Below are 72,089 nucleotides of genomic sequence, written 5' to 3' on the forward strand. Positions count from 1 at the left end.
TGTGATTTCCTTTCTTTAGCCTCTTTGGAAATGTGCCTGAATTAAGAAGCATCCTTTCAGTTTCGTCAGAAGAGTGAGCATGTGTTTACACACACACCTCTGCTTATTTTCTCCCCCTCTCTGTGGTGATTTTGGTGGAGCGAGGATTTGTGCTGGCAAAATTCCAAAGTGTGGTCAAATTGTGCCTTGCTTTTACTAATGCAAGACTGAAAATGCTGCTAACACATTGTGAAGAATATAATTTGTGTCTGTTCAAGCTTTAAGTACAATAAGAATACAAGAAAAAACAAAAACCAAACCTGTTACCCTCCAGTCGATTCCTACTCATAGCAATCCCATAGGACATAGTTGAACTGCCCATAGAGTCTCCAAGGAGCACCTGGTGGATTCGAACTGCTGACCTTGTAATTAACAGCCGTAGCTCTTAACCACTATACCACCAGGGTGTCCAAGAATACAATAATAGTTATATATAATTTGATGAATATATATGTGTGTATATATATGTATATATATAATTATAGGTTCAAGAATAATAAAGTAGGGAAGTTGGTTTTTCAAGATTAGCATGACATTTGCTTTTCCACTCCTAGTACCAATCAAGTTTCCTTTGAGTCAGTTCTGACTCATGGTGACTTCGTGTGTGTCGGAGTAGAACTATGTCCATGTTTTTGGGGAGTAGCTTATCAGGCCTTTCTTCCAAGGTGCCTCTGGGTGGATTTGAACCTCCAATATTTCCATTAGCAGCTAAGATTATTCACCGTTTGCACCACTCAGGGTCTCCTCAATCCCTAGTAAGTCCCTTAAAAGGACCCTTCTACCATGCTTTGCCAAGCACAAGAAAGAAGAGTTATAATGTAATGTTATGGGCCTAGCTGGCCACAGAATTTTGGTCTAGCCTTTCCTAGTACAAGATGTAAGAAGGACCTTATCACCAAGTTCTCTTCACTTCAGCCAATGCTTCCTTCACTGTTTCCATTAATTCTGGCAAAATACAGGAAAGTATGTGGTTAAGTAGAGGGTGCATATGTTTCATTGGAGTCCTTGTGTCATGCAAACAGTTAAGCAGTCAATTACCAGCCAAAAGGTTGGCAATTTGAACCCATATAGAGGTGCCTCAGAAGTCAGGCCTGGCGAACTGCTTCTGAAAGGTCACAGCCTTGAAAGCCCTATGGAGCACTTCTACTCTGTACACACAGAGTCATCATGAGTCAGAATTGACTGGAAGGCAACTGAAAACAACACGGGCTTAATTAGAGTATGTGTCTTCGTCAAGTTCTGACCTGGCACAATTGTAAGTTATAGATTAAACTGAGCCTAGGGATCTTTCAAGTTATACTAATGCTTAAAGTGCATTAAGTTAAAGATTTAAAACTTAGTGCTTGTAAGCTGTTTTCTAGACCTTAAAGAATACTGTAACAAGATAATGAGTTGGAACAGTCTTGGCAAATGTCATATTGAACCCTATTGCTGACCAGAGTCTCATTAATTATTGCAAGATACACAGAGTAGAGAAGCCAAGAGATGGTGGGAAAGGAAAAATATCTATTTGCAGAAGTAGGAGAGAAGTTCAGTCTAGCAGCCAGGTATAGTATCTGAGAGACATGACAATAGACAGCAGGTGGGATGCTAGGATGGCACAGCATTGAGGGGCCCAACTTGAAGTCACAGGAATCTTGAGTAGGGCTTGGCCTTGAGGAATCTGGAATCCAGAATCCAAGGGTGATCAGAAACACAGGCAGCTAGTTGACATTCAAGAAGTCAAGCCAAAGCCTCAATATTTCTGTTATGATTTTATACTCAGATACGGTGGAAGCTCTCCTTGCTACTTTGTCATTCTTACTATGTTGGAGGCACCGATCTTTCCTTGTTGGAGTCATATCAGTGTGGCAGTGCTTCAATTTTCTCCAGTTTTCCTGCCTGAAGTTGTTACTTCATTAAAATCCATTCCCTTTGTGCTTCAAGCAAGGAGCGGTAATCATAACAGAGGCAGAAGAGTGGTGGATATAGACGTTCTGATGGAGTGGATGAGGTGAGACACAGAATAAAGAAGTAGAGAGTCTTGCTTTGGTGGGAGGCAAATAAATCAGTGGTCTCTGGTGTAAAGATCAGTCTTCTGAGTCCTCAACTCTTCTCCACCTACTCTCACTTCCAAAATTGCCTCACCCAGCTCCTTTTCTTTCAATATCATCCATGCACTGATGACTTCTCAGTTTCTGCAGGTGTGGCTACTCTCCTTCAGATTCATATTTCCAACTGTCTGCTAGGCCTTTCCACTTGAATGTTCCCAACAGAATAAATCCTCTGCAAAGCATCCAGAGGAGTTTTCTAAAAATGTATAATGTCATTTCCTTACTTAAAGCCATCCAGTGGCTTTCTAAAACACTTAGAATTAAATCTGAATTCTTTATTATGGTCTTCAAGGCCCTGCATAATTGCCTCCTTAATATCACCTCCTACCACTTCCCTGTTCTTTCATTCTCCTCCAGCCACATTCCTGCCCTATGTCTGTTTTTTTTTTTTTTTTTTTTTTTGGTCAGGCCAAGCTAGCATGTTCTTCTCTGATTATGAACTTGCAGTCCATTCTACTTGGAAAAATCATGTACCGGATCTTCACTTGATTGTCTCCTGTCTCCTTCTCATCATTTAATGCAAGCCTATAGGTCACCCTCTCCTCAGAGCAACCTTTCATGAATACCCCCATCTAGAACAGTCTCTATCCATTCACCTAGTCTTCTTTTTTATTTTGCTGGTTAATTTATTTCATAGTATGCACTGCTTCTGAAATTAATCCTTACCTGTTTACATCACCATTGCCTGTTTCTACCCGCAAACTCCCTTCTCCATAAGCTTAAGGAGAATAAGAACCACATCTTTTTTTTTTTTTTTCCTGCTCACCATGGAATCTCCAGTATTCAAAATAGTACCAGACATACAGTAACCCCCCCCCCCAAAAAAAGAACAGTTTCTGTGAAGTCGATTCTGACTCATGGTGACCCCAAGTATATCAGGGTAGAACTGAACTCCATAGTGTTTTCAAGGCTTTCAAGGTTTTCCTTCTTTTGTTTTCCTTTCTTCAGTCTATTCTCAGCACAGCAGTCAGTCTTACTCATTAAAATGGGAGTAAGATCATTCCATTCTTCTGCTCAAACTTCTCCAATGACTTCCCATCTCAGAGTAAAAGCCAAAGTCCTCACTATCTCCAGATCCCTTGTACCTCTCTGACTTCATAACTTATTACTCTCTCCCTTTTTCAATATCCTACATCTATACTGTTCTCCTTGGTGTTTCTTGAGGACACCAAGCATGTTTAAGCTCTGGGGATTTTGTACTTGCTGTTCTCTCTGACTGGTATGTTCTTCCTCTAAATATCTTCAGGTCTAAACTCAAATGTCATTTTATCAGTGTGATCTCTCCTGGTCACCATAATGTAAATATTCAACGTCACTCCTGCTATTGAAGAAAACAATCAAGTATCTGCAAAGATTCAATCAATTAGCTCAATTTTATCTTTATCAGAAATTTTGATATCATTTTCTCAGCATTAAAAATTATGTCATTTCAGCCCTGAAGTAATGAGTTCAGTCTATTCAAAATATTGACTATATTCTGAGATATGCCTCTTGAGAAAAACACCTGAAACCCTTGACCTGGTCTTTATTGGCATTATCACACTGTAGCAGAGAAACGATTATTTTCACATTCCTCATACCAAAAAACTCTTATGTACAATATTCCCTTTGATGTTGTTGTTGTTGTTAGGTGCCATTGAGTCAATTCCCACTCATAGGGACTCTTTATTGTCCTGATAGTTTCATGAATATAAGCAAGGTCTTAATACTCGTTACATACTTATTTGTTCATTGGCCAGAACATGATGAAATTCATTTTTCCTTCCGTCCTTCAATATTATATCAAGATTAGGAAATATTCTGTCAGCTCTTCTGTTTCCAAACAATAGGGTTCTGGCATTTAAGAACAACTTCTGTAACATTCACAGCAGTGTACATAAATGGAGTTCTTTCGTACTGATCAGAATATAGCTACCTCATGGATTATATTTAACTTATTACTATAGTGTTTTTTTGTTTGCTTGTTTTGTTTTTTATGGATTAAACTGTGCCCCCCAAAAATGTATGTTACCTTGGCTAGGCCTTGACTCCCAGTATTGTGTGATTTTCCACCATTTTGTCATTTGATGTGATTTTCCTATGTGTTATAAATTCTACCTCTATGATGTTAATGAGGCAGGATTAAAGGAAGTTATGTTAATGAGGCAGGACTTAATCTACAAGATTAGGTTGTGTCTTGAGTCAATTTCTTTTGGTATATAAAAGACAGAAGGAAGCAAAGAGACTTGGGAACCCCATGCCACCAAGAATGAAGAACCAGGAGAGGTTGTGTCTTTGGATCCAGGGTCCCTGTGCTGAGAAACTCCTAGACTAAGGGAAGACTGATGACAAGACCCTTCCTCCAGAGCTGACAGAGAGAGAAAACTTTCCCCTGGAGCTGTCACCCTGAATTTGGGCTTCTAGCCTCCTAGACTGAGAGATTAAATTTCTCTTTGTTAAAGCCATCCACTTGTGGTATTTCTGTTATGGCAGTATTAGATAACTGAGGCATACGGTAAGGAGCCCCTTGGTTGTGCAAATGGTAAACACAATTGATTGCTGTCTTAGGCTGGGTTCTCTAGAGAAGCAAAACCAGTGAAGCATATAAATATATTTAAAATATATATATATAGAGAGAGAGAGAGAGATTTATATCAAGGAAACAGCTAATGCAATTTTGTAGGGGTTGGAATGTCCCAAGTCCTTGAGTCAGGATAGAGGCCTTTCTCAATTCACAGAGTCACAGAAGATGGCGAACCCAAGATGAGCAGGTCGGAGAGCAGGGCCCCTGCTCAAAGGCTGTGAAGGTCGAGGAATCCCCAAGGTGGGCAGGCAACACTGTAAGGTTTCTCCTGATTCGCGTAGTTGGCGAACCCAAGATAGGCAGGTTGGGGAGCAGGACTCTTGCTCACAGGCTGTGAAGAACGATGAATCCCAAAATGGACAGGTACGCTGCTAGCTCAAGACTCAAGAGCCAGAGGTCAGACAAGAGATAGCTGCTGGATCCAGAACAAGCCAACAACATTTGCAAGATGAGCAGGAAGGAAGTAGGCAGTGGCAGGCAGAGAGATGAAGGCTGAGGGGATGGTGAGCCACCACAGGCCCCACCCCCACCAGTACCACTCAGCAGATTCCATATTGGGAGTGATCACATATGAAATTTCAACACAGAGCTGATCACAACATTATACAACTGCCAAAACATTGAGAACCATGGCCCAGACAAGTTAACACACAATCTTAATCATCACAATTGCTAACCAAAAAAATTGGCAGTTTAAATCCACCCAGAGGTGCCTCAGAAGAAAGGCCTAGTGATCTACTTCCAAAAAAGTCAGTCATTAAAAACCCTATGGAGAACAGTTCTACTCTGATACACACAGGGTTGCCATGAGTTAGAATCGACTTGATAGCAACTGGTAGTAAAATGTTCTTTTCCTATAGCATGACTCTTCAATATTAACATGATAAAAATACATTGATCATTTCTCCTTCACATATGTGCCAAACATGCTGAGAAATGATTCAAATTCTGTACATCAGTGGTTTCAACAAAATGTGAAGCAAAGTGTGTGCTAGCACCTATACAAGCTATGAAAGCTCTTATACATTAAATGGAATGATATTATTAGTACAGTGTTATTATTGTTTTAGCTTCTGAAACTGTGAAACTGACTGTATATTTCCTGGAATCACCACAGGTTTATGTGTAACACTTGACAAAAAAAAACACTGCAACATTGATGATGAGTCAGTAAAGGTATTTAAAATTATTTTAGAAATATTTAAAGGAAAGTTGAGTAAGGCAGATGAGAAAACAGAGGGAGTAAGGTAGCAATGAGGGAAATAGGGAGCAAGTTTATTGATAGAAACTCACATTTCCAGTCAAATTTTCCAAGAAAGGAAGTGACATCAGGAGCAACAGGAGTTCTGCCCTCGAGTGAGAGCCCCTCCTCCCTGCCAGGTCACCCAAATGGGGGATAAGATTAAGAATCCAGTGCTCTCAGACCAATGGACCCTGTCGCTCCTGCCTGGGATTGCTCTGAGAACACAATGCATTCTTCTTCTCTTCTATTTCTGCTAGTTCCCCACAATGAAGCTCTTGAGCAGTGGTTTACACGTTCGGGAGAAGGCAGTTTGTGCAGAGTAGGATACTAACCTTCCACATCGTGCTTCTCTGGCGTGCTTCTCTTGGTGGCTGAATATCATCATCCCAAAGACTAGTGCAGAACTTAATGCTCATCTCCTAATACAGTACTAACTCAACAGAAGTCTTCACTCTCAAAGTGCTTTTATGTTCATTGTATCCGTAGGGTGTGGCTAAAGTCCCTAGCCTGAGGAAATTCTCTCCCCTGAGCTGAAGAGAGGCTTTTTAAGTGTACAATTCAGTCATAATACCACCTCCCTTTAAAGGGCAACTTTTATACAGTTGATGCTGTCTGCAAAAACAGGAAGAAAACAAGAGCCTTGCACTATCCTACCCTATTTCTGAAATTTAGTTTTTACCAGAATCAAAGGCATGAAAGTTTATAAGAAATGGATCAGTATTGAAATTAAATTTAAGTTATAAAGAGAAAAAGAAAGAAAGAGAGCGAGAGAAAGGAAGGAAGGAAGAAAGAAAGAAATCTCTCAAAGCATGGCTGCAGCTCAAAACATTTTTCCCATCCAAGCAAAGAAATCTGCTGACCTAGGTGACATTCTCCTCAACTTCCAGGGAGACTTTCAAGTGTCAGACCCTACTGAGAATACAGTTCAGACATGAAGCTTAAGAGATTCTTATGCATGCATGCTGAAAGCAGCTAAAATTTTTAATCATGTTGATGAAATCTGGAATATTTCATTGGGCTTAAGAATTTGAAGTGATTCTTAAGGACATCTGCCTTCATGTCCCAGACACCCAGGTCCTGGAAGTGGGTTAGGTTTCCTCTTTCTCTATAGATATAATATTGGTGAGGAGTTGCCTCCTTTCTTCCTTCTCTCCCTCTCATCTTTACTCCTTCTTTCCTTTCTTCTTTCTACAAACAGATATTCATTTTATGTGCCAAGCTTGATGGTCCTTTTCAGAGATAAATAAAGCAATTTACTTGCTCTCAGATGCTCATAGACTGATGGAGACACAGACATTTGATCCATGGGTTATTGACTCACAGGTCTTCCCTTGCCAGTGTTTTCCTGTCTCACATCCTCAAGGCAAAAAGCATATGATACAGTTAATGAACATAGAATATACTTAATTAATGTGTTCCACATCTTAATTTGAGCCCCAAATGGGGCATAATTTCTATATATTCATGGAAACCTTTTGATGTGAGTGCTTGAAGCTACTCACAAGGTTACCAAGTATAGGAAAACACTTCCTACAAGACGTACTCTAGAGAAACACGAAGTGTGCCATTTAAGTGTAATAAATAATAAAGTAACTGAAGATCAGACATAACAATTTTTATCAAACCCATCAAAAGATGAGATATTTAAAGAAGCAGATTCAGGGCTTCCTGCTCTTTAAATAATGTGGATTCAGTATCAGAACCACCATGTCCCCCTGCAAACAAATAAAATATGATGTTGTTTAAAACACATGCCTGAGGTAACAAAGTGAGAAATATCCTCAGATGGCAGGTAATCTGAAGAGGAGAGCACCATCCCATGAGGCTTAGCTGAGGCTTTGCTGGTTGTTTAGCTAGTTCCTAGTTGGAAAATAAGGGCTATGCACAGTAAAATGCAGTCCTAGAAAAACTATGCCCACTGACAGGAAAACAAAAAGAAAGCTAATCTATTTCTTCCTGAGCTCTTGGAGAATTTACCATGGAGTTTAAATTTACACTATCCTTTAATCCTCAAACTGAGAAATTAACATAAGTGAGCTGTTATACCAGTGGTAACCCAGGGCACTTGTTAGACACAAACATAACACCACTCTACAGGCATAGGGTATCCAAGAACTCCTGCAGAGAAAGCACCTCTGAAGTTGGGGTTACATAATAAACAATCCACAATGAGTGAAAAACTGTAGATATAACAGGTAGCATCATTAAAAGATCAATATTTTCACATTGGAAACCCTGGCGGTGTAGTGGTTAAGTGCTACAGCTGCTAATCAAAGGGTCAGCGGTTTGAATCCGCCAGGCACTCCTTGGAAACTCTGTGGGGCAGTTCTACTCTGTCCTATGGGTTTGCTATGAGTCGGAGTCGACTCGATGGCACTGGTTTTGGTTTGGTTTTTGTTTATTTTCACATTACATCACAATTTAATAGAGAATATAAAATTATTATGTTTTCATAATAAAAGGAACCCTGGTGGTCACTGGTTTGAATCCACAAGCCACCCTGTGGGGAAAAAAATATGTGGCAGTTGGGTTCTGTAAGATGACAGCCTTGGAAACCCTATGGAGCAGTTCTATTCTGTCCAATAGGGTCGATATGAGTCAGAATTGACCCCACAGCAGTGATTTTGTTGTTGTTGTTCTCACATAATAAAAATTAAAAAAAAAAAAAATTAGAAACATACAACAAACAAAAACCAAGTCAATTAAAAAAAATCAAATAGAATTTTTAATATTAAGCAATAGGTAAATATTTTATGAAACTTATTAAAAACAGCTGAAGCAGGAATTTTGGACTAAAAAATAGATCTGAGGAAATTAAGTAAAACGAAGCCATGAAAGATTTAAAAAAATTGAAAAATGAAAGAGATGTGGTGACATGAAGAAGAGAATGGAAAGATCTAGTGTATGCCTATTGAAAGTTAAGAGAAAAAAGAGAAGAAGGCTGTCAAGTCAAATTGTAACAAATGATGGTTGACAATTTTATAGAATTAATGAAAAGCATGAATTCATACATCCATGAATTGAAAATCTTAAGTAAGATAAAGAAGGAAAAAATATTGACAACAGACTTCTCAGTATAACAATAGAGGGCACAGGACAATTGAATACTATCTTCACATTGCTCAGAAAAAAATAACTTTCAACCAAAATTATATATTAGACAAACTATCAATCAAGAATAAAAGTATAATAAAGACAATTTTAGACAAAAAAAAGAGACTTTACCACCCACATACCCTTGTTAAAGCAATTATTAAAAATTTACCTCAGAAGAAGAAAATTGAACCCAGAAGGAAGGAGAGGGGTTCCAAAAGCAATAGTGGGCAAAACAGTGGCAAACAGTAGGGTAAACCTAAACATGTGTTACCAATATAAAAATAATTACGACAAACTTGAGGTTCATAAAAACAAAGCTGAAATAAAAAAAAAAATCTTAGAAACAGGGCATATAAGAAAGAAGGAGTACTTAGAGTTAGTTTCTAATGTCCCTGTAATGTTTGGGAATATGGTAAAACTATTGATTCATTTTGAACTATGTTAAGGCAGGAATCCATTTTTTAAATAAAAGAATGAACCATAAATGCATAAAGATTAAATGTATAATTTCTGAACCAATGGAAGGAAAGAAAGAGTAAAAGAAAATACTGCATTCCAAAACTTGTTTTAAGAGGAGAAAAAAAGCAAAGAAAAATATAGGATACATAAAACATAAAACAAAGTGATGGAAATAAAAAACTATCAAGAATAGAATTAATTTGAACGAACTAAACTCACAAATTAAAAGAAAAAATTATCAGATTGAATTAAGAAAACAGAATTCAGCTATTTAATATTTATAAAAGTTACACTTTTTCTTATCATTGATCATTCATAAAACATAATATAGGCAAGGATTACAATGCTAATAGTATATTTGGAAAAGGTAAGCTCGGAAAAGGAAGGTGGGGAATAAAAGGAAGTAAGGCTCTGAAGAACAAAGTTGAAGGACTCATACTATTTGATTTCAAGACTTGCTATAAAGCTACAATAAAGCAGACGGGGGAGGGGTATTGGTGAAAGAATAGACATTTAATTCAATGGAACAGAATAGGTAGCCAGAAATAGATCCACACAAATTTAGTAAATTGATCTTTGACAAAACAGCAAAGACAATTCAATGGAAAATGAATAGTCTTCTCAACAAATGGTGCTGGAACAATTGGACATCCATACACACACAAAAAAGGAACTTAGTTAAAGCCCTTACACCTTTCACAAAAAATAAGTGAAAATAGATCACAGATCTAAATGTAAAATAAAAAACTATAAAAATTATAGGAGAAAAATCTGTGACCTTGGGTTTGGTGATGAACTTTTTAGCTACGACACTAAAGACATGATGCATGAAAAAAAAAATCGATGAGTAAAACCTTAGTAAGATTAAAATCTTCTGCCTTGTGAAATACACTATTAAAAAAGTAAAAAGACAAGCAACAGACCGGAAGAATATATCTGGAGAACTCGCATCTGATAAAGGACTTTTTTATTTAAGAACTGTTAAAACTCAACAAGAAAACAAATAACCCAATTTAAAAATAGGCAAATGAACTGAATAGACACCTTACAAAGCTAAACAAAAGGCAAGTAAGTCACCTTACAAAGAAGATATACAAAAGGCAAGTAAGTATACATAAAAATCTTCAACATTGTTAGTAGGGAATTGCAAACTAAAACAACAGTGAGATATCACTACATACCTATTAGAATGGCTAAAGAAACAAACGACAACAAAAACCTGACAATATTGGGTGGGGCCAAGATGGCTGAATAGGTAGAAGCTACCTCGGATCCCTCTTGCAACAAGACTCAGAAAAACAAGTGAATCAATCACATACATGACAATCTACGAACCCTGACCATCAAACACAGATCTAAAGAGTTGACCTGAGTGACAGAGACTGAAAACGAGCAACCACGGAGAAGCAGTGACTGTTTTCAGAGCCTGGAGCCAGCGTCCTAGTCAGAAAACCTTGGCGCTGGGCTTTGGACTGGGTGCACGGGAGCTGAGCATGGCATCCTGAGACGGCGCAAACACGGGACGCAGCCCTAGCCCCCAGCAGTGACCTCGGGGGAAGCCCAGCCAGTGCACGCAGGCAGCGCAGAGACGCAGTTGACAGGAGGAAAAGTCACCAGGAGGCAGAGACTGGTTTCGGAGCCAGGAGTGCGGCATCCCAGCCGTGTAAACTTTGCGCTGGGCTTTGGACTGGGAGCGGAGGAACTGACCATAGCTTCTGAGATAGCACAAGCACAGGACGTGGGCCTGATGCTCGGGGGCAATCTCAAACCACCCAACGCACACAGGATACACACCCCTTGGGAATCTCAGATAAAACAGTCATCACCAAGCAAGATAAGTGACTTTGTCTATATTCCAGGGTGCTACTCTCTCCTATCTATCTGATCCCTCCCCTCCCCTTCCCAGGCGGCTTCATTAACATTGGAATTTCCTGAGCCAGAGAGTGAAGTACTCTGTGGTTTTTTTTTTTGGTCTTTCCTAACCCATTCTCCTGGCCTGAGAGAAGCAGCTACAAAAAACTCAGGGACCAAAAATCCATCCCTGACTTTCCGAAATTGGACTGAAAATACAGAACCAGCTCCAGCCAAGCATATGAGATCCACAGTCTTGGGCTTTCATCCCTACAGGGAACAAAGTGGCTATTATAATGCAAAGGCAATTCTGATAGGGATCTGACTGTAATTGTTTTAGCAGATTACTGGAAAGACAAGTTTCCCAGGTCTGATATCCCTGTGTATTAAATAGAGCCCTCACTGACCCAGAATGGGGAACTGAGGGCTAAAGCTCCCCCCAGACCACCTAGCCTCCTGCCTTAGGGGTCTGAGGATGGTGACACCTACCAATCTGTAGAGGTACTTGCATTGGGTGCCTAAGGTACAGCTGCAGAGCCCACCCACCAAAGTGCCTTAGGAATAGAGACACACCTACCTCACTGGCACTTGGGGGAAGCTTGTCAGCATCCTGCCCCCCTGGAGTGTGACCCTCTACTGCTACTAGAATCTGGTGCACACAACTATCACGACTACTCCTCTAGGTGGATAGGTGACAGTCTCCACCACACGCTTGGTGACCCAAAATCAGATTCTACTCAAGAATAGTGAATGGACACTTAGGCTTATATATCTGGTAACAGCTCTAACCACTTGGTAATAAGACACAAGTGATTCAAGGGCTACAACAATCAAGACAGCGCAATATAGCAGCCCATCTACATATACTGAAAGAAAACAAAACAAGATAAGACTCAGTGAGCAAATATAAAATAAATCACTACAATATCTCATAGATGGCTCAGAGACAGCAGTCGATATCAAACCACATAAAGAAGCAGACCATGATTCCTTCTACAATTCCCCAAACTAAAGAATCAAAATCTGTCCCAAATGAAGATACAATCCTGGAATTGCCAGAGGCAGAATATAAAAAACTAATTTACAGAATGCTTCAAGACATCAGGGATGACCTCAGAAATGAAATAAGGCAATCTACAGAAAAACCCAAGGAACACACTGATAAAGCAGTTGAAGAAATCAAAAAGATTATTCAAGAATGTAGTGGAAAAATTAATAAGCTGCAAGAATCCATAGAGAGACAGCATTCAGAAATCCAAAAGATTGACAGTAAAATTACAGAATTAGACAACTCAATAGGAAGTCAGAGGAGCAGAATCAAGCAACTGGAATGCAGAGTGGGGGACCTGGAGGATAAGGGAATTGACACCAATATAGCTGAAAAAAAATCAGATAAAAGATTTAAAAAATGAAGAAATCCTAAAAATCATGTGGGACTCTATCAAGAAGAATAACTTGCGTGTGATTGGAGTTCCAGAACACGGAGGGATAACAGAAAATACAGAGAGAATAGTTGAAGATCTGTTGGCAGAAAACTTCCCTGACATCATGAATAATGAAAGGATATCCATCCAAGATGCTCATCGAACCCCATATAAGATTGATCCAAAAAGAAAATCACCAAGACATATTATCACCAAACTTGCCAAAACCAAAGATAAAGAGAAAATTTTAAAAGCAGCCAGGGATAAAAGAAAGCTCTCCTACAAAGGAGAATTAATAAGAATAAGTTCAGACTACTCAGCAGAAACCATGAACTCAAGAAGACAATGGGATGACATATATAGAGCACTGAAGGAGAAAAACTCCCAGCCAAGGATCATATATCCAGCAAAACTCTCTCCTAAATGTGAAGATGAAATTAAAACATTCAAAGATAAACACAAGTTTAGAGAATTTGCAAAAACCAAACCAAAGCTACAAGAAACACTAAAGGAAGTAGTTTGGTCAGAAAATCAATAATATCAGATACCAGCACAACACAAGGTCACAGAACAGAACATCCTGATATCAACTCAAATAGGGAAATCACAAAAACAAATTAAGATTAATTTTAAAAAGAAAAAAACACTCAAAACAGGGAATCATTGAGGTCAATATGTAAAAGATCACAATAATCAAAAAGAGGGACTAAATACAAGAGGCATAGAACTGCCATATGGAGAGGGAAACAAGGCGATATAGGACAATACAAGTTAGGTTTTTACTTAGAAAAATAGGGGTAAATATTAAGGTAACCACAAAGAGGTATAACAACTCCATAACTCAAAATAAAAACCAAGAAAAACATAACGACTCAGCAAACATAAAGTCAACTACTATGAAAATGAGGAACACACAATTTACAAAGAAAAACGTCTCAGCACAAAAAAGTAAGTGGAAAAATGAAATTGTCAACAACACACACAAAAAGATATCAAAATTACAGCACTAAACACATACTTATCTATAATTACACCGAATGTAAATGGACCAAATGCACCAATAAAGAGAGAGTCTCAGACTGGATAAAGAAACACAATCCGTCTATATGCTGCCTACAAGAGACACACCTTAGACTTAGAGACACAAACAAACTAAAACTCAAAGGATGGAAAAAAATATATCAAGCAAACAACAAGCAAAAAAGAGCAGGAGTAGCAATATTAATTTCTGACAAAATAGACTTTAAAGTTAAATCCACCACAAAGGATAAAGAAGGACACTATATAATGATTAAAGGGACAATAGACCAGGAAGATATAACCATATTAAATATTTATGCACCCGATGACAGGGCTGCAAGATACATAAAACAAACTTAAACAGAACTGAAAAGTGAGATAGACACCTCCACAATTATAGTAGGAGACTTCAACACACCAATTTCAGAGAAGGATAGGACTTCCAGTAAGAAGCTCAATAGAGACATGGAAGACCTAATTGCTACAATCAACCAACTTGACCTCATAGACTTATACAGAACACTCCACCCAACAGCTACAAAGTATACTTTTTTTCCTAGTGCACATGGAACATTCTCTAGAATAGACCACATATTAGGTCATAAAAGAAACTTTTGCAGAATCCAAAACATCGAAATATTACAAAGCATCTTCTCAGACCACAAGGCCATAAAAGTGGAAATCAATAACAGAAAAATCAGGAGAAAAAAAATCAAATACTTGGAAACTGAACAATACCCTGCTCAAAAAAGACTGGGTTATAGAAGACATTAAGGAGGGAATAAAGAAATTCATAGGATGCAACGAGAATGAAAACACTTCCTATCAAAACCTCTGGGACACAGCAAAAGCAGTGCTCAGAGGTCAATTTATATCGATAAATGCACACATACATAAAGAAGAAAGAGCCAAAATCAGAGAACTGTCCCTACAACTTGAACAAATAGAAAGCGAGCAACAAAAGAATCCATCAGGCACCAAAAGAAAACAAATAATAAAAATTAGAGCTGAACTAAATGAACTAAAGAACAGAAAAACAATTGAAAGAATTAACAAAGCCAAAAGCTGGTTCTTTGAAAAAATTAACTAAATTGATAAACCATTGGCCAGAGTGACGAAAGAAATACAGGAAAGGAAACAAATAACCTGAATAAGAGATGAGATGGGCCATATCACAACAGACCTAACTGAAATTAAAAGAATCATATCAGGTTATTATGAAAAATTGTACTCTAACAAATTTGCAAACCTAGAAGAAATGGATGAATTCCTAGAAAAACACTACCTACCTAAACTAACACAATCAGAAGTAGAACAACTACATAGACCGATAACAAAAAAAGAGATTGAAAAGGTAATCAAAAAACTCCTAACAAAAGAAAGCCCTGGCCCGGACGGCTTCACTGCAGAGTTCTACCAAACTTTCAGAGAAGACTTAACACCACTACTACTACAGGTACTTCAAAGCATAGAAAATGATGGAATACTACCTAACTCATTCTATGAAGCCACCATCTGCCTGATACCAAAACCAGGTAAAGACACCACAAAAAAAGAAAATTACAGACCTATATGCCTCATGAACATAGATGCAAAAATCCTCAACAAAATTCTAGCCAATAGAATTCAACAACATATGAAAAAAATAATTCACCACGACCAAGTCGGATTTATACCAGGAATGCAAGGCTGGTTTAATATTAGAGAAACCATTAATGTAATCCACCATATAAATAAAACAAAAGACAAAAACCACATGATCTTATCAATTGATGCAGAAAAGGCATTTGACAAAGTCCAACACCCATTTATGATAAAAATTCTCAGCAAAATAGGAATTGAAGGAAAATTCCTCAACATAATAAAGGGCATCTATACAAGCCAACAGCCAACATCACCTTAAATGGAGAGAGCCTGAAAGCATTTCCCTTGAGAACGGGAACCAGACAAGGATGCCCTTTATCACCGCTCTTATTCAACATTGTGCTAGAGGTCCTACAGAGCAATTAGGCTAGACAAAGAAATAAAGGGCATCCAGATTGGCAAGGAAGAAGTAAAATTATCTCTACTTGCAGATGACATGATCTTATACACAGAAAACCCTAAGGAATCCTCCAGAAAACTACTGAAACTAATAGAAGAGTTTGGCAGAGTCTCAGGTTATAAAATAAACAAACAAAAATCACTGGGGTTCCTCTACATCAACAAAAGGAACATCGAAGAGGAAATCACCAAATCAATACCATTCACAGTAGCCCCCAAGAAGATAAAATACTTAGGAATAAATCTTACCAAAGATGTAAAAGACCTATACAAAGAAAACTACAAAGTACTAGTGCAAGAAACTAAAAAGGACCTACGTAAGTGGGAAAACATACTTTGCTCATGGATAGGAAGACTTAACATAGTAAAAATGTCTATTCTACCAAAAGCCATCTATACGTACAATGCACTTCCAATCCAAACCCGAATGACATTTTTTAATGTGATGGAGAAACAAATCACCAACTTCATATGGAAGTGAAAGAAGCCCCGGGTAAGTAAAGCATTACTGAAAAAGAAGAAAAAAGTGGGAGGCCTCACTCTACCTGATTTTAGAATATATTATACAGCCACAGAAGTTAAAACAGCCTGGTACTGGTACAACAACAGGCACATAGACCGATGGAACAGAATTGAGAACCCAGATATAAATCCATCCACTTATGAGCAGCTGATATTTGGCAAAGGCCCAGTGTCAGTTAATTGGGGAAAAGATAGTCTTTTTAACAAATGGTGCTGGCATAACTGGATATCCATTTGCAAAAAAATGAAACAGGACCCATACCTCACACCATGCACAAAAACTAACTCCAAGTAGATCAAAGACCTAAACATAAAGATTAAAACGATAAAGATTATGGAAGAAAAAATAGGGACAACCTTAGGAGCCCTAATACAAGGCATAAACAGAATACAAACATTACCAAAAATGACAAAGAGAAACCAGATAACTGGGAGCTCCTAAAAATCAAACACCTATGCTCATCTAAAGACTTCACCAAAAGAGTAAAAAGACCACCTACAGATTGGGAAAGAATTTTCAGCTATGCCATCTTTGACCAGCGCCTGATCCCTAAAATCTACATGATTCTGTTAAAACTCAACCACAAAAAGACAAACAACCCAATCAAAAAGTGGGCAAAGGATATGAACACACGCTTCACTAAAGAAGATATTCAGGCAGCTAACAGATACATGAGAAAATGCTCTCGATCATTAGCCATTAGAGAAATGCAAATTAAAACTACAATGAGATTCCACCTCACTTCAACAAGGCTGGCATTAATCCAAAAAACACAATGAATGTTGGAGAGGCTGCAGAGAGATTGGAACACTTATACACTGCTGGTGGGAATGTAAAATGGTACAACCACTTTGGAAATCTATCTGGCATTATCTTAAACAGTTAGAAATAGAAGTACCATACAACCCAGAAATCCTACTCCTCGGAATATACCCTAGAGAAATAAGAGCCTTTACACAACCATATATATGCACACCCATGTTTATTGCAGCACTGTTTACAATAGCAAAAAGCTGGAAGCAACCAAGGTGTCCATCAACTGATGAATGGTTAAATAAATTATGGTATATTCACACAATGGAATACTATGCATCGATAAAGAACAGTGAGGAATCTGTGAAACATTTCATAACATGGAGGAACCTGGAAGGCATTATGCTGAGTGAAATGAGTCAGAGGCAAAAGGACAAATATCGTATAAGACCACTATTATGAAAAAGATCTTGAGAAATAGTATAAACTGAGAAGAACACATACTTTTGTGGTTCCGAGGAGGGGAGGGAGGGAGGGTGGGAGAGGGTTATTTACTGATTAGTTAGTAGATAAGAACTACTTTAGGTGAAGGGAAGGACAATACTCAATACACGGAAGGTCAGCTCAACTGGACTGGACCAAAAGCAAAGAAGGTTCCGGGATAAACTGAATGCTTCAAAGATCAGCAGAGCAAGGGCGGGGGTTTGGGGACTATAGCTTAAGGGGACTTCTAAGTCAATTGGCAAAATAATTCTATTATGAAAACATTCCACATCTCACTTTGAAGTGTGTCATCTGGGGTCTTAAATGCTAACAAGCGGCCATGTAAGATGCATCAATTGGTCTCAACCCTCCTGGATCAAAGGAGAATGAAGAACACCAAGGTCACCCAATGACTATGAGCCCAGGAGACAGAAAGGGCCACATGAACCAGAGACTTACATCATCCTGAGACCCGAAGAACTAGATGGTGCCCGGCCACAACCGATGACTGCCCTGACAGGGAGCACAACAGAGAGCCCCTGAGGGAGCAGGAGATCAGTGGGATGCAGACCCCAAATTCTCATAAAAAGACCAGACTTAATTGTCTGACTGAGACTAGAAGAATCCCGGTGGTCATGGTCCCTAAACCTCCTGTTGGCCCAGGACAGGAACCATTCCCGAAGACAACTCATCAGACATGGAAGGGACTGGACAATGGGTTGGAGAGAGATGCTGACGAAGAGTGAGCTACTTGTTTCAGGTGGACACTTAAGACTGTTTTGGCATCTCTTGTCTTGGGGGGAGATAGGAGGGTAGAGAGGGTTAGAAACTGGCAAAACCGTCATGAAAGGAGAGACTGGAAGGAGGGAGTGGTCTGACTCAGGGGGAGAGTAAGTGGGAGGAAGGTGTATATAAGCTTATATGCGACCGACTGACTTGATTTGTAAACTTTCACTTAAAGCACAATAAAAATTATTTTAAAAAAAAAAAAAAAAACCTGCCAATATTAATTGCCAGAGAGGATGCAGAACGGCGGGAATGCTCATCCATTGCTGATGGCAAATAAAATGCTACAGCCACTTTGGAAAGCAGTTTTACAGTTTCTTACAAAGTTAAACATAGTCTTATGGTACAATCCAGCAATCATGCTCCTACATATTTACCCAATTTGTTTGAAAATTAATGCCCATACAAAAACCTACATACCAATGTATAAACCCCATCCCATATAGCAACTTTTTTCGTAATCCCCCCAAACTGGAAGAAACTTCTTCTCCTGGAATGTAGTCCCAATATTTTCCAAAAACATGTTTTATCTGATGCCTTTTATTTAAAAAAAAATAATAAAAAGGGTCCTTTTTTTCTAGTTGTTCTTTCAAGTTATCAAGTCCATCTCCTCTACCAGGAACAGAATTTCTATTTATATACACACATACACATTCAAATAGCAAATCCAACTGTTCAAGTCTCTAAAGGGCACCGCTTTAGTGGGAGCTGAGTATCATGCTAAATATTGTTGTTGTTGTTAGGTGCCGTCGAGTCGGTTCTGACTCATAGTGACCCTATGCACAACAGAACGAAACACTGCCCGGTCTTGCACCATCCTTACAATCATTGTTATGCTTGAGCTTATTGTTGCAACCACTGTGTCAATCCAACTCGTTGAGGGTCTTCCTCTTTTCCACTGACCCTGTACTCTGCTAAGCATGATGTCCTTCTCCAGGGACTGATCCTTCCTGACAACATGTCCAAAGTATGTAAGACGCAGTCTCACCATCCTTGCCTCTAAGGAGCATTGTGGTTGTGCTTCTTCCAAGACAGATCTGTTCGTTCTTTTGGCAGTCCATGGTATATTCAATATTCTTCCCCAACACCACAATTCAAAGGCTTCAATTCTTCTTCAGTCTTCCTTATTCATTGTCCAGCTTTCACATGCATACGATGCAATTGAAAATACCATGGTTTGGGTCAGGTGCACCTTAGTCTTCAAGGTGACATCTTTGCTCTTCAGCACTTTGAAGAGGTCCTTTGCAGCAGATTTGCCCATTGCAATGCATCTTTTGATTTCCTGACTGCTGCTTCCATGGCTGTTGATTGCGGATCCAAATAAAATGAAATACTTGACAACTTCAATCTTTTCTCCGTTTATCATGATGTTGCTCATTGGTCCAGTTGTGAGGATTTTTGTTTTCTTTATGTTGACGTGCAATCCAGACTGAAGGCTATGGTCCTTGATATTCATTAGTAAGTGCTTCAAGTCCCCTTCACTTTCAGCAAGCAAGGTTGTGTCATCTGCATAATGCAGGTTGTTAACGAGTTTTCCTCCAATCCTGATGCCCCATTCTTCTTCACATAGTCCAGCTTCTCGTATTATTTGTTCAGCATAGAGATTAAATAGGTATGGTGAAAGAGTACAACCCTGACACACACCTTCCCTGACTTTAAACTAATCAGTATCTCGTTCTGTCCGAACAACTGCCTCTTGATCTACATAAAGGTTCCTCAAGAGCACAATTAAGTGTTCTAGAATTCCCATTCTTTGCAGTGTTATCCATAATTTGTTGTGATCCACACAGTAGAATGCCTTTGCATAGTCGATAAAACACAGGTAAACATCCTTCTGGTATTCTCTGCTTTCAGCCAGGATCCATTTGACATCAGCAGTGATATCCCTGGTTTCACATCCTCTTCTGAAACTGGCCTGTATTTCTGGCAGTTCCCTGTTGATATACTGTTGCACCCTTTTTTAAATGATCTTCAGCAAAATTTTGCTTCTGTGTCATATTAATGATATTGTTCTATAATTTCCACATTTGTTTGCATCACCTTTCTTGGGAATAGGCATAAATATGGATCTCTTCCAGTCAGTTGGCCAGGAAGCTGTCTTCCATATTTCTTGACATAGACAAGTGAGCACCTCCAGTGCTTCATCTGTTTGTTGAAACATCTCAATTGATATTCCATCAATTCCTGGAGCCTCGTTTTTCGCCAGTGCCTTCAGAGCAGCTTAGACTTCTTCCTTCAGTACCATCGGTTCCTGATCATATGCCACCTCTTGAAATGGTTGAATATTGACTAATTCTTTTTGGAATACTGACTGTGTGTATTCCTTCCATCTTCTTTTGATGCTTCCTGTGTCGTTTAATATTTTCCCCACAGAATCCTTCACTATTGCAACTCGAGGCTTGAATTTTTTCTTCAGTTCTTTCAGCTTGAGAAACACCAAGCGTGTTCTTCCCTTTTGGTTTTCCATCTCCAGCTCTTTGCACGTCATTATAATACTTTATTTTGTTTTCACGACTGGCCCTTTGAAATCTTCTATTCAGTTCTTTTACTTCATCAATTCTTCCTTTTGCTTTAGCTGCTTGATGCTCAAGAGCAAGTTTCAGAGTCTCCTCTGACATCCACCTTGATCTTTTCTTTCCTTCCTGTCTTTTCAGTGATCTCTTGCTTTCTTCATGGATGATGTCCTTGATGTCATTCCACAACTCGTCTGGTCTTCGGTCACGGTGTTCAATGCATCAAATCTGTTCTTTAGATGGTCTCTAAATTCAGGTGGGATATACTCAAGGTCATATTTTGGCTCTCGTGGACTTGCTCTGATTTTCTTCAGTTTCAGCTCAAACTTAAAAAAAAAAACAAAAAACTTATATATGAGCAATTGATGGTCTGTACCACAGTCGGCCCCTGGCCTTGTTCTGACTGATGAGATTGAGCTTTTCCATTGTCTCTTTCCACAGGTATAGTCAATTTGATATCTGTGTGTTCCGTCTGGCAAGGTCCATGTGTATACCCACTGCGTATAGTCACCATTTATGTTAGTGAAAGAAGGTATTTGCAATGAAGAAGTTGTTGGTCTTGCAAAATTCTATCATTTGATCTCCAGCATTGTTTCTTTCACCAAGGTCATATTTTCCAACTACTGATCCTTCTTTGTTTCCAACTTTCACATTCCAATTGCCAGTAATTATCAATGCATCTTGATTGCATGTTCAATCAATTTCAGACTGCGGCAACTGATAAAAATCTTCTATTTCTTCATCTTTGGCCCTAGTGGTTGGTGCGTAAATTTGAATAATAGCTGTATTAACAGGTCTTCCTTGTAGCTGTATGGATATTATCCTATCACTGACAGCGTTGTACTTCAGGATAGATCTTGAAATGTTCCTTTTGGTGATGAATGCAACACCATTCCTCTTTGAGTTGTCATTCCCAGCATAGTAGACTATATGATTGTCTGATTCAAAATGGGCAATATCAGTCCATTTCAGCTCACTAATGCCTAGGATATCAATGTTTATGTGTTCCATTTCATTTTTGACGATTTCCAATTTTCCTAGATTTGTATTTTGTACATTCCAGGTTCCGATTATTAATGGATGTTTGCAACTGTTTTTTCTCATTTTGAGTCATGCAACATCAGCAAATGAAGGTCCTGAAGCTTTATTTCATTCACGTCATTAAGGTTGACTCTACTTTGAGGAGGCAGCTTTTCCCCAGGCATCTTGAGAGTGCCTTCCAACCTGGGGGGCTCATTTTCTGGCACTATATCAGACAATGTTCCACTGCTATTCATAAGATCTTCACTGGCTAATGCTTTTCAGAAGTAGACTGCTGGGTCCTTCTTCCTGGCTGTCTTAATCTGGAAGCTCAGCTGAAACCTGTCCTCCATGGGTGACCCTGCTGATATCTGAATACCGGTGGCATAGCTACCAGCATCCCAGCAACACACAAGCCCCCACAGTACGACAAACTGACAGATACATGAGGGAATACCATTTATAATAGTTCCTAAAAAAAAAAAATTTAGGAATAAATGTAACCAGGAATGAAAAAGTCCTATACAAAGAAAACTACAAAATGCTACTGCAGGAAACCAAAAGAGATCTACATAAATGGAAAAACATACCATGCTCATGGATAGGTAGGCTCAACATTGTGGAAATGGCAATTTACCCAAGGCAATTTACAAATACAATGCAATACTGATCCAAATGCCAACAACATTCTTTAAAGAGATAGGAAAACTAATTATTAGCTTTATATGGAAAGGGAAGAGGCCCCAGAGAGTTAAAGCACTATCAAAGAAGAATAAAGTAGGAGGAGTTTCACTATCTAATCTCAGAACCTACTATACAGCTATGGTAGTCAAAACAGCCTGATACTGGTACAACTACAGATATATTGACCAAAAGAACAGAGTTGAGAACTCAGGTGTAAACCTATCCACGTACAGTCACCTGATCTTTGGCAAGGACCCAAAGCCCATCAATTGGTGTAAAGACAGTTTTTTTTTAACAAATGGTGCTACCAAAACTAGATGTCCATCTGCAAAAAAATCAAACAGGAACCATACCTCACACACATAAAAACTAATTCAAAATGGATCAAAGACCTAAATATAAAGCCAAAAACTATAAAGATCATAGAAGAAAAAATAAGATCAATGCTAAAGGCCCTAATACACAGCATTAACAGGATACAAACCATAACTAACAACACACAAACTCTAGAAGATACGCTAGATAACTGGGATCTTCTAAAAATTAAACACTTACACTCATCAAAAGACTTCACTGAAAGAGTAAAAGGAGAACCTACACACCGGGAAAGAAAAATTGGCTATTACGAATCTGACAAAGGTCTAATCTCCAAAGTTTACAAGAAAGTCCAACACCTCTACAACAGAAAGACAAAGAATTCAATTAAAAAATGGGAAAGGAAAACAGATACTTCACCAAAGAAGACATTCAAGTGGCTAACAAACACATGAGGAAATGCTTGTAATCACTAGCCATTAGAGAAATGCAAATCAGAACTGTATTGAGAGGCCATCTCACGCCGGCATTACTGGCACAAAAAAAAAAGAAAATAACAAATGTTGGAGAGGCTGCACAGAAACTGGAACTCTTATTCACTGCTTGTAGGAATGTAAAATGATAACAACCATTTTGGAAAATGATATGGCGCTTCCTTAGAAAGCTAGAAATAGAAATACTGCACGGTCCAGCAATCTCACTCCTAGGAAAATATCATAGAGAAATAAGAGTCATCACACAAATAGATATATGTACACCCATGTTCGTCGCAGCATTGTTCACAATAGCAAAAAGATGGAAACAACCTAGATGTCTATCAACAGATGAATGGATAAACAAACTCTGGTACATACACACAATGGAGCACTACCCAACGAAAAAGAACAATGATGAATCTGTGAAGCATCTCATAACATGGATGAATCTGGAGGGCATCATGCTGAGTGAAATAAGTCAATCACAAAAGGACAAATATTGTATGAGACCACTATTATAAAAACCCAAGAAAAAGTTTACATGCAGAAAAAAAAAACAATCTTTGATGATTACAAGGAAGCAGTGGGGTAGGGATGTGAAATCTAACTAGACAGTAGACAAGTGTCAACTTTGGTGAAGGGAAAGACAACACACAATATAGGGGAAGTCAGCACAACCTGACCAAAGCAAAGTCATAGAAGCTTCCTAAACACATCCAAACACCTTGAGGGACGAAGTTGCTGGGGCTGAGAGCTATGGACCATAACCTCAGGGGACATCTAGGTCAATTGGCATGACATAGTTCATAAAGAAATGTTTTACATCCTACTTTGGTGAGTAGCATCTGGGGTCTTCAAAATTTTCCAGCGGCCATCTAAAATACATCTATTTGTCCCAACCCATCCATAGCAAAGGAGAATGAAGAAAACCAAAGACACAAGGAAAACATTAGCCCAAAGGACTAAAGGAACACGTGAACCACAGCCTCCACCAGCCTGAGCCCAGAAGAACTATAGTGCCTGGCTACTACCACTAACTTCTCTGACAGAGATCACAATAGAGAGTTCCAGACAGAGCAGGAGAAAAGTGTAGAAAAAAATTCAAATCCACAAAAAAGACCAGCCTTTCTGGTCTGACAGAGACTGGAGGAACCCCTGAGACTATGATCCCCAGACGCCCTGCTAACTCAGATATGAAGCCACTCTTGAAGCCCACTTTTTATATAAAGATTGGACAGGCCTATAATAAAACAAACAGTGACACACATGAGGAAAGTGCTTCTTAGTTCAATCAAATATACAAGATCAAATGGGCAACGCCTGCCCAAAATCAAGATGAGAATGCGGGAAGGGACAGGATACCTGGACAAACGGTCATAGGGAACACAGGTGGAAAAGGGGAGAGTGCTGTCACATTGTGGGGATTGCATCCAATGTCACAAAACAATTTGCAAATAATGTTTGATTGAGAAACTAATTTTGCTCTGTAAACTTTCACCTAAAGCACAATAAAACTTTAAAAAAAGAAAATGGCAGAGCGAAAAGAAAAAAATCTGGGTGCCAGACACCATCACCACTATGTTCGGTGTCATATGAGAGAGAAATAAACTTCTGTCTTATTTAAGCCACTGTTACTTTGGGATCTTTGTTGTAGAATTCAAGCTTGTAAACTAATTCATCATCCAAATTGTCTATACTTCTCTGCTATGATGTCACCTCACCTGAAGGTGAAAGTCAAACAAAATCAGAGATAAGGAACAGGACAAGATTATTAAAGAGCTTTTTAGGGCCATTACCCAATGGCCATTAGAACTATCCTAAGTTTTTGTCATTTCATGCTGATACTCTGAGGATCTTGGCCCAGTGGCCCAGTAGAACAGTGCTTACTTTCATTGCTTGTATAATTATTTTCATTTTAATAATAAAGACATTGGAAACCTACTTTTAAATGTCTCCCCACCTCAATATAACTTGGATTGTTTTGCCCAGTCTATTGTACAATGAAGAAACTAGTATCTACATCTCCCAAGGTTCTGGGTATTCAGCCTTTGCTTTGAATCCACTTGATGGTATTTTTTTTCCCCCCTCAGATAGGCCTTCTTTATAGCAATCACAAAAATCATTGCACTGTTTTTGTTTTGTTTTGTTTTTCTGTGAAGGAAAGCCAGAATTTCTTTCTGCAGCATGTTATCTATAATTTTCCATGTGATTCTAAGTCTGAACAGGAGTTTCTTTAACCACAGTTTGCAAAGCCCATGGTCTATCATTGGCTCCTGTTTTTCATTTTTCACTTTATTCAGATTAGCCAAAAGATAATGATGCTTTTTTTGTTAATAGTCCTGGATTATGCCTGCCAGTTGGCTGATGAGTTGGGGATGTGGAAAATACTATCCAATTAGAATCTGGCTAGAAACCCCAATCGGCGAGAATATCAAAAGGCCAGTCCCAAGGTGAAAAGCACACGTGCCAATGTGTGATGCTTTCCACCTAGTCTAATGCACTCCTTTCCAATGGCCAGGGGCCTGGCAATGTTAAAGTTCAGGAGAATCAAAATGCTTGTAAAAGTCATCTGGGTTGAAGTGGTACAGTCAGACTAGAACATTCCTACAAAATGACCTTTTCTTCTAAACTATTTTCCAGCCAAGTACTATATTCTTCTTGTAAACAATTAAAAGAAACTTTTAGAAAATACATTTAAAATCCACCACCCTTCTTATGTTCATGATCCCTTTTTTAATCTTTGTCAAACTACATGTCTAAATATCTTCAATTAGGATAGTGTTCAGCAATTCTAACTGCTTTATAATTGCAGAGAAATCACTAACAGCATACATGTGTTTTCTTCACCAAAGAAGAACACGGGAGTTCAAGAATATAAAATTCTAAGATGAGGGTTTTGTGGTAAAAGGAGACTGTGCTTGGGCTGTAGATTATACAGCCCACATCTTTTCATTTCCAACAGGTACTGCTAGATCATGAGCTCGAGACTCAAAACTTGCTCCCCGATTAGAACAGGCTTCACCGTTTATTGAATGATGCCCTCTTTTATTTTTATTTCATTATCTTTTATTTTTTTTTATTTAAAAACTCTAGTTTACTGGAATTTTGTATAAAATCCCATCAATATTATTGTTTCATTTTTCAGTATTAGAGATTGCTGTGTAAAAAAAAAAAAATCACCTCAGATTTGAGTCGTGCTGCCAATGTCTGTTGAACATTTATGTTTTCATTGCTGAAGTGGAGACAAATGCTTTGGTAAAAATATTTTCTTTCCTTCACTACTGGTAAAAAGTTACGACGGCAGCCATGAGCTGAGGCAAAAGTTTTGAAAAGGAAAAGAAAATGTTGAACCCAAGCATTCTCAAATTTTGATATCCTCTTAGTCAAAAGCAAAATTACAGAACAAAAAGAAACACGCCTAAGGTTGAATTCAACATTTTGTGGACTTCATTTATCATGTATACCCTGAGGGTGGAGGACACATGTGTTTGCAGTCATACACATTGATTTTACTGTCCACAGAACACTGAAACCACAACATTTAAGACCAAGAAGGCCTTCCTGTGACTTAGGAAGGACACATTTGCAATGGAGTTATCCATGTAAAGAACACTGAAGTTTCAGAAATAACTCTAACTTCTTTAAAGTCAGTCAAGTAATCGGTGGGAATTTACTACGTGCCTTAAGCCATGCTGATTGCTGTAGAGGAAAACACACAACCCTTTGTCCATGAAGGAAGTGAGGAGGAAATATGACACATATTGAAAATAAGAGAATGATGACAAGTCAAAGAGTCAACGAGCTGTATACTCAGAGCACATTGTTTTGACCCTTTCACAACTTACTTTTCTTGAATTAGACTCTGGAATTGTGCCATCAGCCTGCTGCGAGGGATTTCTAAGAAACAATTCAAGTGAAATTTGCTAGAGTAGTTATTCTAAAGTTGATGAAAACATTGTTTGCCTGAAATACATAAATAAGCTAGAAGTTGTAGAAATGATAAACAAGGAAGTATTGTGAGGTACAGACAAAAGTGCCAAAGGAGTCAGATAGGGCTGAGATCATCAGAAAAACTTCTTGGAGCAGGTAGGGCTTGATCTGTGTCTTGAAAAAATAGGTAAGTGATTAATATAAGTAGGGTAGAAAAGTACTCAAGACTGAAAATGTAAAATGCCAACATACGTGCCAGGGACCAAAAACATCTCAAGAAAAAAAAAAAAAAAAAAAAAGGCAGGTAAAGTTTCTGTCCTCAAAGAGCTTATGTTCTAGTGAAAACATGTTCATAGCAAGATAAGACCATGAAATATTTACCTTTGAGCATTTCTTTGTTTCCTGCACTTCCTGATCATAAGGTCAAGCAGAGGCAGAGGTATGCTTATTGCCTAAGCAGAAATTAGAATCGTTATAGCAAGAAGAGAGAGAGAGAAAAAAAGTAAATATTATTCCTTCCAAGCCAGGAAAATCAGGAGACAGGATCCTGAGGGGAGCTAATATAAGATCTTATGCCGTGAAAAAAAAAAAGAATATAGGTGATGTTTATCTGTGCTGCAAGGTGAAAAGGAGGTTATGGGATGCTACCTTGGAGAATGTCATGTATTTGAGAGTGGGTGGGGCTGGGAGGGGGGTCAAGGACAGAGGAGACCATTAGCAAAGGAGGATGCCCATAACCAACAGTGGCCAGAACCCAGGATCATGTGGAAGCTGAGGCAGGACATATAAACCTCTGGCCTTTGGACTGGAAATGCCCATTGGCTGTGCAGAGGGGCTATTTATACCATCATTAGCAGCTTCTGGGAGCCCTGGTGGTGTAGTGGTTAAGAGTTTGGCTGCCCACCAAAAAGTCAGCACTTCAAATTCACCAGCTGCCCTTTGGAAACCCTATGGGGCAGTTCTTCTCTGTCCTATAGGGTCAATATGAGTCAGAATCAATTTGACAGCAATGGGTTTTGAGCCTTTGGTCTGTATACCCCCATGGATCAGTATAGATGAAGGATGCCTGCTTTACTTCAGAATTAGTCAAGACCCTGTGTGAACTTCTCAGGACACTTTCAACCTCCTGCAGCCCCAGAAGAAAGCACAAATTTTTGAACCCTGAAGGGGTGGTGCTGATATGGAAGGAAATGCCCCATCACTATTTCTTGGGTTGGCTGAATGGCAGGAATATCCATATTTTTCTTATACACCTGCACCAGCATGCATGGGCGCACACATACATGTGCACACATAAGCTAGAGAAAGGGCTGTTCATTTCAAATACAATTTAACAATGGGAATTAAAAAAAATTAACCCTGTAAAACCTAGAAGTGTGTGTGGGATAAAGAGTGGTTCATCTCAATGTTTCTCATACTTACCTAATCATAAGAATCACTGGGGGCAATTGTATAAAATGCCAGTTCCTAGGCACCTGGAGGATATAGCTCAGTAAGTTTCCCCCTAGACCCAGGAATCTGTGTTTTTAACCAGAGTTCCATGTGATTCTTATGATTAGGGAGGTTTGGGAAACACTGTTGTTTGAAGTGTTTCCATAATACTGCACCCCTCCGCCTTCTAGCACTAATTGTAGATATCAATCACACATCCTGGCTCCTTCCTGCTGAGTTTACACACAGTCTCTGGATTCTGCACTCCAGGCAGTCACTACCAACTTCTGGGAGCTGGCATGTGAGCAAGGACAAAACCAATCTATTGGCCCAGTTTAAGTTATAGACTCATAATGTGAAGTGCACATTTCTGAACCGTTCATGGAGGGCATTGAGTGTGTTATCCCACAAACCATTCCTATACTATGGTAAAAGACAGAAGCTCTTGCTGGTCATAGCTCTAGTTTTCATGATTCAGTAACACTCTGGAACCTTCAGGCACTGACCTTGTAGGTTTCCCGACCAAAATGTTGGAACTAATAGTCTAAGACGTGATTTGTGTGAGGCCACTGAGAAAGTTTCATGATATGCTTGACTACAAGGCATCGGAGAGCATTTTGATAGAGCCAGGGGCTCCATTTGACTCCGGAGTGAACTCATACTGTTTGAAAAATGGTTTATTAGCTAGCCACTCTTCTAGCTAACGTGGATGATTAGCTAGTACTCTGCTGGATTTAATACACCATTTTTTCCACTTCTCCATCTGGTAAGAGTTTTCACATAGATGGGTGCTGCTTTTCTAGCCAGACTAACAAAACAGTTAGTTGAGGCTTTGAAGTCAGACAAACTTAAGTTCCAATCCTGTGCAACGGCTTTCCACCTGTGTGACTTTGGGCAAATTTCTTAACCTTTCTTGCCCTAGTTTCCTCTCTGCAAAATGGGATAAAGACAGTATCTAACTCAGAGATTGTTTGTTAGGACTTAACCAGATAATGCATGTAAAGCACCTAGCATGGTGCCTGGGAGGTCATATTGTCTCAACATGTGGAAATGTCTATCATTATTCCTAGTCAAGAAAGCCTCCTACCTGTCAAAATCTGACAATCTGCTTATGTATGTTTGTGTGTGTGACTTGCTTATTCATAGTATCTGCGTTATGTTGTGATTCATATATCAAGTTTGGACTATGGATTTTTCCTTACTTCTGCCAAATTATGTTCCCATGAAAATCCTTTAAATAATAAATTATTGCCAAATTATGTACCTTCGTATTGTCTCCTTTCCAATAATTTATTATTTAAAGGCTTTTCACGGGAATTTATTCTGACTTTAGGAATTTCTTTGAAACATCAAGAAGTGTGGAAATTGTTTCTGCCTAGCAAAAACACTAATAACTGTAATGTGTATTTTCTTCACATACCCAGAAAACCGAATTATTGCATGTTGCATGACTACCTTGGGGAAGCATTTCCTGAATCCTAAGACTGAGTCAAGCCCCTCTAATGAATGTTCTCATAACTTCTTTTCATAACACTTCACATTTTTTTTTTTTTTTTTAGTTTCTATTTATTTGTGTGATTTTGGCTTAAGATCCGTCTTTTGCTTTTCTGACTCCATTTTAAACTTAACTGGGATGGGCAGCTCTGAGTCAGGAGCAGCTGGAAGGCAGTGGGTTTGGTTTGGTTTGGGTTTGTCTCCAACGTCAAGAACAGTGCCCAGCAAAGATCAGGTGCTCAGTGAATATTTTTTCAGCGCAGGGGACACTGCTGGTTATCTGGCCAGAAAACCCTGGGATCATTTGGTGTTTCTGGATGCCCCTACCATGTTTTCCATGTGCTTTCACTTCTAATGGCTTGCACCTTTACTTGCTTTGAGGGATTGACTCTCCTCGGATGGACGTCAGGAGCCTTGTTGCTCAGATACTTAGAGAACTGGAAGTGCCTGGGGCTTTATATCCCCTCAAACCCTCCTTACCCTGCTGAGGGCTGGCAACTGCAAAAGGATGAAAACCCAGCTCCTTGACCTTGAAGCAGAAAGTCTTTGAGACTTAACTCACACTCCCAAATATCTTGCAGAAGTAGGCTGAAGCCAGCCTCCATGAGGCTGTGCCTGAAATCACATCCTTGCTTGGCTGCTTCTCCTTCCCTGCTCTGCTTCCTGCATTCATTCCCATACAAGTCTCTCCTAGGAGCATATCTTCAATAAATAACTTGCATGTAAATCCTTGACTCTTGGCCTACTTCTGGGGAACTCAATCTAAGACATTAATAAACTGTTTTTAGGAACAATCAGTCCCCAAGATGTGGGAGATCTTTACTTATTTACTGTGTCCTTCCAAGGATAATAAAGAATAAGTATATGGGGAGGGTGGTGGGGTTTGCATTGTGTATGTTCTAACAGACACCAGAAAACAGCCAGAGATTTGTCAATAGACTAGGGATATCAGAATAGCTCTTGCTACAGGTAACAGATGACTATGTGCAATGGGGGTGGAAAAAAATGGGGAGATGATAGGGGCTTTTCAAGGGAGACAGTGAGCCTCTTTCAAGAGCATCTTTGCTTTGTTGATGCACAGCACACTTGAGAGCACTCTTAAAAGGGGAAATGGGGATTAAAAAGCCTTGGTCTTTAGCCAGATGATGGAAAAAAAGCATATTTTTCCTAGGTGTGTCTAAGCTATTTTTCAAAACCCTTTGAAAAGCTGAGATATATAAACATAAGAGGAAATTACAGAGAAATTTCAGCTTTGTAACTGTGAAGTCTGCGTGCAAAAAGAGGGATATTTGCAAGCTGTCAAAAGAAACCTAGGGTGTGCATGAGTGTGATTATAAGTGTGAATGTTTGCAGGGAATGATAGTCCATGTTAAAATAGTTTAATTTTTACAGGGAAAAGGAAAACATGGAATTTCTTCAATGTGAAATTATATTGAATAAGACCACAGAAGATCTCAGAGGGATAAGGCATGAACAAAATCAAAATATTGCTTATTACCATGACTGGAATAAGAATAAGCAACATGATCCCTATAAAAGTATTTTTATAGAGAAAGGTACATACACTTTAATTTAAATGAAAATCCCGACTGTAACCTACTCCCTGATAGCTAAAATGACCCACTTTAACCCTTGCATTAGGAAAAAAAAAAATTCTCTGGGTTTAAGATACTTTTTTATATATCCTGAAGAATTTGACACCGCTCCAAATTTTAGCCTACTTGTAAAATATTCAGTGGGGTAGTGACTCTCTGAATAGCCAGTTATCCTCCAACCACCATGTCGAGGCTGGTCTGATTGTCTGCCCAGCTGTGGAATTAAGAGAGTGAGACCATAAGGATTTCTCAAGCTGAAAGAACTGAAGAAAAAAATTCAAGCCTAGAGTTGCCATATTGAAGGATTCTATGGAAAAATATTGAACAACGCAGGAAGCATCAATAAAAGATGGAAGGAATACATGGTCACTGTACCAGAAAGAACTGGTCAACATTCAACCATTTCAGAAGGTAGCCTATTATCGAGAGCTGGTGGTATTGAAGGAAAAAGTGCAAGCTTCAGTGAAGGCACTGATGAAAAACAAGTCTCTAGGAATTGACAGAATACCAACTGAGATGTTTCAACAAACAGAGGCAGTGCTAGAAACACTTGGTCTATGCCAAGAAATTTGGGAGACAGCTACCTGAGCAAGCAACTGGCAGAGATCCATATTTGTGTCAATTGCAAAGAAAGGAGATCCAACAGAAAGTGAAATTTATCAACAATATCACTAATATCACATGCAAGTAAAATTTTGCTGAAGATAATTGAAAAGTGCATGAAGCAGTACATTGACAGATAACTGCCAGAAATTCAAGCCAGATTTAGAAGAGGACGTGGAACCAGGGGTATCATTGCTGATGTCAGATGGATCTTGGCTGAAAGAAGAGAATACCAGAAAGATATTTACATGTGTTTTATTGACTATGCAAAGGCATTTGACTGTGTGGATCATAACAAATTATGGATAACATTGTGAAAAATGGGAATTCCAAAACACTTCATTGTGCTCATTTGAAACCTGTACATAGACAAAGGGCATTCATTCGAACCCAACAAGTGGATACTGCATGGTTCAAAATCAGGAAAGGGCTGTATTCTTTCACCATACTTATTCAATCTGTATGTTGAGCAAATAATCCAAGAAGCTGAACTCTGTGAAGAGACATAAGGCATCAGGATTGGAGTAAGGCTCATTAACAACCTGTGATATGGAGATGACATGACTTTGCTTGCTGAAAGCAAAGAGGACTTTAAGCACTTACTGATGAAAATCAAAGATTATACAGCCTTCAGTATGGATTACACCTCAACATAAAGAAAACCAAAATCCTCACAACTGGACCAATGAGCAACATCATGATAAACAGAGAAAAGATTGGAGTTGCTAAGGATTTCATTTTACTTGAAACCACAATGAACATCCATGGAAGCAGCAGTCAAGAAATCAAACGATGTATTTCATTGGGCAAATCTGCTGCAAAAGACCTCTTTAAAGTGTTAACAAGCAAAGATGTCACCTTGAGGACCAAAGTGAGCCTGTCCAAAGCCATGGTATTTTCAATCATTTTATGTGCATGTGAAAGCTGGACAATGAATGGGGAAGACCAAGAAGAAATGATGCGTTCGAATTATGTTGTTGGCAAAGAATATTGCATATACTACGGATTGCCAGAAGAACTAACAAATCTGTCTTGGAAGAAGTATGACTAGAACACTCGGGAGACTTCTTTTCAAGTACTTCGGACGTTATCAGGAGGGACCAGTCCCTGGAAAAGGACGTCATGCTTGGTAAAGCAGAGAGTGAAAAGCTTCTTGTTGTTGTAAATACACCTATCACCCAACTTTTGCCAATTCAAGTTTTTACAGACACACAACTTATTGACCACATTTACAATAATCAGATGTGTGGCCCTGCCCTTAAATCAATGTGATTTTTCCATCTCCATTAACCCTCCTTTTCCCCTCTCCCTCCTGCCCCTGTGACCACTAATAAACTTTTGTCTGTATACATTTGCCTTTTTTGTCTTTTCATGTAAGTGAGGTCATACAATATTTGTCCTTTTATGATTGACTTATTTAGCTTTTTAATGGAAGAATCAGGGTTACAACACAAGACTCCTGATTCTCAATTCTACCTCCTCGTACCCATTTACCAATTGCCTCATTCCAGGCTTTTGAGGTAGTGTCCCATTGTTTGGATGTATTTTCCATCGGTTTATACAATTCACTCGTAATTTTATACAATTACCTGTTGCTGGCGTTTGATTTGTTTCCAGTTTTTTGTCCTTGAACATTCCTGAACAAGTCTTTGTACGAATATATACTTTCATTTCTCTTGTAAATATTAGGAGTACAATGGTATGTGTTTAACTTTTTAAGAAATTGTCAAACGGTATTCCAAAGTAGTTGTGCCATTTTACATTCCCACCAGCACTGTATGGAAGTTCCAGTTTTTCACATTCATGCAATCACTTGGTGTGATCAAACTTTTTAATTTCAGCCACTCTAATAGGTGTGTAGTAGTATTTCATTGTGGTTTTAATTTGCATTTTTCTTCTGACTAATGATGTTGAACATCATTTCATGTGCTTATTTGCCATTCATATATCTTCTTTAGTGAAGTATCTATCCAAATTATTTGCCCAATTTTTTTAACTGTGTTATTTGTTTTGTTATTATTGAGTGTTGAGAGAGTTATTTATATGTTCTGAGTACAAGTGCTTTATCCAATATAGGCTTTGAAATTATTTTCTCCCAGTTGGTCTTTTGTTTTTATTCTTATGTGTGTTTCAAAAATCACACATTTTTAAATTTGAGGAAGCCAAATTTATCATTTTTTAAAATGGAATATCCTTCTAATGCTGTAGGTAAGAGGTCTTTGGCCAACCAGGGTCACAAAGATTTTCCATCTAAAAGTTTTTTTTTTCCTTTAATTGCTATTTGGTTTTACCTTTTGAGTTAATTTTTGTATGTAATATGAGGTATGATTCAAAGTTAGTTTTCTTTTTAACATACGAATATGCAATTTTTATAACACTGTTTATTGACCGGAAACCCTGATGGCATGGTGGTTAAGAGCTATGGCTGCTAACCAAAAGGTTGGCAGTTCGAATTCACCAGGCAATCCTTGGAAACTCAGTGGGGCAGTTCTGCTCTGGCCTACAGGGTTGCTATGAGTGGGAACGGCAAACAGGCTTGTTTTTTTCATTCGGTTTATTGATCATCCTTTCTCCACTGAATTATCTTTGTACCTTTGTTGAAAATTGTTGATATTTGCCATTGAGTCAATTCTAATCATGGCGAACACGTATGCAGACTAGAACTGCTCCATAGGGTTTCCTTTTGGAAGCAGATCACTAGGCCTGTCTCCCAAGGAGCCTCTGCGTGGGCTCAACCTTTTGGCCAGTAGTTGGAACTCCTTGTTGAAAACTAGTTGTCCTTATATGTGTGGTTCTTTTTTTTTTTTTTTTTTTTAACTTTTTGATCATTTGGAATACATTTTTAGTAACTGTTTAATATCTTTGTCTACTAATCTTAACATCTGTATCAATTATTTGTCAGTTTGATTGATTTTTCTTCTCATTTTGGATCATATTTTCCTTTTATACCTGGTAATTTTTTTTTTACCGAAAATGAGGGATTGTGAATTTTACCTTGCTGGGTGCTGGGCATTTTTGCATTTCTATAAATATTCTTGTATTTTCCTCTGGTTCACAGTTAATTTACTTGGAAACAATTTGATTTTCTCCAAGTGTTTCTTTTAAGGTTTGCTATGCAATACTAGCACCGCTTTTAGTATAGGGCTAATTTTTTTCCACTACTGAAGCGAAGCCCTTCTTAATACTCTAATCAATGAATTAGGAGGTTCTGAATTATGAACTTTTCCATTCTATCTGTTGGGAACTGATACTTCCTGCCTTTGTATGAGTGATGGGTATTGTTCCTTCTAATCCTTTGGAGCAGTTCTTTTCCCAGCCTCAATTACTTTCCTCACACATATGTACTGACCTATACTCTCTTGAAGTTAAGGAGTACTTTCCGCAGTTCTTCAGAATTGTCTGTCTATGGGGGTCTTTCCTCTTTGTACTTTGTTTGTGAACTCTTGCTCCTTTGATCTTTCTGGACCCTCAGCTCCATCTCTTTGACACAGGGAGTCTGCTGGGCTACCCTTGTTTTCCCTTTTTGCCTCACAACTGGGGAATTGACTCCAGACAGTAAACTGCGGCAGCTGTAGGTCTCACCTTATTTCTCATGTGTCAGGGATCACTGCCCTTTGTTTTCTAAAACAGTGTGTTAAAAACCAATATTTTATGTATTTAGTCCAGTTTTTTGTAGTTTTCATTGTTTCACATGATAGGGTAAATCCAGTCTCTGAAAGTCCATTTCGGTCCGAAGTGGAAGTCCTAACACAGTATTTAATCCAGGTTTATGTCCAGTTTCCAGATAGGACACTAAAGCTTAGAGAGGTTAAATAACTTGATCAACATCACACAGCTGGTAAGGGTTGCAGCCAAAACATGAAATCAGGTTGTCTGATTTCAGAGCCTTTGTGTTTCTCCACTACTTTACTTTACCCTAATTCCTGGATATTTAAAATCTAGGCACGACATAAAGAGGATAATGGAAACTTCAACACAATATATTATTAACCAGAAAACCTCGTTCCCTAACCATGTCAGCTAACAGCATTTGTGGTAGGTCTTTGGGTTACTTTTCAATACTGGAATTCCCTGCAGGAGTTCATGACTTTAACTAACTTTTATATGTGCTACTCTATAATGCAATGAAACTCTTTCCTGACTGACTTTTCAAAAATATGTAGTCCACTGTGCCTCTATAAAAAGCGTTGTTCTATCAAATTATTTTATACTTCTCTTTGCCTTCATTGCGTACGATGTGTGAACGTGACCAGAGGAAATTGACCATCTGCAACATAACACATGGCTCCTGTTTCTTCAGTGACTGGGAGACCACAGCTCTTTCTCCAGATTTCAGAGAAAACAATGCTTCTGTGTCGACACCCAGAATCCTGTGCACAAATGTATTCGCTGCAAAGTAATCTAGATCCCTTAGCTATGCCAGCAAAGGCAAAAATGAAGTTTCACCAGTCTCATTTCTTCTTTCTAACTACAAAATTTCATTGTTTTACTGAAATCTATAAAACTTTATCTTTTTCTGAAAAGCCTAGAGTTTTATTTAACTCATGTCTATTCAAAAATTTGAGCACCTTTAAGAATCTTTCTGAAATATAATTGGTATAAATGATTTATTATTATATAGCTAAATTCAAATGAGGTGAGGAGTCAGCCAGGGGCCTTTCTCCACTTGATTATTCCATTGGGTAGGAGAAATGAGCAAAATTTAGAAGTGTAGCTAGAGAACATAGAAAAGCGGAGACTATACATAACTAATATATTTGCGAGTTGCCAGCATATTTATGAGGTTACCATAGATGTGACCTCTCTTAAAAAGGCAGCATTGAAGGCATTCCTTATTCATATGAAAAGGCTTGTATATGTAGTGCTCACTACTAGGAGGAGGAACTAAAACCTGATTTGGCACATGACTGAATTAGGCTTCTTTTTCACTGGGTGATTTCTCAAACAATTTATGCTTGCAAGGGATGTGAGGGCTTGCTGTTTGGGTGATCTGCTTATAAAGCTATTTCAACCCACTAACAAGCTGAGAAATTTCTTCTTGGTTTGGCTTGTAGGTTGCCATTATTTTGAAAGACACTGAACAGCTCTTGGAAACCCTGGTGGCATAGTGGTTAGGTGCTACAGCTGCTAACCAAAAGGTCGACAGTTCGAATCCACCAGGCACTCCTTGGAAACTCTATGGGGCAGTTCTACTCTGTCCTATAGAGTTGCTATGAGTCGGAATCGACTCAATGGCAGTGGTTTTTTTTTTTTTGGGGGGGGAACAGCTCTTAGAAGCACTGATCAGAAGGATTCTTTTAAGTAATTTCCTGAAAGAGAAATACATGTACCTCCTAGACTTTCAGGCACAGGGAAGACAACTCAATCTGGAGTTTACTGGATTAGATCCAATGGCTCCTACCATCACTAGGAATCATGTTTTAGAACAGCAAGATACTTCATGTGACCTGGGGTAGATCTGCGTGCTGGATTACCTCCAAGGTCTTAGATATCCAGGTCAGTGAATACACAGGCACTCATTTGGTTCTAAAAATAATCATGGTATCTTACATTTGCCTATGGTGTTATAATGTTGAAATCACAGGGCCACTTTTCTAAAGAAGTTTATAATCCAGCTGGGGAAAGAAGACAAAAATACATATAGAACAATTAAATGCTGAGCTCTACGGTGTTGATCATATGGGCAATTGGAAACTAGGGGGAGAAATCTGTATAACAAGAGTTCTTGAGGAGGGAGGATTTATGAAGGAAATAAAAATGCTGAATAGACAGAGGTGAGGAGAGAAGAGAAGAAGTTCTTCCAAATGATGTAAAACTGCATGGCAAAGATGAGGAGTTGCTAATAAGGCTGGACTGCATGAAAGGAAATGAGGAGTGAAGGGAACCTGTTAGGGAATTCTGGGAAATAATATTGCTACAAGAGATGAATGGCCTGGAAAGTCAGACAGAAGAACTTGTACTTAATGCCACAGATACCAGGGTCCAATGTCGATTTCTGAGCACATGACAACTATAAGTACAGTTTCATGAAGATTAGTCTGGCAGCGATGTACAAGGTGGATGAGGGAGAAGATGAAGAGAGAGAAACCAACTTGAGCCTAATGGAGTAATTCAAGAAAAATGACTAACTTGGGGGCCTTGAGAAAGGAGAAAAAAGAGGGAAATGGTCACTTAACTTTCTGAAAGATGGGAAAGTAAGCCTGAATGTCCCACCTCTCACTGTTCTCCACAATGCCAACGAGAGGATTTCAAGAATGAGGACAGGTGGTGGAGGATATAGATTTATATCTGCTCAATTGTCCTCAGGTTATCTCATGTAGATATTCAACTACTCAACCTCTTCTTTGGGTGCCATTTTTGTGATGAACAGATCTTTCTCTGACAAGGGGTAGAATATGGCATTATCTTCAAATGCATGAGTGTTATAATATGAGTACAAATACAGGGCAAAGAGCTGTTCAGGAAGAAAAAGAAAGCAATAGGGAGTCAGAGAGGAAATATAAAGGAAAAGAGGGAAGAAGAGAAAGGGCAAGAAGGAGACTGCCCAGCCCATTACGGCTTGAATTATATTGGCTGGGATTCATTCCTAAGTGGCATCTTTGCTAGGAGAATGGTAGAATTCTAGGGCTTAGAGAGCTTCCCCCTTCTTTTGAGTCTTGAGAAAACTCATGCCCAAAGAGGTCAAGTGGCTTGCTCAAAATAATATGGCTAGTGAGTGTTAGCGATAGGACGACAACAGGGGTCTGTAACTCCTAATTTGAGTCTTTATTGCAGCACTTCCTATTACTGCACTTCCTTCCCTAGAAAGATTTAGATCTTTTTAATGCACAGTGTGAGGGTTTGCCTACTTTAGACAACCCCATTCTGGTCAGTCAATTAGGCTATCTTGGTCCATCTTTCTTTCAGATATGAAGGATGCAGGGCATATAAGTTGAATAAGACAAATAAGAGAAAAAATAGGAAGAAAAGATGAACGAGAAAGAAAAAGAAAAGCATCCTTTACCATGTGTCATAGTCATCTAGTGCTGTTATAACAGAAATACCACAAGTGGATGGCTTTCACAAAGAGAAATTCATTTTCTCACAGTCGAGTGGGCTAGAAGTCCAAATTTAGGGCATCAACTCCAGGGAAGACTTTCTCTCTCTGTTGGCTCTGGAGGAAGTTCCTTGTCATTAGTCTTCTCTTGGCCTGGATGTATCTCAGAGAAGGAACCTCAGGTCCAAAGGACTCACTCTGCTCCCAGCACTGCTGTCTTGGTGGTATGAGGTCCCACATGTCTCTCTGCTCATTTCTCTCCTCTATATCTCAAAAGAGACTGGCTCAAGACACTACCTAATCTTATATAAAAAAAAAAAAAATCTTATAGACCTCATCAATATAATTGCCGATATAATCCATCCCATTACATCATAGTGATAGGATTTATAACACAAAGGAAAATCACATAAAATTGTGGACAATCACATAAAATGGTGGATAATCATACAACACTGAGAACCATGGCCCAGCCAAGTTGACAGACATTTTTAGGCAGCACAATTCAATCCATGACACCATCTATTCAAATCTTTTATACCCCCTCCTTACAAATATTTGTGTAATGAATGTAGTTCAGAAAACTAACACGTTTATTATATGAACTACTCATGAATAGACAAACATGGTTTATTTGCATGCAGCCATAAAAACCTAATTTTTCTATCAATTTATTTTCTAATCATGTTTTAATTAAAATATTTAATTTTAATTATAAATTAGTGTTAACATTAAAAAATTACATACATATGTGGCACAGTTGTTAAGAGCTACAGCTGCTAACCAAAAGGTCACCAGTTCGAATCCACCAGGCACTCCTTGGAAACCCCATGGGGCAGTTCTACTCTGTCCTATAGGGTCGCTATGAGTTGGAATTGAATAGACAACACTGGGTTTTTGGGTTTGGGGTGTAAAAATAATGTTATTTCAATAATTATAACTAAATTATGTATAATATTATTTAAACACCCTAAAGCACATTTGGAAACCCTGGTGGCGTAATGGTTAAGTGCTGTGGCTGCTAACCAAAGGGTCGGCAGTTCGAATCCACCAGGCGCTCCTTAGATGCTTGAACTTGCATGTGATCAATTGATGGTCTGTTTCACAGTCGGCCCCTGGCCTTGTTCTGACTGATGAAACTGAGCTTTTCCATCGTCTCTTTCCACAGATGTAGTCAATTTGATTTCTGTGTGTTCCATCTGGAGAGGTCCATGTGTATAGTTTCCGTTTATGTTGGTGAAAGAAGGTATTTGCAATGAAGAAGTTGTTGGTCTTGCAAAATTCTATCATTCAATCTCCGGCATTGTTTCTATCACCAAGGCCATATTTTCCAACTACTGATCCTTCTTCTTTGTTTCCAACTTTCGCATTCCAATTGCCAGTAATTATCAATGCATCTTGATTGCATGTTCAATCAATTTCAGACTGCAGCAGCTGATAAAAATCTTCTATTTCTTCATCTTTGGCCTTAGTGGTTGGTGGGTAAATTTGAATAATGGTCATATTAACTGGTCTTCCTTGTAGGCGTATGGATATTATCCTATCACTGACAGCGTTGTACTTCAGGATAGACCTTGAAACGTTTTTTTTTTTTTTGACAATGAATGCAACACCATTCCTCTTCGAGTTGTCATTCCCAGCATAGTAGACTATATGATTGTCTGATTCAAAATGGCCAATACCAGTCCATTTCAGCTCACTAATGCCTAGGATATCAATGTTTATGTGTTCCATTTCATTTTTGATGATTTCCAATTTTCCTAGATTCATACTTCATACATTCCATGTTCCGATTATTAATGGATGTTTGCAGCAGTTTCTTCTCATTTTAAGTCGGGCCACATCAGCAAAGGAAGGTCCTGACAGCTTTACTCCATTCACATCATCAAGGCTGACTCCACCCTGAGGAGGCAGCTCTCCTCCAGTCATCATTTGAGTGCCTTCCAACCTGGGGGGCTCATCCTCCAGCGCTATATCAGACAACGTTCTGCTGCTATTCATAACGTTTTCACTGGCTGATGCTTTTCAGAAGTAGACCGCCGGGTCCTTCTTCCTAGTCTGTCTTAGTCTGGAAGCTCAGTTGAAACCTGTCCTCCATGGGTGAACCTACTGGTATCTGAATACTGGTGGCATAGCTTCCAGCCTCATAGCAACACACAAGCCCCCACAGTACGACAAACTGTCAGACACATGGGAGTCCATAAAGATTACAGCCTAGAAAATCCTATGGGGCAATTCTATTCTGTCATATAGGGTCACTATGAGTTATAATAGACTCAACAGCACCTAACAACTACAGCAACATATAGTGCCACTACCTGTGTGTCAGCTTGTTGCTATGACGCAGGAAGTTATGCTAATGGTATTTCAAATATCAACAGGGTCGCCCATGGTAGACTAGGAAAAATGGACTGGTGATCTACTTCTGCAAATTAGCTAATGAAAACCTTATGAATCACAACACAACATTGTCTGACCCACTTGCTTTGGACACACCATCAAGACAGACTGGTCACTGGAGAAAGACATCACACCTGGTGAAGCAGAGTTGGATTGCCACAGTAGCTGCAACAATGGACATGGATATACGTCCTCGTGATTGTAAAGATGATGCAGTACTGGGACAGGTTTCATTCTATTGTACATAATGTTGCCATGAATTGGATTCAATGCAATGGCAGCTAATAACAACAACAACATAGAGTAAGTACTCAAGAAATGTTTACTGAGCTAAAGCATATCATAGGATTACAATCCTTGAAATGGTACAGAAGTAGTTTACTTTCAATTTACATATGTACAAGATTATTCACTGCAATATTATTTCTGATAGAGAAGGAAAATAACCTTCCTGTCCATCAATAAAGAGCATATTAATTTAATTAGGATATATCTATGCACTGGAATAATATATACCATCTATGCATTTTTATGCACTAGAATAATGAAGAATGAGAAGTCTTTTTATGCACCCATGTGGAAAGATCTTCAAGATTTATTGTTAAATTTTTAAAAAGCAAAGGTGCAGAAAAAAATGTTTATATTATGTTATCACTTGTGGAAAGAATATTTCATTTATTCTATTTGCATTTGTATATATTTTATGCTTATGTGTAAAAATACAAAAGAGATTAATAATAGCGGTTGCCTATATGGAGTTTAAGTAGGTGGTTAGGAAGAGAAGGAGCATTTTGTACAATTTAAATTTTTGAACCATATGAAAGCATTACTTACTGAAAAATTAATATAAAATAAGAAACAAAAAATTGTGGTCGAGTCCTTCTATAACTTATACAGGGTAATGAATCAAAGATAGCATAATGTATATAATATATGATAAGGAAAGCACCAAAAAAAAAAAAAAAAAAAAGAAGAAGGTGGAATACATAAAAGTGATGATAGTGGTAATAATAATGGCAATGATGATAGCTAACCTCATATAGCATTCACCGTACATGATTCTAAGTGCTTTATATAACTCAGGATAATTATCTTGAAACACTAATGAGGTAGGTAATATTGTTATCTTTAATTTACAAATGATGAAACTAAGGTAAAGAGAGATTAAGTTCCGACTTATAGCGACCCTATGTACAGCAGAACAGAACGCTGCCCAGTCCTGCGCCATTCACACAATCGTTATGCTTGAGCCCATTGTTGCTGCCACTGTCAATCCATCTCGTTGAGGGTCCTTCTCTCTTTCACTCGCCCTCCACTTTACCAAACATGATGTCCTTGTCCAGGGACTGATCCCTCCTTATAGAATGTCCAAAGTATTTAAGACGTAGTCCTGCCATCGTTGCTTCTAAGAAGCATTCTGGTTGTACCTTTTCCAAGAAAGATTTGTTCCTTCTTTTGCCAGTCCATGGTGTATTCAGTATTCTTCACCAACACCACAACTCAAGGGAGTTAATTCTTATTTGATCTTCCTTATTCATCATCCAGCTTTCGCATGCATATGAGGCGGCTGAAAATACCATGGCTTATTCTGAATTGACTCGATGGCATTGGGGGTGGGGAGGTGAGGTGCACCTTAGCCTTCAAGGTGACTTCTTTGCTTTTCAACACTTTAAAGAGGTCTTTTGCAGCAGATTTGCCCAATGCAATGCGTCTTTTGATTTCTTGACTGCTGCTTCCATGGATGTTGATTGTGGATCCAAGTAAAATGAAATCCTTGACAATTTCAATCTTTTCTCTGTTTATCATGATGTTGCTTATCGGTCCAGTTGTAAGGATTTTTGTTTTCTTTATGTTGAGGTGTAATCTCTTCTGAAGGATGTGGTCTTTAATCTTCATCAGTAAGTGCTTCAAGTCTCCTTCACTTTCAGCAAGCAAGGTTGTGTCATCTTGCATACGGCAGGTTATTGATGAGTGTTCTCCAGTCTTGATGCCCCGTTCTTCTCCATATAGTCCAGCTTCTCAGGTTATTTGTTCAGCATACAGATTGAGTAAGTATGGTAAAAGGATTCAACCCTGACACATACCTTTCCTGATTTTCAGCCATGCAGTATCCCCTTGTTGGGTTTAAACGACTGCCCTAGGTCTATGTACAGGTTCTGAACGAGCACAATGAAGTTTTCTGGAATTCCCATTCTTAGCAATGTTTTCTATAATTTGTAATGATCCACACAGTCAAATAAACTTGCATAGCCAATAAAACACAGTTAAACATCTTTCTGCTATTCTCTGCTTTCAGCCAAGATCCATCTGACATTAGCAATGATATCCCTGGTTCCATGTCCTCTTCTGAATCTGGCTTGAATTTCTGGCTGTTCCCTGTTGATATATTGCTACGGCTATTTTTGAATGATCTTCAGCAAAATTTTACTTGCATGTGATATTAATGATATTGTTCAATAATTTCCACATTCAGTTGGATCACCTTTCTTAGGAATAGGCATAAGTATGGATCTCTTCCAGCTGGTTGGCCGGGTAGCTGTCTTCCAAATTTCTTGGCATAGACGAGTGAGTACTTCTAGTGCTGCATCTGTTCGTTGAAACACCTCAACTAGTATTCTGTCAATTCCTGGAGCCTTGTTTTTGCCAATGCCTTCAGTGCAGCTTGGATTTCTTCCTTCAGTACCATCAGTTCCTGACCATATGCTACCTCCTGAAATGGTTGAATGTTGACCAATTCTTTTTGGTATAGTGACTCTGTGTATTCCTTCCATCTTCTTTTGATGCTTCCTGCATGGTTTAATATTTTCCCTGTAGAATTCTTCAGTATTTCAACTCATGGCTTGAATTTTTACTTTGGTTCTTTCAGCTTGAGAAATGCTAAGCATGTTCTTCTCTTTTGTTTTTCTAACTTCAGGTGTTTGCATATGTCATTGTAATACTTTGGTTTGTCTTCTCACCCTTTGAAATCTTCTATTCAGCTCTTTTACTTCATCATTTCTTCCTTTTGCTTTAGCTACTCAATGTTCAAGAGCAAGTTTCAGAGCCTCTTCTGACAACCTTATTGGTCTTTTCTTTCTTTCCTTTTTAATGACCTTTTGTTTTCTTCATGTATGATCTCCTTGATATTGGCCTACAACTCATCTGGTCTTCTGTCATTGGTGTTCAACATGTCAAATCTATTCTTGAGGTGGTCTCGAAATTCAGGTTGGTTATGCTCAAGGTCATACTTTGGCTCTTGTCAACCTGTTCTAATTTTCTTCAGTTTCAGTTTGAACTTGCCTATGAGCAACTGGTGATCTGTTCTGCAGTAGGCCCCTGGCATTTTTCTAACTGATGATATTGAGCTTTTCTATCGTCCCTTCCCACAGATGTAGTCAATTTGATTCCTGTGTATTCCATCTGGTGAAGTCCAAATGTATAGTTGCCTTTTATGTTAGTGAAAAAAAGTATTTACAGCAAAGTCATTGGTCTTGCAAAATTCTATCATGTGATCTCCAGCATAGTTTTTATCACCAGGGCCATATTTTCCAACCACCAAACCTTCTTCTTTTTCTCCAACTTTCACATTCCAGTCACCAGTAATTATCAATTCATCCTGATTGCATGTTTGATAAATTTCAGACTGCAGAATTTGGTAAAAATCTTCAATTTCTTCATCTTTGGCTTAATGGTTGGTGTGTAAATTTGAATAATAGTTGTATTAACTGGTCTTCCTTACAGGTGTATGGATGTTATCCTATCACTGACAACACTGTACTTCAGGATAGATCTTGAAATGTTCTTTTTGACAATGAATGCAATGCCATTCCTCTTTAAACTGTCATTCTTGGTGTAATAGACCATATGATTGTACTATTCAAAATGGCCAATACCAGTCCATTTTAGCTTACTAATGCCTAAGATATCGATTGTTACATGTTTCATTTCATTTTTGATGATTTCCAATTTTTCTACAATCATACATTCCACATTCCAATTGTTAATGGATGTTTATAGCTGTTTCTTCTCATTTTGAGCCATGCCACATCAGCAAATGAGGGTCCCAGTGCTCGACTCCATCCACGTCATTAAGGTTGACTCTACTTCGAGAAGGCAGCTCTTCCCTAGTCATATTTTGAGTGCCTCCAACCCAAAAGGCTCATCTTCCCCCAGTATATCAGACAATGTTCAGCTGCTATTTATAAGGTTTTCACTGACTAACTCTTTTCAGAAGTAGACTGACCCTTCTTTCCATTCTGTACCAGTCTGGAAGCTCTACTGAAACCTGTCGCCCATGGTGACCCTGCTACTATTTGGATACCAGTGGCATAGCTTCCAGCATCACGGCAATACCCAAGCCCCCACAGTATGACAAACTGACAGACGCAGGGGGATAGCAAGTAGGTTGTATAATAAAAAATTAGTTTCTCACCCATAGCGTACATCAAAATATATTCTAAGTTAATGTACAAAATAAAATCAGAAATAACTAGAAGATGATTTTTTTGAATATTTATGAGAGTCTGGTGGGATAAGACACTTTTAAAGCATAAATACTATGAAAGAAATCTCAAAGAAAATTAAGATACCTAAGCACATATTTTTAACTTCAAAATGTCTAAAAGCATATAAAATTAGGAAGCAAAATATGCAAAAATTTCCTAAAATATTTCTAATGATTAATACCCTCAATATGTAAAGCGCTTATAAAAGTCAATAAGAAAAACAGTAACATCCTGAAAGACAAATTGTAAAAGGATATTGTTTCTGTTGTTAGGAGCCCTCAGGTTGATTCTTACTCACAGTGACCCTATGTACAACGGAACGAAACACTGTGTGGTCCTTTGTCATTCTCACAATTGTTGTTAGGCTTGATCCCATTGTTGTAGCCACTGCATCAATCCATCTAGTTGAGGGTATTCCTCTTTTTCAATGACCCTCTACTTTACCAAGCATGATGTCCTTCCCCAGGGACTGGTCCTTCCTGGTAGCATGTCCAAAGTACCTGAGACAAAGCCTCGCCATCCTTGCTTCTAATGAGCATTCTTGATGTACTTCTTGCAAGACAGATTTTTTCATTCTTCTGGCAGCCCATAGTATATTCAAGCTTCTTTGACAACACCATACTTGAAAGGCTTCAATTCTTCTTTGAAATTCCTTATTCATTGCCCAGCTCTCACACGCATACCAGGCGAATGAAACGCCATGGCTTGGATCAGGCACACCTTGGTCCTCAAAGTGACATCTTTGCTTTCTAACACTTTAAAACAGATGTTTTTCAGAAGACTTGCCCAATGCAATACATCGTTTGATTTCTTGACTGCTGCTACCATGGACATTGATTGTAGAGTCAAATAAAATGAAATCCTTGATAGCTTCATTCTTTTCTCTGTTTATCATGATGTTGCTTATTGGTCTAGCTGTGAGAATTTTTGCTTTCTTTATGTAGAGATTTAATTCATACTGAAGGCTCCAGTCTTTGGTCTTCATCAGTAAGTGCTTTAAGTCCTCCTCACTTTCAGCAAGCAATATTACATCATCTGCATATCACAGGTTGTTGATGAATCTTCTTCCAATCATGATGCCATGCTCTTCTTCATATAGGCATGTGGTAATTATTTGTCCAGCACACAGACGGACTAGGTGTGGTGAAAGGATATAACCCTGATACCCAAATTTCCTGAGTTTAAACCATGCGTTATCCTCCTTTTTCTGTTCAAAATGACTGCCTCTTGGTCTATGTACAGGCTCTGCATGAGCACAACTAAATGTTCTGGAATTCCCATGCTTAGCAATGCTTTCCATAATTTGTTATGATCCACACAGTCGAATGCCTTTGCATAGTCAGTAAAGCACAGGTGAAAATCTTTCCAGTATTCTCTACTTTCAGCCATGATCCATCTTAATTCAGCAATGGTATCCCTCATTCCAAGTCTTCTGAATCTGGCTTGAATTTCTGGCAGTTACATGTCAGTGTACTGCTGCAGCTACTTTTGAATGATCTTCAACAAAATTTTACTTGCGTGTGATATTAATGATGTTGTTTGATAATTTCTGCATTCTGTTGGATCTCTTTTCTTTGGAATGGGCACAAATATGGATCTCTTCCAGTCAGTTGGCCAGATAGCTGTGTTCCAAATTTCTTGGCATCGTTGAGTGAGGGCTTCCAGTGCTGCATCCGTTTATTTAAACATCTCAGTTGGTGTTCTGTCAATTCCTAGAATGCATTGTTTTTCAACAATGCATTCAGTGCAGCTTGGGCCTCTTCCTTCAGCACCATCAGTTCTTCATCATACGCTACCTCCTGAAATGGTTGACTGTCGACTAATTCTTTTCAATACACTAACTCTGTGTATTCCTTCCATTTTCTTTTGATGTTTCCTTCATCATTTAATGTTTTCCCCAAGGAATCCTTAAATATTGCAGCTCGAGGCTTGAATTTTTTCTTCAGTTCTTTCAGCTTGAGAAATGCTGAGCGTGTTCTTCTCTTTTGATTTTCTATCTCCAGGTCTTTTCACATTTCATTATAATACTTCACTTTGTCTTCTGAAGCCACCCTTTGAAGTCTTCTGTCCAGTTTTTACTTCATCATTTCTTCCTTTCACTTTAGCTACCCTACATTCAAGAGCAACTTTCAGAATCTCTTCTCACATCCATTTTGGTCTTTTCTTTCTTTCCTCTTTTTTTAGTGACCTCTTGCTTTCTTCTTGTATGATGTTCTTGACGTCATTCCACAACTCATCTGGTCTTTGTCCATTAGTGTCTAATGTATCAAATGTGTTCTTGAGATGGTTTCTAAATTCAGGTGGATTTTGGCTTTCGTGGACTTGCTCTAGTTTTCTTCAACTTGAATTTGCACATGAGCAATTGATGGTCTGGTCCACAGTCAGCTTCTGGCCTTGTTCTGACTGATGATGCTGAGTTTTTCCATCATCTCTTTCCAAATATGTAGTCAATTTGATTCCTGTGTATTCCTTCTGACAAGGTCCACGTGCATAGTTGCCTTTTATGTTATTGAAAAAAAGGTATATGCAATGAGGAAGTTCTTGGTCTTACAAAGTTCTATCATGTGATCTCTGGCATTGTTTCTATCCCCAAGATTGTATTTTCCAAGTACTGATCCTTATTCTTTGTTTCAAACTTTAGCATTCCAATTACCAATAATTATCAATGCATTTTGATTGCACATTTGATCAATTTCAGACTGCAGAAGTTGGTAAAAATCTATTTCTTCATCTTTGGCCTCAGTGGTTAGTGAATAAATTCGAATAATAGTCGTATTAAGTGGTATTCTTTGTAAGAGTATGGATATTATCCTATCACTGACAGTGTTGTACTTCAGAATAGATCTTGAAATATTGTTTTTAATGATGAAGAAGAGAAACAGACACTTCACAAAAGAATGTACAAAGATTATTAAGACTACATGAAAACTTATAGTAAATGGCTATTATTATTGAGTTATTACTCTGGGCCAGGAACTGTACTAAATACTTATTATCCAAAGATCACAAAGCTAGTAAGTGGCAGAGCGGGGAACCTAAGTCTGACCAACTCCAAACTCATTTAGTCATCCAGCTAAACTTTCTCCAGTGTTGGGGGGAGGCAGCTTGTCCCAAATTACTAACCAGCTTGTTCCAACTCACTCATTTCAACTCAAGACACCACAGTAATCAATAAATACTACAAATGAGCCATTGCCCCCAACCCAGAAAACCAGTTTTTTTTTTAATTTATTTTGTTGTTGTTGAGAATATACACAGCAGAACATACACCCATTCAATAATTTCTACATGTATAATTCATTGACATTGATTACAATCTTTGAGCTGTATAACCATTCTCACTCTCCTCTTCTGAGTTGTTTCTCCTCCATTACCATAAACCCACTGCCCTCAAAGGTTCCTATTTAATTTTTCAAGCTGTTGCTGTCACTTTGATCCCATATAGATTTTTTTGTTTTAAGTTTTAAAGATTATCTCAGGGCAATAGTTTCAGGGATTCATCCAGCCCCCATGGCTCCAGAAAGTCTGGAGTCTGTGAGAATGTGAAATTCTGTTCTACATTTACCCCCTTTTGATCAGGATTCTTCTATGGAATCTTAGATTGAAATGTTCACTATTGGTAGTCAGGCACCATCCAGTTCTCCAGAAGGCCAGTTATTAAATACCTATCAGTCCAACACCATCTACCTCCCTAAAATACCCTGGAATCAGGTCAGATTCCAGAACCTAAACAGAGAAACTTTATCAAAGCACAAGTACTATTACAAAACCATTTTTACTACTCTCAACCTTATTATTTTCTCAAAGAAATGTGCATGAAAATTGGACTTGGATACCATGTTTGTTTATTGAATTAGCAAAAATTGAAGGAGAACAACGGCAAACTAAATTGAGATTCCAAAGGCAGGTAAGTTAGTGCAAACTTCTTGTAAAAGTCTCTAGTAGTATGTATCAAAAGTCTTTAAAAAGTTCATGTATTTCAGTCTCATAACTCTACTTCTGAAAATGTAGAAGAAATAATCAGAGATGCATACAATGACCTGTTTATAAGGCTAATCATTTCAACATTGTTTAGATTAAAAACTTGGAAACTACCAAGTAACCAAGAGTTGAACAGTTAAATAATTTATTCAACAATCATATGGAAGAATATAATGGAGTTATTTTTAAAAACACATTTTTCAAGTTTAAAAATAGATTATAAAACTATGTACAAAATGATTCATATATTATTTAAAATATATATTTATATACACATACTGCATATACATTCTTCAGTTACATAGGTCTTTTTTATATACTTCAGTAAACTTTTGTATTTTTCTTCATATGAATTCAGCATATATTTGACATACATCTATGTATGTGTATGTCTGTGTGTTCATGCACACTGAGATAGTTTTTTAAAATATTGAGCAAATAGAAATACATATCATGCTTAAGGGAATTAATACAGGTAGCCCCTGACTTACGATGTAACTGAGTTGCCTACATAGAGGAGGGAGGAACGGTTCCAAAGATCCAGGGGTGAAGGCAGAACATCAACAACATGTGGCTAGTGTGAGTGAGCACAGGGTGGTAGGAGATGAGCTTTCAAGGAGATGGTGTGAAGGCAGCTACACTGTACTCAATGACTCATCCTACAAATGTGAAAGGATAGCAAAGAAGTGGAGCCCTGGTATCTTTGTCGTTGTCCATGTCCACCTAGTTTGACAAAGTACTGAAGATCCTGGTTTTGAGAAGGAAATTTGGCAGCTGAGTTTTTCCTTTGGACATCTTGCCGGCACAAGTTGCTTTGGGGCCTAGCAATGCCACATTGTGTTCTACGCAAGGTGTTCATTTCCTCTGCCGAACCCGTCTGAGTCCCCAGCTGGCAAGCAGCAACAGCTGGTCCCTTCATGCAGCAGGCAGTTGGCACACAAGTGTGTACTCCTGCCATTCACACTTGCAATGTCATATATGAGAGCAAGTATCTGATAACATAAGAAATTGTTAGGAAAGCTTTCATAAAGCTTGGTAGTGTATAAAGAGGACTCCTAAGAGGAAAGTATCATTTTTAAATGCATGCACTTGTACATGGAAAACACTTATCATTTTACCTTTATCGGGCACTTTCCTTTTGGACTCAACTTCATGTCTTGAATCCAATATAATATCTCATTTGTTTAACATTTGGGAAGTTCTGATCACTAGAGAATGATGTGGGAAACCAGACTCAATCTTAATCACCCTTTCCCACGGTCAAAAAAGGAGTAAGACTCCCTTGGTTTAGCATTTGACAGCATAATGCAGGGTTGTCATACTTCCTCTCCGCCCAGACCATCACCTCCCTTCTGCTACTCTGCTATTAGAATTGACCTTGGTGCTCTCTCTCCCATCACTGCCACTCTGTCTACCTTTTCGTGCTGTCCCAGCTCATGCCGTACTTTCCTGGGGCCAATTCTCTGGCTAGAAGTGTGGGAAGAGGAGGGAGAGGCTGGGGTGCTTATTTTCCAGTTGTCTCAGAGTCTTTGTGTGGAAATACCTGACAGTCCACAGGCCTCCGGGTACCATGGTGGTAGAACATAGACTCTTTCATAAGCTTTGAGCTCAAGAAGTTCATGCGAAACCTATGAAAGTTTAAGTGAATTTGAAAGCTTTTAAAATATGCTTTCCTGTTGTTAATCTGCACATTCCTCTGCACATCTGGCTTGGAAAATCTCAAGCCACAGATTAGTTCTTCTTAGGGTGACTGGTTTGCCACTGTAATAATGCCAAATGCAAACATGGAAAAAGGGAGAAGAGGATGTAAGAGGCAACTCCCTCTTCCACTGAGTCCTCTCTAGACCAGAGTTCTTCATTATGAGGATTTGCTGAGCTTCAATATTTAGGTAATACTTAGTGATATCTCAATAATGTGGGAGATGAAATGCTAGAGTTAGTCATAAGCCCTAAACACTTCAAACCAATGCTGCTTAGTAGGTGTAGCTAAACATAGCAATTGGTGCTAAGTCAGAAATTAAGAAAGCCAATTGTGATGGTTAAGGTTGGGCATGATTCTTGATGGTTTGGCAGTTTTATTATGATGTAGTTTGTCAGTTATGTAATAATGTAGCCATCCTCCATGATGTGATCTGACATAATCAGACAATTAGTAGTAAAAAGGAGTTACTAAGGGTACGGCCTACATTCAATATCTATATGGACGTGCTGGCAAAGCTCGATTACTTGCTCTGGATCCTGTATCTGGCTCACCATCAATTGACCTCTGGTTCTTGGGACTTGAGCCAGCAGCCTGCTGTCTGACCTGCTGATTAGCATTAGCATCTGTTCATTAGCATCTGAAAGTGTGTGAGTCAGGAGAAGCATCCAGCTTGATGCTCAACCCATAGACTTGGAACTTGACAGCCTCTACAACTGTGTGACCTATTTCCTTGAGGTAAATCTCTTTCCCTCTATGTATATATAAGCTTCACTTGTTTTGCTTCTCTAGAGAACCCTTCTTAAGACATTTGGTATCAAGATTCATTCTAGGAATCAAAATCATGAGTTTTCTAAATTGATTCTCAAGTCTGACTAGTTTTAAAGGCACTGATGACTCTGCCTCCAGTTGTAAAGAGAGTGCTGTAAATTCATGGTGTGAGGTGGCAATATTAATACACAAAATATCACCACCAGTAGATCAAGTGTTGATGAGAAGTGAGGCCCTGGGTGATTGCATGTTTGATACTTTTCTATGATTTGTCAGAAAAGGTTGGTCTTACTTTCACCTTACAAAGTGGTGAAAGAAAGAGATGAGTTCAAAGCTTCAGAGTCATAGCTCAAGTGCTGCATAAAAGACCCCAAAGTTGCCACTTGTGCCCTGAAAGAAAGCCTTACTTCTTGTAGTATCAGAGCTGATATTGCTGAAAACAAACCCAGAGCCTTATCATAAGAGTGACTGAATTACAGTGCCAACTGTATTTCCAACCTCAAATGGTGTCTGAAGTTAAAAAGGGCATTGACTGGGAAAAAAAAATGGAATCCTGAAGCTTGGGATGGGGACATATGAGCAGATAATCAGGAAGCTGGAGGACATTCAGCCCCTAAATTCTGTTGAATCACTCCTGCCAAAAGAACCAGGCTGCTTACACCCATCTGAAGAGGTTACTCCTTGTCTGCTAAGCCACACTCCCCAGCAAAACCATTATCCCTTCCATTCCCATATGATGACATTAACCAACCCGTGTCTTAAGGTCTCTTGTCCAAGTTGTTGTCTGGGGCTGCATCTGAATCATTGCATGGGGCATTACCTGGGGTAAATGCCTTTAAAAACACTACTGAATGTTCTCAGAACCCACCTCCACCACCCATTTTTGCTTCTAGATCTATAACTAGACTTAAGTCCCAGCAAGCCTCAAAAGGTGAAGTATAAAGTATGACCCAGGAGGAGGTATGCTACACTCCAAAAGAACTGCTTGACTTTTCTAATATGTATGAACAGAAACCTGGGGAATATGTGTTAGAATGGCTGTTAAGGGTGTGGGATAATGGTGCAAGAAGCATAAAGTTGGGCTAGTTGACTGTGGAAGAGAAAATTCACACCTGGTTTACACATGGCTCTGCGTGATATGCAGGCACCACTCGAAAATAGACAGCAGCACCACTACAGTCCCTGTCTAGGACCTCCCTCAAGTACAGTAGTGAAGGTGTATTCTCCCAATGGACAGAACTTTGAGCAGTGCACCTGGTTGTTCACTTTGCATGGAGGGAGAAATGGCCAGATCCGCATTTGTATACTGATTCGTGGGCTGTGGCCAGCGGTTTGGCTGGATGATCAGGGACTCAGAAGAAACATGATTGGAAAATCAGTGACAATGAGGTGTGGGTAAGAGGTGTGTGAATAGACATCTCTGAATGGGCTAAAGAAGTGAAGATATTTGTGTCTCATGTTAATGCTCACCAAAGGGTGACCTCAGTAGGGGAGGATTTTCACAATCAAGTGAATAGGATGATGTGTTCTATAGAAACCAGATATCCAGTTTCTCTAGGTAATCTCATCATTGCCCAATGGAATCATGAAAAAAGTGGCCTTGGTGGCGGGGAGGGAAGTTATACATGGGCTCAGTGACATGGACTTCCATTCACCAAGGATGACTTGGCTACAGCCACAGCTGAATACCCAATCTGCCAGCAGCATAGACCAACACTGAGTCCCTGATATGGCACCATTCCTTGAGGTGATCATCCAGCAACCTGGTGGCAGGTTGATTACATTGGACTGCTTCCATCATGGAAAGGGCAGCATTTCATTCTTACCAAAGCGGACACTTACTCTGGATACAGATTTGCCTTCCCTGCATGCAATGCTTCTGCTGAAACTACCATCCATAGACTCACGGAGTCCTTTATCCACTGTCATGGTATCCCATACAATACTGCCTCAGGTCAAGGGACCCAGTTCACAGCAAACAAAGTGTGGCAATGGGCCCATGTTCATGGAATTCACTGATCTTACCATGTTCACTATCATCCCGAAGCAGCTGGCTTGATACAACAATGGAATGGCCTCCTAAAGACAAAATTACAGCACCTGCTAGTGGTAGTACTTTGCAGGGTTGGAGCAGTGTTCTCCAGGAGGCTGTATATGCTCTAAACCAGCGTCCAATATATGGTACAGTTTCTCCCATAGCCCGGATCCATGGTTCAAGGCAGCAAGATTTGGCACCACTCACTATTACCCCTAGTGGCCCACTTGCAAAATTTTTGGTTCCTGTTCCCATGATCCTATGCTCTGTGGGTCTAGAGATCTTAGTTGCAAAGGGGGGAATGTCCCACCCGGAGACACAACATGAATTTCATTGAACCAGAAATTATTATTGCCACCTGGCCAATTTGGGGCTCCTCATGCCTCTGTATCAACAGGCAAAGAAGGGAGTTACCATATTGGCTGGTGTGATTGATCCTAATTACCCATAGGGAATCGAATGGGTGTGTCTCATAATGGAGGTAAAGAAGATTTTGTCTGAAATACAGGCGATCCCTTAGGGTGTCTCTTAGTACTACCATCCCCTGCAATTAAAGTCAATGGAAAACTACAGCAACCTAATTCCAGCATGACTACTAATGGCCCAGACCCTTCGGGAATGAAGGTTTGGATCACCCCACCACGCAAAGAACCATGACCAGCCGAGATGCTTGGTGAGGGTAAAGGGAATACAGAATGGGTGGTGGAGGAAGGTACCTCTGAATAACAGTTAAGACCAAGGGATCAGTTACAGCAGTTAGGACTATAATTATATTTCTTGCTTGTATATGTGCCTCAAATATTTTTGTTTTCTTCACTTATAAAATATAAGATGTAAATGGGGCTAGTGTGTTTTTGATTATACGCATGTTAGTTGTATCATGTTAGGTGCAACTGTGACTTTGTAATTGTCTTTAGAGATATTGTATGGCTTAAGGAGATGTGTTTAGGTGCCAAACTGACAAGCGGTGGAGTATGATAGTTAAGGTTGTGTGTTAACTTGGCTGGGCTATGACTCAGTGATTTGGCAGTTATGATGTAGTTTGGCAGTTATGTAATGATTTAGTCATCCTCCATGATGTGATCTAATGTGATCACCCAATCAGTTGTAAGGGAAGTTACTAGGAGGTGTGGCTAAGGATCCTGCATTCTGCTTGTCATCATCTGAACTCCAGTTCTTGGAACTTGGCCCAGCAGCCTGCTGTATTGCCTGCCAGTCTTGAGATTGATCAGCCTCTGCAGCCCATGAGCCAGCAGCCTACTGTCTGACCGACCTGACGATCTTGGGTTCATCAGCCCCTGCAGCTACATGAGTCAGGAGAAGCCTCTACCTTCACATCTGACCCACAGACATGGGACTTGCCAGCCTCTACAACCACATGAGCCATTTGCTTGGGATAAATTTCTTTCTGTCTCTCCCTACATACACACACATATATGTATATCCTTCGCTGGTTTTGCTTCTCTAGAGAACCCAGCCTAAGACACCACTTCAATCCTCCAGGTCCCACTAATCCTCCTGTAGAGGAAATGGATAGCTGTCACACTGTGGGCACTGAGTTTTAGTTGCTAACTGGAAAAGCTATCAGAAAACTCTCTTTAAAAAGTCATTGGTTTCATTCAGATTCTACTTTCAAATCCTTCTTTTCTTCATAGTTAGAGGTGATGCTTCCTGAACCTACTATTGTTTTATACACTCAGATAAAACAATTTTTAAGGGTAAAATTAAAGGGTTTGAGATGGGCAATTTTCTAACAAAGTCCTATGTTTCTTGAGAGCTAGGCATAGAAGAGTGGGGGGTCCAGATTTCAGGCTGCTAGCCTTGGCCTCGTGGTGTGTTCACTGATTGTATGCAAGCCTCTCCATCAAAGATATATTTTGTACCAACAGCTACTTCAACCTCTCACTCTTGTTTTCCCTCCCATATTATTGCTTTCCTACAATTTCAGTTCCCTGGTGAACAGTGAGCCTACCAGAGTCTAAGCTCTGGATTTGTAGGTGTAGAAGGCTCAAACACCATAACCTTTAGGAATATACCCTTGTTCAGTTCATTCCAAATATTTACCAAGATTCAGCAAATGTTGGCTCAAAGAAAACAAAGTGGGGTAAGTTTTGATTACAGCTTTTAGTGAGTCTTATTATCTAGTGGGAGAGATAGACATTTAGCAGATAATTTCAATAATTTCAATACAACATGCTAAGTATTGAATTAGAAATCTGCCCTAGGTGCTATTGGAATACAGAGTAGAATGGCCATAGCTCAGCCTGGAGTTAAAGAGAAGACTTCCTGTATGAGATTATAATCAAATTCGGTCTTGAAGAATAAGTGCTATTGTGATAAGTGGCAAAGGTGTTCCAGATTGAAGGACCAACATAAGTAAAGGTAGGAAGTCACAAAACAGCATAGGGTCTACAGGGAATAATAAACAGTTATTATCTAGTTATAAAGTGTGAGTCCAGAGGTAGCAGGCAATGAAGTTGTAGAGGTAGGTGGGTGGGTGCCAGGTGCTACAGGGCCTTGTGGGACAGACAATATAAGAGAATAAGTGGGTTTTGTAGGTGTGATTGCCCCATAGGAGGTAGTGGGGCACAGAGCACCCAAGCTACCAGAATGTATGGACACTATACCCATTAGGGGTTTCCAAGGTTGGTACTACAGATTTCCAGGGTAGGGTTTTTAAGACACAGAAGCAGCTCATGTTGGAGCTGGACTAAGCTTTGTGAAAGGATTTACCATGATAATATCCAAAGAAGAATATCCGATTTGCAAACACTGTACAGGGTTTTCTCCACCCCATTCCCCCCTCATTCCTTTTTCTTGACATTCTTGAAGTCACTCATATCATTAGAAATATGCTTCCTGTAAGTCCCAAATTCCATTTATAACACCACAAAAATTTATTCTTAGAGCATTTCTCACCTATTCCTTTTTTTTTTTTTTTCCAGACAATGTCATGGAAATCTGGTCAGAACACAATTTCCTTCCCATTTTATTGTAAATTCTTCTCCTTTAAATCTATCTGTGATTTTATCAGTGACTAAAATTTTTTAAATATATGTTTCACTCAAGAATTAGAACTCACAGAGGTATGACAATACAATAAAAAGCAGTTGCATTGCTTGTTCCTGGAGAGAGCCCATTGGCTTTTTCTCTTTTGGCTTCTCTTCCCAACCCCAACTTTCCTTTGAAGATTTAGACAATTCTATTTGGAAATAAAATGCATGCCTGACAGAGAAATGTTAAGATTCACTGCCAGAGGTATGATGAGGCAGATGGATGAACTACAAGTTTTGATTTAAGTCAAAACTACTCTTTGGACCAGCGCTGTCAAATAGAAACATAATGTAAGCCACATATTGTCGTTAGTTGCTATTCAGTCTATTCAGATTCATGGCAACCTGGGGAGTGCAGAATAGAGCTGTGCTATACGGTTTTTAAAGATGTGACCTTTCAGAAGCAGATCACCAGGCCTTACTTCTGAGGGACCTTTGGGTGGGTTTGAACTGTCAACTTTTTGGTTAGTAGCCCAGTGGTTAAGCATTTTCTAGTTATCACATTTAAAAAGTGAAAAGAAATAGATGAAATCAATTTAACAATATATTTTATTCAACCATACATATCCAAAATATTATTTCAACATTAAGTGAGCGTAAATATATACTGATGATTTATATCATAAAAAAAGTATTTTTATACTGAGCATTCAGCATCTGTTGTATGTTTTACATTTACAGCACATCTCCATTCAGATACTAAATTTTTGTTAGAAAGGCTCAATTTGTATTTTCACTTAATAAAATTTAAATTTTAGAAGTATATTTATGAACCTAACTTTTTCCAAACATACTTAAAATTTCCTCAGTCACATTTGCCACATGTTAAGTGTCCAGTGACCACCATGGCTACTGTATTGGACAGCACAGCTGTAGACCTCTTTTCCTTCCTTTAACCCATATCTCCAAATGCTGTAAATAAACTTGGGACAACTGAATACTGTATTTTTTGCAAATAACACACCCATATAAATAATGTGCCCACACATATAATGCACGTAGCATTCCTAGGAAAATAATGTACAAGGGGGTTGCGTGTTTGGAAAAAAAATTATAATGTATGCATTATTTGTGTAAAAAAATGATATTTCTGGAAGATAGTTATGGAAGTTTTATAAATCACTCAAGCCTTTTAGAGCTCACCCATAAGCTCTGGTTAATAGTGCTATAAGGTTAGCTCAATACAGTTTCTGAAAATCTTTAAAGGAACAAGTAAAGGCGAAGAGTATTGAATATACTATGGGTTGCCAGAAGAATGAACAAATCATTCTTAGAAGAAAAGCAACCAGAATGTTCCTTAGAAGCAAGCATGGCAAGATTTCAGCTGGCTTACTTTGGGCACATCATCAGGAAAGACCAATTGCTAGAAAAGGACATCATGATTGCTAAAATAGAGGGTTAGTGAGGAAAACCCTCAATGAGATGGATTGACATAATAGCCAAAAGAATGGACTCAAGCATACCAGCAACTATGAGGATGGTACAGGACCAAAAATGTTTTCTTCTGTTGTACGTAAAGTCTCCCGGAGTCAGAACTGACTTAGTGGTAACTAGCAACAACAAAGGTCTTGAGATGGTGAAATAACAGAAAACAAGAGTGTTTGGTCAAGACAGTCGAAGGTATCTGGTAAAATAAATTCATATAAATTTTAAAACATTGATTTTATTGTTAAACCTTTTAATAATGTTAAAGGAATGTTAAAGTAGCCTTGAAGGTTGAAGGTAAGTTTCAAACTTTAGGGTAGCTTATTGTTGTTGTTGCTTGTTTCTTTTACCTTGTGTCCAAATGTATAATCTCAGAAAATCCACCAATTACCATTTGTACCAAGAAAAATGTTGTAGTGTGAACATGGTTACCCTCAGAAGAATTCTTATTAGTGAGGTGGATCTGACCCAAGGGAAAACACATCACCCCTGTACCAAGCAACACAAGTCTGTGTGTACACATATACACACACATACATACTTAAGGACAGGTGTGGCTTCAGAGCAGAAAATTTCTCTAACAATGGAAAGTGTTTGGACCATATTGTATGTAGCATCAGAGTTTAGCAGGTGGAAAGATTGTTTTTTTTTTCCCCAGTAAATATACTTGTAATTTCTGGGGATGAGAATGGGAGGGTAAGAGGTAGAGAAGCAAGAAACGTGTCCTTTTTTTTTGCTGGATGAGCACCAGGGGGATGAGCCTGACAGTTACAGGATGTAAAGCAAAGAGTTCAGCATACCTGCTACACTGAAAGCCAACATATGGGGTCTAGAGTAGGGAGCACAGACGAGATGATGGGGGCAATTCCAGGTTCAAACCCAGCCTGCAGGTATTTCCTGGGTTACATATTCCCTACAGTGTATGGACAAGCTGAAGAGTGTGTTCTTTTGTGTTCAAGGTTCACTTTCTTTTAGTGACTATTTAGCAGACCTCTTGTCTGATGGGTCTTATGACACATTTCAGGAAACACTGGCTTTTCACTCCTTTTGTTTTTTGAGATGTTTTGGTCTAGCTCTTGGAGTTTGCTGTTTGCAGTCACTCCTCTCCCTCCTGTAACTCATTTTCTAATTTCTTTTTTTATAGCTTGAGCTGACATTGTGTTTGACATTAACAGGCAAAGAAAAACATTTCAACTTCTTGATTTTAGCTCTCTTGGGTTAGAATACCCGTTGGCTCAATTTAGTAATCCTTCATGGAACACCTGCTGTGAGCTAGAGGCCTTGCTAAGTACTTTGAGGTCAAATATACTATGTTACACTCAAGTGGGGAAAAAACAAATTAGAAAATGCTGGCTTTTCTTCCATACACAAACCAGAGTGACAGGAATACTGAAATAGCCGGATATCCCTAAAAGAGAAGTTGACAACAGAAAGTATAAAATTTTTCTTTGTCCTCAAAATTTGTACCTGGAATCTAGTTATTTGAATTCTGATCCTAGTATACACCAAGTGGGTATTTTATGAAAACAAAGACAAGAATAAACGGAAATCACAAAAAATCTTGTCTTGAATCTCTGACTACTTCGTATAGTGATGACTTGGGCGAAGGCTTCATTTTCAGATGCATTTAGTAATTTGTCTCTGCCTGTTTAGAAAAGTATTCTGAGATTTAATATATCTTATTCATGGAGAACATTTATCCATTTAATACCTAAAAACTACCTAAGCCAGTCGCTTTTGGGTTGGTTCCGACTCATGATGATACCTTGTGTGTCAGAGTAGAACTATACTCCATAGGATTTTCATGGCTGATTCTCTTGGAAGTAGATCATCATCAGGCCTTTCTTCCAATGTATCTGTAAGTGGACTCAAACCTCCAATCTTTCAGTTAGCTGTGTGCACCACTGAGGAACTCAAAAAGCTACCTAGGTAGGGAAATAGGGGACCCGTTGAAAATATAACATAAGCATAACTTCACCTTAAGTTAGAGATTGTTTTGTGGTGGGGGAGGGGAGTAGCATGGGATGTGGGGATTAGCTGGCTGGAGGGAAAGGAGGAAAAAGAGGAGAAAATAAATGGAAGACCCTTCTGACTAGGGAAAAAAACTCTAGAGGAGCAACAGACTCCAGGAGGGACATACAGTTATCCATTTAACCAGCCTCTGCCCTTGCCATCTCTATCATCCATTTCTGAATTTTCCTCTCAAAGACGTTCACACCTACTTCTTATGTGAGACTTCTGTGAGAAAATTATTTTTACCTTCTGTGAGAAGGCTATTTTACCTTGTGTGACTCACGCACAGCTGTCAGTGCTTTGAAAGGAGCAGATGCCTTCCATAACAATTGAAGTGGCCACCTCTGGTCATCTAAACCACAACCCTTTCCTGACAGAAAATGTTACTGGCTGCTAACAAGGCAAAGCACATAGGAGTCAGATAAAAATCAGGAAGACTTGGAGACAGTCTGGGGGTGGAATTAAGTTGTAAGACTTAAAGATATGCAAAGTAGAGAATCTTTTGTGATGGAGAATAGAGACACAGAATGGATTTCATCAGGGCCTGATTTGCTAGTGAGAGAAATAGCTGATGGAGAATTCTAAATGATAGCCTCGAGAACTATGGTGGAATGAATCAGTCCTGAAAGACAGCAATGAAAGAAGGGAAAGAATTGTAGCAGCATTAAGGGAAAAAATTGGATTTGGAAATAGGGAAAGTAGGTTCTACTGTGCCTCCTTTCCCAGCTGTGTGATCCTGGGTAAACTACTTAGCCTCTCTGAGCCTCAGTATTTTCATCTGTAAAATAAGGACATTGGTTGAGATGATCTTTTAGGTTTCCTCCAACTCTAAAACATTTCTCCTTTCGTATTCTTAAAACAAAAGAATATATTTATGTTCTTAAACATTCAGAGGAAGATTTAGAAAATTATTGGCTAAAATCTAAAATAGAAGACTTGGATTTCACCATCGCTCATTTATATGGTTGGGGAGAGGGAGGAGACAAAAGGTCCGTGAGTCTGTGTTGAATTAATTTTGTTGATGCAACAACAACAACAACAAAAAGAAATATAACCCTTCCTTCTGTGTTCTTTAAAAGCAATAAAAATACTGTCCTATATTTGTATTCCATTTTATCCTTTACAACACTATTGCAAATCTACTACCTCGTTTGATATCTACAACAATTAAGAGAATTAGGCAGGAAAGTTATTATTAACCCTTTTTTCTGGTGACATTAAACCTCAGAAAGGTTAAATGATTTTCTCTTTTTTTTTTTTTAGTCATAGGGTCGTTAATTAATAGAACTGGGACTAGATTTCAGGTTTCCGGAACCCTGGAGTTGGGCTTTCGCCCTATGTTCCTTACATAGTCTTCCTAGAAGTTTCCAGAACCATGAGGAAACTACCTGGGTTGATATGTCCAAATGACATCAAAAGGAGGACTCACTTCTCAGGATCACACTGCGCTTTTCTTTGGTCAACTTACAAGTGCGTTTTAGTTACGACCCTCCAAAGTGGGGTGTAACACCCTGGGGGCTACATAAATTATCCATTAGGATGAGGGGAAAAATATATTTTTTAACTATTTATATTTATTTGACTTTTACTGGGTTATATTTATTTGACATCACTTTGAATTTCTATTTTCGAGTGTGTGTTTTAACAATATATTAGCATTAGGTATCAACATAAGTAGTACATGAATATAAATTATAAATGGGATGATATGTTCTACTGCTTAAGCCCATGTATCAAAAAATATTTGGAAGTTACATTTTAGAAAACTGAGGAAAATTACTAAAGAATGAAATAAGCCAAATAAGCCAGTTGTTCATAGGATTCCTTCTTGTTCTTGCCCCTAAAGATGACAGGGAGAAAGTGGGAGGAGGACCAGAAAGAACCAAGTTAAATTAGAATCTCGATGAAAATCCGGAAAAGTGGATTAACAAATGGAACTGCTCTGGCCGAAGTAGGGCAGCTGGTCACATGCTTCCACCCACACAGGGGTCTCTTTGTTGTCCTCACACACACTGCACTTCTTTGTCAATCATAATCAACAATTCCATTCAGCTGTTCTTGCTGCCATTTTTCTCCTGTCTTTCTAGTTGATTAGGCAATAAATGTAAAACAAAACTTACATTTTTAAACGGTAAGGTTGAAAGGGGGAAAATATAATCTGATCAGAGAACCTATAGGTCTTGTCTAATGGAAAACAAAGTTTAACCTATCCAGAAAATAGCTGGAAAATGTGGTATTATTTCATATCTTATAATTTTTTTTTTTTATATATAATTTAGTTGACAACTAAGTTTTAGTCTTCTCCAAAGATCTTTATACTATCCTGAGAAAGTTTATGAAATAAGAAAGGAATAATACTGAGGAGAAAAAAGTATTGCCTCTCCTCTGTGCTTAAGGAAGATAGTGAATTATTAGAGATGCAAAAGAAGTGTCATGTGATTTTAAATAAATACTCTTATAACCATGGTAAATAGGAAGTTGTTCCTTAGGGCCAATATTTGTGACTATTTCAAGGAAAGTGAGCTGTGTTGTTATTGTTAAAAAAGTCAGCCCCGACTCATGGTGACCCCATGCACAATGGAATCCATAAGGTTTTCACTGGATGATTTTTGGAAGATATCCAGGCCTTTCTTCCTAGTCTTAGCCTGGAAGCTCTGCTGAAACCTGTACATGCAAGCCTTTACTGACAGATGGGTAGTGGCTGCACATGAAGTACAGTGGCTAGGAATTGAACCTGAGTCTCTCTCACAGAGGGCAAGAATTTTACCGTTGAGTCACCAGTGTATCGGGAACTACTTCAAGGAGAGAATGAGCTTTAGAAGAGGTAAAAAAATGGAACCAAATACTGATTGTAACAAATGATAACTATTTTGTGTGTGTGTTGTTTAAATAAAATTGAGGTGGGTTAACAACTATATCTAGCTGCCACCATTTTTTTCCTTAATGAATCAGTTATTTTTTCAGTGTTGTTTAGAATAATTTTCTACAATGTTTTTTTCAGTAGAGAGATTTGAGAAAGCTCATGTTAGCAATCACTGTGGTGACTATATTTTCTAACCAAAATATAAAGATACACGGTCTGAAAAAAACAAAACATTTTTTTTTTCTGATCTTTGACTTTGTCTACAATCAATATCTTGTAAAAGCATAAAGTTTAAAATATACCAGATAATTCACATAACTGAAAAGATCAAAACTTTTGGAGCTAAAAAAACTAGCCAAAAAACTGAGACATATGGGTATTATTCCTACCACTGGTTGGATTTATAATGTAATGCAGCCTAAGTCAACTAGAATTCTGAGAATTTGAAAAGATATGTGAACTAGTCAAGCAAGAATTAATTATATGATTTGGCTCTGATCGTATACATTTATGAATTTTTCATTTGACTGTATACATTTTTTAAATTTTTCATTATTTCCTCCCCTGGTTCTTTTTCGTTGTGCTGTATTGAACTCTATAGATTGAATTTCTATTCCTTTTAATGGTTTTTCTCAAATTTTTAACACAAACTTAACTATAAGAATTTTATCAAAGCCTGAAGTTATTGAATGTACTTACCCTTCTCCAAATCAAGCAAGAAAATCACCGATAAAACATTCTCTATTTACTATCCTCCATTTATTTGTTTTATTATTATTATTTTATTATTAGTTCTCAAAATACTTTAACAGTACTGATTAAATACACTAGCTGTGCCAGTCACTACTGCTCTATAACAAATTGCTCCAAAACTTCTTGTTGCCTGGGATTCCGATTCAGGTGACCCCATATGTGGAGAGTAGAACTACTCTATAGGGTTATCAAGGCTGTGACCTTGCAGAAGTAGATCACCAGGTCTGTCTTCTGCAGCACCTCTGGGTGGGTTTGAACCACCAATCTTTTGGTTAGTAGTCCAGAGTTTACCTGTTTGCACCCACCAGGGACTCCTCTCCAAAACTTAGTGGCACCAAAAAAAAAAAAAAAAATCATTAGTATGCTCATGGATTTTTTGGGTCAGAAATTGAAATAGGGCAAATTAGGGACAGCTTTTTATTTTTATTACTATTCCACATTGTCTAAAGTCTACACTGGAATCTGGCTCTTGGCTTGTGGTGGGGGTGGGTTCTCAGTTTCTCTCCTTGTGATTCTTACTCTCTGGTCTCTATCTGTGGGCTAGTTTGGCTTCCCCAGAATATGGTAGCTGGGTTTCCAGAACAAGTATCCCAAAAGATCCCAAGAAGCTGTATTCTTAGCCTTGAAAGTCACACAGTACCACCTCTACTGCATCCTACTCATTAAGGTAGTCACAAAATTCCCCCAGGTTTAAGGGAGGAGTGTGGCAAGGCTCTGGAAAAGCATGAACAGGAAACATTGCCGTGACCATTTTTGGAAATGCAATCTGTAACCCTAGCATATTTTACTAATGTCCACAATCGCCCTTCTTCTTTCTTTCTCATGCCTATCCTTCGGGGTTCTTTTCCTTCATGAAGTGCGATTAGTGGTTCATCAACAATGGTTGATTATTGCCAAAAACTGGTAAGCCGTTTTATATTTTCTGTCTTACTGTTAAATAATAGATTAGCTGATTGTAGTATTTATATTTGCAGTTATTTTTCATCAGCACTTTGAAAATATTATCCCATTGTTTTTTAGAAACTATTGGTGTTGATTGAAGTCGACTTTATTTTTTTCTATCTGGTACCTTAAAAATTTTTTCTTTTTTTTTTACTTGATGCATAAATTATTAATTCAGTTTCTAGGCCAAAATTTATTTCTACCCTTTTTTTTTTTTGCACACTTTAAATATGAATAATCATGTATTTCTTTACTTCTAGACAATGTTTGCCCTTTTCCTTTAAATGTTGCTTTTCTCTAATTCACTATAATTTCTTCTCCTGGGGTTCACATTGAATATATTGTATCCTCCTAATTATCCTCCATGTCTCTTAACTGTTCTTTGAAAATTTTAAACCTATTTTTCTCTCTGTACAGTGCTCTGAATCAATTCCTCAGAACTGTCTTTCAATTTACTGGTTCTCTGGGTGGCTGTTTTTTGCTTAGTGTTTCAGGAGAAGAAGTGTTCTTCCTTTCTTTACCATTTTGAGGATCCTCAACACACTAATTTTAAACTAATTTTCCAATTGCCGTATTGTTTTGTCTTGGGGTAAACTCAGCCCCCCCATCAATTGCTGATTTTGTTGGCTGGTTTCAGAGCATTTGCATTCCTCTTATTTTTTGTGTTGGAATTTTGCTTGAAGGCTCATCTTGAGTGGTGGCAGGATTTTTTCCTTCTCTTTTGCAACCATCCTACCCTGTCTACCAGTTTTGTACTTGCTTCCACCCTTTTCCTCAGGACCAAATACCCAGATGCAGGTCTTCCTTCTGTTGAATATTTGGAGCATTAACCTTGGAAAATATTGAAAATATTACATATCCAGTCTCCAAGTTAGTAAACAGCTTAGCTCAACTTCTAGCATTGAGGCTATGTTTTCTCCCTCCTGTCTCCCTATGCCCAAGACAGTGGTAGCAAATAGTTTTATTTCAGCTTCTTCTACAATGGAGATAGTCCAATCTCTGACTACAGACAGTAAGCCTGGCTCCTTTCTTATACCCCTCAGCCTTATATCAAGCAAGTGTTGTCCCCATTAACTCACAGGCATTAAAGCCTTCGGTGTCCTCTGCCAGTTTCTAAAAGCAAAGCCCCCAAAGTCCCCGGCCCATCATCCCTCAACTTTATTGCAGCTTTTTTTCACCATGTAGCTGATATCCCACTTTGGGTCCATAAAAATGCCTACCTTGTTTTTTTACTAAATCTATGTTTTTGTTTTTTCTCTCTTTTGGATTTTATCTGTCATTGTTATATGTTTGGAACATTTGGGGTATCTAAAATTGTGAATGAATATATGAATTTATCTTTTAATCCTCTGTCTTCTAAGAATTCTAATAAAAAAGTACAGTGTTCCTTTTAGATTGAAGACAGTGTCAAAACTATCTTACCTGTGAAGTGATAAGCTTAATTCATTAAATAATCACCAAAGGTAACCCAACAAGTAAACATTCAAGAAAAAGAAAAACGATAATGATCACATAAGAAGAGTAAAACTCAACATCTCATTTATTTTTACTCTGGCTCCACTCCCTTGTAACAGCTGAAAGAAAAGAATTGTACACCATTCTTTACATTAATTGTAGAGTTACATAATTCATATGTCATACCAAATGCCCAAGAGAGCCCAATGACATAATGAGAGGTTACGTGTAACGAGCTCTCCTCAGGGAAACATACACTTTGGTGCTAAGTACTTTCTTATATTGCAAGTGCTTTTAATCCCTATACTGTATTTAGGGATTTTCTATTTCTAAGTCCATCCCGTTATAAATTATACAAACCGTGTAGGGAAAATGGCAGAGACTGAGTAAATTCTTTAGGTACAGACAGGCTTAGTTTTGTCAATGTAAGAGATAATGAATATTCAGATTTCTTCTCTATTTTTTCTAAGCTGAATGGAGAGCTAGTCCTATACATTTTTATTGCTTAGTATAAAAATGAAGTTTTGTTCCTTCATATTTGCTTTTTTTAAGCAAGATACGAATGTGTCTAAAATAAATAAATAAATATAAATCAAACAGTAGAAAAGCTTATAGATTAAAAAGCAATTCTTCCTTCCACCCCAGACAGCCAGGTCTTCTCCTTTGAGGCCACATTATGTTTTTGCATAAATAAGTGCAAGGCATCCATATTTCCATTCCCTGCTTGTCACTTAGCAGTATATTTGGAGATTTTCTCAATATCAACACGTAGAGATTGAGCTCCTTCTTTTAAATACCTGCAGAGCATTCTGTTTTAAGAATGTACTGTAATACATTTAACCTGTGCCTTATTTATAGGAATTAAGGTTATCCCTAGACTTTTGATGTGATAAATCATGATGCAATGAATATCCTTTTATATACAATTTTATTCACATATACAAATGTATTGAGAAGCACTGAGCCAAACTACACTTCACTCAGGTTATATAGAAATTAAACTTTAAAAATGAACGTGCCATTCTCCTAAGCTGAAAATTTAGCATTGCTGCTTAAATTTGCAGACAATTCTATATCTACTTTCTTCAAGTTTGTAATCAAACATATTTTTGCATGTGGTCCTCAGGTGTGATATTTTGCTTTTGTTTTTTCTTCTTTTTGAGTGCCTTTCAACCTGAAGACCTCATCTTCCAGCACCGTACCACTAAATGTTCTGCTGCTATTCATACTTTTTTTTTATTATTAACTTTTATTGAGCTTCAAGTGAACGTTTACAAATCGTCAGTCTGTCACATATAAGTTAATATACATCTTACTCCTTACTCCCACTTGCTCTCCCCCTAATGAGTCAGCCCTTCCAGTCTCTCCTTTCGTGACAATTTTGCCAGCTTCCAACTCTCTCTATCCTCCCATCCCCCCTTCAGACAGGAGATGCCAACACAGTCTCAAGTGTCCACCTGATATAATTAGCTCACTCTTCATCAGCATCTCTCTCCCACTCACTGTCCAGTCCCTTTCATGTCTGATGAGTTGTCTTCGGGGATGGTTCCTGTCCTGTGCCAACAGAAGGTTTGGGGACCATGGCCGCCGGGATTCCTCTAGTCTCAGCCAGACCATTAAGTATGGTCTTTTTATGAGAATTTGGGGTCTGCATCCCACTTATCTCCTGCTCACTCAGGGGTTCTCTATTGTGCTCCCTGTCAGGGCAGTCATCGATTGTGGCCGAGCACCAACTAGTTCTTCTGGTCTCAGGATAATGTAGGTCTCTGGTTCATGTAGCCCTCTCTGTCTCTTGGGCTCTTAGTTGTCGTGTGACCTTGGTGTTCTTCATTCTCCTCTGCTCCAGGTGGGTTGAGACCAATTGATGCATCTTAGATGGCCGCTTGTTAGCATTTAAGACCCCAGATGCCACATTTCAAAGTGGGATGCAGAATGTTTTCATAATAGAATTATTTTGCCAATTGACTTAGAAGTCCCCTTAAACCATGGTTCCCAAACCCCCGCCCTTGCTCCGCTGACCTTTGAAGTATTCAGTTTATCCCGGAAACTTCTTTGCTTTTGGTCCAGTCCAGTCCAGTTGAGCTGACCTTCCATGTATTGAGTGTTGTCCTTCCCTTCACCTAAAGCAGTTCTTATCTGCTAATTAATCACTAAAAACCCTCTCCCTCCCTCCCTCCCTCCCCTCCTCATAACCACAAAAGTATGTGTTCTTCTCAATTTATACTGTTTCTCAAGATCTTATAATAGTGGTCTTATACAATATTTGTCCTTTTGCCTCTGACTGATTTCGGTCAACATAATGCCTTCCAGGTTCCTCCATCTTATGAAATGTTTCACAGATTGGTCACTCTTCTTTATCGATGCATAGTATTCCATTGTGTGAATATACCACAATTTTTTTACCCATTCATCCGTTGATGGACACCTTGGTTGCTTCCAGCTTTTTGCTATTGTAAACAGAGCTGCAATAAACATGGGTGTGCATATATCTGTTTGTGTGAAGGCTCTTGTTTCTCTACGGTATATTCCGAGGAATGGGATTTCTGGGTTGTATGGTAGTTCTATTTCTAACAGTTTAAGATAACGCCAGATAGATTTCCAAAGTGGTTGTACCATTTTACATTCCCACCAGCAGTGTATAAGTGTTCCAATCTCTCCGCAGCCTCTCCAACATTTATTATTTTGTGTTTTTTGGATTAAGGCCAGCCTTGTTGGAGTGAGATGGAATCTCATCGTAGTTTTAATCTGCATTTCTCTAATGGCTAATGATCGAGAGCATTTTCTCATGTATCTGTTAGCTGCCTGAATATCTTCTTTAGTGAAGTGTGTGTTCATATCCTTTGCCCACTTCTTGATTGGGTTGTTTGTCTTTTTGTGGTTGAGTTTTGCCAGAATCATGTAGATTTTAGAGATCAGGCGCTGGTCTGAGATGTCATAGCTGAAAATTCTTTCCCAGTCTGTAGGTGGTCTTTTTACTCTTTTGGTGAAGTCTTTAGATGAACATAGGTGTTTGATTTTTAGGAGCTCCCAGTTATCGGGCTTCTCTTTGTCATTTTTGGTAATGTTTTGTAATCTGTTTATGCCTTGAATTAGGGCTCCTAGGGTTGTCCCTATTTTTTCTTCCATGATCTTTATCGTTTTAGTCTTTATGTTTAGGTCTTTGATCCACTTGGAGTTAGTTTTTGTGCATGGTGTGAGGTATGGGTCCTGTTTCATTTTTTTGCAAATGGATATCCAGTTATGCCAGCACCATTTGTTAAAAAGGCTATCTTTTCCCCAATTAACTGACACTGGGCCTTTGTCAAATATCAGCTGCTCATATGTGGATGGATTTATATCTGGGTTCTCAATTCTGTTCCATTGGTCTATGTGCCTGTTGTTGTACCAGTACCAGGCTGTTTTGACTACTGTGGCTGTATAATACCTTCTGAAATCAGGTAGAGTGAGGCCTCCCACTTTCTTCTTCTTTTTCAGTAATGCTTTGCTTATCCGAGGCTTCTTTCCCTTCCATATGAAATTGGTGATTTGTTTCTCTATCACCTTAAAAAATGACATTGGAATTTGGATCGGAAGTGCACTGTATGTATAGATGGCTTTTGGTAGAACAGACATTTTTACTATGTTAAGTCTTCCTATCCATGAGCAAAGTATGTTTTTCCACTTAAGTATGTCCTTTTTAATTTCTTGTAGTAGAGCTTTGTAGTTTTCTTTGTATAGGTCTTTTACGTCCTTGGTGAGATTTATTCCTAAGTATTTTATCTTCTTGGGGCTACTGTGAATGGTATTGATTTGGTGATTTCCTCTTCGATGTTCTTTTTGTTGATGTAGAGGAATCCAAGTGATTTTTGTATGTTTATCTTATAACCTGAGACTCTGCCAAACTCTTCTATTAGTTTCAGTAGTTTTCTGCAGGATTCCTTAGGGTTTTCTGTGTATAAGATCATGTCATCTGCAAATAGGGATAATTTTACTTCCTCCTTGCCAATCCAGATGCCCTTTATTTCTTTGTCTAGCCTAATTGCCCTGGCTAGGACATCTAGCACGATGTTGAATAAGAGCGGTGATAAAGGGCATCCTTGTCTGGTTCCCGTTCTCAAGGGAAATGCTTTCAGGCTCTCTCCATTTAGAGTGATGTTGGCTGTTGGCTTTGCATAGATGCCCTTTATTATGCTGAGGAATTTTCCTTCAATTCCTATTTTGCTGAGAGTTTTTATCATAAATGGGTGTTGGACTTTTTCAAATGCCTTTTCTGCATCAATTGATAAGATCATGTGGTTTTTGTCTTTTGTTTTATTTATGTGATGGATTACATTAATGGTTTTTCTGATATTAAACCAGCCTTGCATAAAAACCTGGTATAAATCCCACTTGATCGTGGTGAATTATTTTTTTGATATGTTGTTGAATTCTATTGGCTAGATTTTTGCATCTATGTCCATGAGGGATATAGGTCTGTAATTTTCTTTTTTTGTAATGTTTTTACCTGGTTTTGGTATCAGGGAGATGGTGGCTTCATAGAATGAGTTGGGTAGTATTCCGTCATTTTCTATGCTTTGAAATACCTTTAGTAGTAGTGGTGTTAACTCTTCTCTGAAAGTTTGGTAGAACTCTGCAGTAACGCCGTCCTGGCCAGGGCTTTTTTTTGTTGGGAGTTTTTTGATTACCGTTTCAATCTCTTTTCTTGTTATGGGTCTATTTAGTTGTTCTACTTCTGAATGTGTTAGTTTAGGTAGGTAGTGTTT

Source organism: Elephas maximus, chromosome 2, assembly GCF_024166365.1.
Source record: "Elephas maximus indicus isolate mEleMax1 chromosome 2, mEleMax1 primary haplotype, whole genome shotgun sequence".
In the NCBI taxonomy this organism is placed as follows: Eukaryota; Metazoa; Chordata; class Mammalia; order Proboscidea; family Elephantidae; genus Elephas; species Elephas maximus.